The sequence below is a fragment of the Prosopis cineraria genome, unplaced genomic scaffold, assembly GCF_029017545.1.
Source record: "Prosopis cineraria cultivar Desert tree isolate PC_DT_omini unplaced genomic scaffold, ASM2901754v1 PC7, whole genome shotgun sequence".
NCBI classification, from domain to species: Eukaryota; Viridiplantae; Streptophyta; class Magnoliopsida; order Fabales; family Fabaceae; genus Prosopis; species Prosopis cineraria.
In genome coordinates this window covers 7,442,579-7,514,667 of record NW_026555338.1, presented here as the reverse complement: position 1 = coordinate 7,514,667, position 72,089 = coordinate 7,442,579, and the positions used below count along the sequence as shown (strand labels likewise).

Sequence of the window (72,089 nt, the reverse complement as noted above, 5' to 3'; positions counted from 1 at the left end):
TGTTCCTGGATATGATGTTGCTGGTGTAGTGGTGAAAGTAGGAAGTGCAGTGAAGAAATTTAAGATTGGGGATGAAGTGTATGGTGACCTTAATGAGAAAGCCTTGGATCACCCAATGGTGGTTGGGTCTCTGGCAGAGTACACTGCTGTAGAAGAGAAACTACTAGCCCATAAACCTCCAAATCTGAGCTTTGTTGAGGCTGCTAGCATTCCTTTAGCTCTGGAGACTGCTTATGAAGGGCTCGAGCGTGCCGGCTTTTCAGATGGAAAATCCATCCTTGTTCTGGGTGGTGCTGGTGGAGTTGGAACCTTTGTTATCCAGGTACCGTTTGATATGTCAACACGTTAAACAAAATGGTGTAGTGCATAATAATTGAAATATTTATATAATTGTTACTTTAATGTAATGTTATAAATGAGAACCAAATTTTTATGCAATGCAGCTTGCCAAACATGTTTATGGCGCATCGAAAATAGCAGCAACTTCTAGCACTAAAAAATTGGAATTGTTGAGGAACTTGGGTGCTGATTTACCTATTGACTATACAAAGGAGAAATATGAGGATCTGGCAGAAAAGTTTGATGTAGTGTTTGATGCAGTAGGTGGGATTTTGAGCTAATAAATATGTTTGATTTGTGAAGACGATCGATCATTAATATTATAAACATAATAAGACTAAGTTTTTTTTTTTTTTTAATGACAAACAGGAGAGACTGAACGGGCATTCAAGGCTATTAAAGAAGGAGGCAAAGTGGTATCAATAGTACCGCTTGCTGGAATTCCACCGACAATTATGTTCATACTAACATCAGATGGAGCTAGTTTAGAAAAGTTAAGACCTTACATTGAGAACGGCAAGGTGAAGCCAATACTGGATCCGAAGAGTCCATTTCCATTTTCTCAGACGACGGAAGCATTTGCCCACCTGGAATCTAATAGAGCCACTGGAAAAATAGTAGTCTACCCTATTCCATGAACACAAGTTTATTGCTTTCCAGATTGTGGATTGTTTTGGTGCTTACCTCGTTCAAGGGAGACTATACCGATTGGTAATAAATAAATATCTTCATGATGTGGTTGCTGTGTGGTTCGTTACTTGGTATCTTTATGTGTGCTTCATGGTTGAAACTTTGTATCTGTATGAGCGGTTTTATCTTGGTATGGTATTGTTACATTAGATATTGATGTGATCTATCAACTCTCTTCATGTGATTACTAAGTGAATGGGACATCTTTAATGGAATAATAACTGAGTTTGGCAAGGTTATGTGATTTTGTCACTTTGTATTGGTGTATGATTTGTGTAGTCAAAATTTGAAAAGAACGTATCTTTGTGTGTGACACTCACCATACATAGGTCACCAAACTCGAAGTAGAATTATTGTTGTCATTAAAAAAAAAAACAAGAAGAAGAAGAAGAAATGGATCAAAGTCTCATTTATTCAAATATCTTGTACTAATGTATTGTGGCATTGATCATATTATAAACAAATACCACTTGTGAATTCACGAACAAAAATATTCCTCTTCCTAAGAGAAAAAATATGACAACGAAGACATTGTTGAATTTGTCTCTGTATCTCACTTTCCCTTACCTCAGCTCAAAGATGACCAAGTTCTCATTGAGGTAATCTCGTTGACTGCTTGAGAATGGCTGGCTATTTCAAGGACTCTGACTCTCCTTTACCAGTTTGGTATAATAATTCTTCCCTTGTTTCTTTTATTCCAATTGATCTACACTTGTACGTTGATTTTCAGAGCAATACCCCTTTGAATTTGTTGCTCATGAGTTTGATAATCAGCTCAATTGTTATGTAGATATAGGAAAATAATGAAGTTGCATGATTGCGTGAATAAATCTGCTCCTTCTCTTTAAATCTTCTATCGTGTGTAATAGGGATGATTTTTTCTTTTATTATTATTTTGCTTTTTGTAGGAAAGTAATATGCTTAAGAAGTGAAATAATTTCTTTAATAAATGAAGTAAAAAAAATTAACACCTAGTAATTTTAGGTAACAAGTGAAGGCTGTTTTAGTTTTTTTATAATTAAAATTTTTTTTACTTCCCTCTGAACTAAACATTTTAATTTTTTGTTGAGACCTACTAAAAATTAAATCACATCTCTAATTTTTATTTAAAATCTTTGTTCCGTAAATCAAGAAAATTATGTAGTGCTGAACCAGCTTTTGTCAGTGGATATATGCTGCACATCATGTCAACATATGTTTTCTGATATGATATGCAGTTAAATATTAAAATATAAGTAATTCTATTTGATTTTACGTATTTGATTTCTACTGCCTTAGTTTATAAATTAAAGACCGTAATGATAATTAAGCTTCCCATTCATTGTGCGAGTGAGTTTGAAAGGGCAGGGCCAATTCAAGTTGACAATTATGCACGCGGAACCTAGCGCAGCCAGAGACTGCAAGAGAATTAACAACAGTACAGAGAGCCCCTAAAGGTAGATGGTTCCCTGGTTAGTGGAACATAATATTTAAAAAAAAAAAATGTTATCCATCCCCAAGAAACTTAGGTAACACTGGGTTCAGCGTCAACTTAACGTGGCATACAGGAAACTAAGCTATTCACATCATCATTTTGTGAAAAACATGGAGCTGTGTACTTAGACCTTCAATATTTATATATCCATTGATTTAAATCTCATTTTCACAATTGCTTAATCATTATCTGTGGTTTTTTTTTTTAATCAAATACTCATCCAGGTTATATAATTACAATGCAGAAATATACTCTCTCCCCATTTCTATTATAAGATAAACTGTCACATATAATTCATTATATTTGATCACTAAAATTATGAAATTAAAAAAATATTTATCACATTTTCTTAACTGCCTTTCATAAATTAGACTTTATTTTTCTAAAACAAACTTGATTCTTTCACGTGTTAAAGATTGGTTAGAATAATATTTAATATCAAACATCATTATTTTGTTTAATGTTAAGAATAGGGAGATACAAATTGAAAATGACATCACATCTTATTCGTTAGATATAAATTAATTTTTTTTAAATATTTTATCGACATATTGTTTATTTTTTAAACATAATTTGTGCACCACTCATTGCTTTTCAATTTCATCGTTCATAAATCATAAGTTTAGCTAGTGGACGAGATGACGATGCATTGACACCAATTTATAAATGCTTATACGGAACTTTTTATGAAATATGAAAGAACTTATTATTCTTATCCAAAAAAAAAAAAACAGTTATGATATTCTAATAGTGTGTTTGAATTAATGAAGGCTTGATTTTGAACCAAATTCCTTATTTAGATATATAAAAATTTATAAACTTAAAATTATTTTAAATTTAAATTCATTTCAAATTATAATTTCTTTATAATTTCAAATTTTCTATACACTTTAATCATTTAAAATTATAATTACTTCAAATATCTTATTCTCTTTGCATTTTTACTATTAATATCTTTATAACTCTCACATCTTTTTTAATCACTTGTCGATTAAAAAATAAAAATAAACTCTTTATTTTTTATTTTTTATTTTTGCTTCAAATTTTAATTTATCTCTCATTTCATTTAAGAATAAATAAAAAATTTAAATACATAACTCAAATCTAAATCCATCATTGCAAACGTTACGCATATCTTGAAAATTTCCTAAACAGTGAATCAAACAGACATGCCAATTTTGCATTAATTCTACAAATCACCACATGGCCTGCGTCTCTCTTCCCCCACCATGGGAATATCACAGTCTTGGTTTTGTCATGGAAGAATTTCAAATGAGTAATAAGAATGTGACTTAATTATTAATAGATGCCAAAACATTTGAAATTTCAATCCATTTTAGGAGGATAAAAGTAAAAATAATTTTACCAGTGAAAAGACTAAAGTAATCTAAATTTGTTATGCAAAATCACTAATTCTTAATTTTTCAATATTACATGTAAATTACATTTATTTATCAGATAAGCAATAACATTAATAGTTAATTTGTTAACTTTATTTGTTAATTTATTAACATTAGTTGTAAATTACAAGACTTATCAGTAATTTACAATTGATGTTAGTAAATTACAAGATCTATCAATAATTTATAACTAATGTTAATAAATCAATAAGTTAGCAATTTAACAACTGATATTATTACTTATGATTGAACAACTCATGTTAAGTCTTATAATTATTGACATGTCATTTTAGTAAATTAACAAGTAATGTAAGAAAATTAATAATTAGTTATTCTATACAATAAGTGAAGGGTATTTTTGCTTTTTTATAGTTAAAATTATTTTTACTTTTATCTTTTTAAACTGAACTGAAATTTTATATTTTTTTGGGACCTACTAATAATGGAGTCATATTCCTGATTCTTATTTGAAATTCTTTCTTTTGTTTTCCTCGTGAACCATCATGGCAGCTTCATCGTTTCACACCAAAGCTTGGGTCTTTATCAGCTCCATTCAAGCGTGCCATTACCAGACCTCAAGGAAGATCAGGTCCTCATCAAGTCAGGGGATAAAGTGTACGGCGATATCATCGTGTGTTTGTCAAAGTTACTGGGGTCATTGGCGGTGGCCAAAGCAGCACCATGAGCCAGGGGTGATATAATTATATAAAATCTAAAATATAAAATAATGAAAAAGTAATTATATATATATAATAAATAATTGGCTTTGTAAAATAATATTAAAAAGAAAAATTAAAATGATATTTTTATTAAAATAATCTGAATTTAAATATAATGTAGTCAAAATTTAAAATCTCTTGAGTTTGAATGGAATATAAAAGATCCAAAAAAAAATTTGAACTCAAATATATTTTAATTTAGATATAGTGGATTCAAAATTATTGAAACAATGGAATAAATTTTTAAATATTTCATAGGCTCCTTGTAAATTTTCTGAAGTGGAGTGAGGATACTTGCCAACCCTCATCAGTACTATTACCCAATAATTTTACGATATCAGAGTATTAATGAAACCAGCTTCATTTCTGCCACGGTTAACCGTGCAAGTAAAAGATCAGGTCTCCGATATTCTACAATTTCTACCCTCATAGGATGGATCATCAAACATATTAATAGTAATTGGTTATCATTAGAAGCTCGACGGATATGTATATTTATACACACACTTCACTACTGTTATTAACTACTACTACTACTGTGGTCAGAATTGGTTAATTATGGTATCAGCTAGCTTAGCGTATGCTTAGTTTCAAAACCTTGAAAATATAGTGACTAACCTGATTTTTAAACTGTTTTTTGTTTTTTGTTTTTTTTTTTTTTGTTTCATGGTTTCCAATTTCTCTCTAGGTTTTGTGAATAAAATTTTCAAAAATTTCTATCCAAACAAGGAACTTTTCAAGAGGACTTTTGGAGAATATGATTTTTTATCCCCAAGTTTTTGTCATCTATTTTGATAGCGGAATAGCTCTGCTGGCCACGTGCATGTGTGTGGATGTTAAAGCATTTGAATGTTTGACATGCACAAACAGACTTTGAAGGATATGTTGACTTTGGTGGCCAGGGGAGAGGAAAAGATAGGAAACAAAATCATAATGTGACACATGGTTCATAACAGATTTTTTGTTGGAAAAAAATGAGGACAAGTAATTAATTAAAAAAATAATTTTTTAATTGTTTAATTTTATAGCTCACTCTTTCAATTATAATTTATTATGACTTAATTTTTTAACTTTTGACTTATTTATAATTAAATTTTTATTTTTTAATTTTTTTAAAAAATTATCCTTATCAAATAAGAGAAATAAAAGAAATATTTATATCTTATTTTAAAATATTCTCGTTTTATTTTTTGATATGGGATATTAGTTAACATAAAATAAAAATAAAAATTGAGGAACTAATTTATAAAAGAGTTAAAAGTTGAAAAATTAAATTATAAATAAATTAAAAGTTAAAAGATTGAGTTATAATAAATTATAATTGAATGATTAAGTTATAAGTTAGTTACAAGTTAAAAAATTAAAAAGTTAATTTTTCCTCCATTATATTACGTTCATACACATAAAAAGTCACCAAGTTATGTCCCACAAGTTAGTTTTGATGCAGACACGGCTTTGGAGGCTCATGTGAGTAACTATAATTAATTCTAAGTCAAACCCTCCCGTCACCTTCGGTAAATCAACAAAATTATATAGTAAATGTAATTTTTTTATTTTTCCTGCTTTTGCTTACCGTTTCTTTTTTATTCGTTAATATACTTACTTTTTTTACTAAAAAAATAAAATTATTTAGTCAACTTTTCTTATGTTATATCTGTTGGGTTATTCACCTTAATAAATCAAGCTCAAATATAAGTCTGATAATGGAATGAGGTATTATCTAAATAATGAAAAAATTTGGGCCTTTTTATATGTGATGATAAACCCAAGCTACTTAATGTGATCTTCTCCTACCATTTGTACGAGGGTGGGAACCGTTAGCTGCATGAATGCACATTACCCGTTGGTCCCATTGTGTGTAATGGCTGGCTATATGAAGAAGATAAGAACCATATTCTCACTTCTTTATGCTTGTGTCAATTTAAGTATTTCCTTCTTATATTTTCTTCTCTTCTCATTCTTATAAAAAATCTTTTTAATTATGATTATTTTAAATTTTTTACATTAATTATTAAAAAAATGAAAAAAAAGGAGGTGAAAAATTGCATTTTCAAATTGGTTATTTAACTGATGTCAAAAAGATTTTTCACATGAAAAGTCTTCAAATATAAAAAAAATTTTAAAATTTTTAAAAAAGTTACTTTTCAAAATGATTATTTGCAGTTAACCATTTTAAAAGGTTTTTTACAATAATTTTTTAATTAACTATTGTTAAAAGTGCATTTTAAAAAAATTATTTATCTTTCTAGACATCCAGAATTTAAAACCTGTAAATTATATAGATTATATAGCAAATATAAATAGTCAGCCAACAGAATCACAATGACTAATTTAATATAAGGTTTTTACTTAACTTTTTTAAAAATTTAGTAGAATTTTCCCATTGTTCTCTTATTTTTCAAACTTCACAAAAATATGTAATTAATCCAACATCAATAACAATGATAACTAAACCAACCAAACAATCTAAATACCTAAATTTATCTATATAAATTGTACTAGCCTAAAAAAAAAGAATGAAATGATTTTTATTTATTTCAGCTTTTGGAAATTTTTATTATGCCCTCTAAATAATAAAAAAACCAAGCAAAACAAAGCAAAAGTAAAACCACATCAGAAATTTATTCCTTTCTATTTCTTTCCTTTCGTGATTATCCTTCCCAATTCATTTTAGAGAGAGTGAACTTGTGAGGGAACCTGTAACATCCGAGAAAATTAAGCATAATTTGTTAGCCTAATGAGTGTGATTAATGAGTTAATGAGGTGTGTGGCTAGAGGGGCCTAATTGGTACAATTAATTATAATTTCAGCCATAAAAGTGAGTCCGGATCGATGGTAAGCCACCCAGGTAAGGAAAGATGAAGAAAAAGTGAAAGAATGTCCTTTGTGCCACATAATGAGGTGTGTGGTTAATCTGCTGTGGCACACAGAGGCAGATTTAAATGCAACAAGCCTCTCTATACCACGCGCCATGGCGAAGGGCGGTGTCAAAAATCTCATTTATCATATACGATTTTGTGTGTGAAAAACATAGAAGAGAAAGGATAAGATTGAAGAACACGGTTGAGCTCTACTAGAGCATGAACATTGAAACCCTTGAGGACAGATTGAAGCTTTCCAACACCCAAGGTAAGTAATTTATACCCTCTTCTTCCTTTCTCTCCCTCATTTATAAAGGTTTGAGTTAGGGTTTAAGCATTAATAGTGATTTTCAGTTCATAGGAGTTATGAGTCTGATCCCATTGGTTAAAATGGATATAATGAAAGTTGTTTGAGGTAGTTAAACCCTACATTAATGATTTTGTGTATGGTTGGTTGAGAGGAGCACTTAATGTCTGAAAATCAACATAAATGAGGTAGTTGGAAGAGTTTGATATTCATTAATGGTAGTTTAATGACTCATTAATGGTAATGTAAGTCAATAGAACCTAATGAATCTATTGTGTATGAATGGGTAGTGATTTATGGATTGATAAAATAGAGTGAGTGGAGATTAATGTTAGAAAACTCACAAAATGGGATGATGATGATATCCTTGCATTATGTTTGTAGTGTGGTTTAATTTGGCACCATTCAAGCTTGGGAGAAGCTTTGGAAGTATTTTGTGTGAGGGGTAAACCTTTGATCTCTTAAAGGTTTGAGGTAACTAGGAAAACCTAACTTTATATAGTTGAATATTAATTTGTTATTAGTTGAAAATTGATTGTTTTGAATTGTGAATTATATTATGAATTATAGATGCAATTTTGGGCAAACAATGAACTTGTGAATGGTTTGATAAATAAAAACCTCTTACATGCCATCCAATTGTGATTTATGAAATTATTATGGCATGTTATTGTGAGTGAAAATTGTGATTTATAATGTCGAGCATTTAGAGTAATTGAGTAGGAGTATGTGAGTCATATGACATAATATGTTTCAATAAAATGCATAATTATGTGAGTTGTATATAGCATGATCAATGGTGAGAGTTCGCCTAAGGAGAGAAGAAGTAGTTAATTTAAATCCACATGGTATTAGCAGTGACAGTTGGAATAGAGAACTTACCTTGATACCGACCGTTAGAATAGGGAGGTAGGCCTTGTCCCATGGTTGATTGGGGCTATTCCATTGATTTTATGAGAGACTCAAATCTAACTAGTCTCCACCGGTCATGAGGAGGCTAGATTAGGGGTACGACACCCCATGGTTATTAGTATTGGGGGAAACCATATTATATAAGTGAGTGAGTTAACCTTAGCCTAGTAGCTCCTCACAAGTAGAAAGCTGCATTAGTTTGTGAAGGACATAGCCACGCGATAGCATCCGGTTTCGTGTCGGAGGTAACAGGAAGATATAAGGTTAGTATATAATCACACATATAAATCCAACCATATGGTTGTTAGTATTGTAGTTCAGCATGTGTTAAAGGTGCATGCTTAGTAGTATTGCGACCCCGTATTGTGCTATGTAATTTAAAATGGATATGTGTTTTAAATTCAGTCACATGGTTGTTAGTGTTGTGAACGATGGCCAATTCCATCATATTGTTGTAATGTTGTCTTTTTGCCTAATTGTGTCTATTTACAATTGATATGCAACTGTATAAGTTAGGTAAAACTTAATTATTAAATAGTTGTACTTACCTCTCAATTCTCAATATTTTCAGGGCCTAGCTCATCGAATCCAATTAGAGAAAAACATTCTAAGGCGTAGGATTGTGGTGAAATCCTACTTTCATGCCTCTTTACTCTATTTGTATGTTAATGTTATATAATTGCCAACTAAGATCACATGTCCTTATTTTTGTACTACTTGCATTAGTTTAGTGTACAATTTGTGTATTTTATGCACCAAGTTAGTAAGCTTTAGTTGTAAATCTATGGATAGGGTCAAAATAATTGTGCAAGTAGGAACATGTGTATTTTAAATGATTTGGAATGAAAATAATGATTTTGTGCATGATTTTCCTCCCCCTTGTATTTTGTAAAAATTAGGGTTGAGTGGTGATTTTGAACAATACATGTTTTTAGTTGTGTATGGCACATTACATGGGTCCACTAGAGTCCATTGAGTGTAGTTAGAGAGTCGGTGTAAGCTTCTGGCACTTGTGGTTGAGTTGGAACACTAAAGTTGTGTGCATTATGTGAAAAATGGTAAAAATGAGTTTTGATGTTCAACTTCTGATAGAAAATAAATTTGAATATAAAACCTATACCATTAGTTAGAGTTAGGAGAAAGCTTTATATAGACACCAAAACCACTTCAATCGGACGTCGGACGGAGATTTAGGCCTCATCGAAAGTTTGCTCCCATTGCTATCAAATGATAGTAGCTATTGCTATCAAATTCGTGCAATACTCCGTAACACATGGCACAAAGACGAGTGAGCCATGGCATATATGTCATAAGCCACGGCACATGGGTTATTTTCTACACATAACACAATTTTGAGTTTTAAAACTTATTGTTTTTGGTCCCATGTAATTTTTAAGCTTCCGCACTATTTTCAAACAATTTTGAGTTGAGTATATCAAAATTTTATTTGAGATTGAATTGAGTTTTGGGATTTCATTATAAATGATTTGAGAATTATTCCTATTTATGTAATTTTACAACCTTAGTAATCCTTTGAGGTTAATCTGTTAATTACCATCTTTTATGGAGTTAAATTTGGTTAAGTTAGGGAGACCTTATAAAACCTACATCTATCTCATTTAGTCACCCTCTTCATTGTTCACTTATAATGTATCTCTCTCAGTCTTCTTTCCTCTCCATCTATTGCAACAGCACCGCCGGAGGCTTTCTCTTTCCTTGTTCAAGCCATCTTTGTTCTATTGCCTAAACTTTTTCTTCCATTTCCCTTCCTCTCTAGCTTGATTTGGTGTAAGTATGCTTGAAACCTCTCTTCCTTCTTCTTTTATAATTCTCATTTGTGTGTTATTTGGATTATTAATTGAAAATTGAGAATTTTCCTTTCTAATCCTATTTGATATGTGTATAAGAGCATATTCAAGATTTAACAAAGTTGGAATTTGGAGATTAAGGGCTGTATTTTGATAGGTAGTCTCATTTGAGTATTTGCGATTATTATAAGAGGGCGAAGATGGACATAGAATTGATTTTCCTGAATTGAAATTGACTTTCAATGGGAATCTGTTTTGTATAGTATAATAATTATGTTGGTAACTATCAAGGAAAGAGATTTAAGGAGCAAATAGTTTAATTGATTTATTTGAAATTTATGTATATTAGGTGTTTGTAAAAAAGTTTGAAAGATATTTTAATAATTCAATTTGTTGGGGTTAAAATGATATGAAAAATTTGGAGACTTAAATGATAATGAAAGATAAACTTTGATTTATTTAAGTTGATTGTGATTGTACTATTATGGGGAGAGTTTGTTCATCTAGTAGAAAATTTATTAAAATTCTATTATGTTTGATAAGGTCATTAGAAGAAAAGAAAACTTGATTGCAATTGTAAGAAGGGAATTTTAGAACTGAGGATATATCAGGTAAGTAAATAATTTTCTCCAATAAAAAAGAAGTGATAATATTTCTCTTACTTTATTTATATATTTATTTTAATTGTTATAAACATATCTTCTTATTGTACCTTATGGTTAAAATAATTTAAAGTATGTAATTATCTTAATTATTATGCAAGTTTAATTATGTAGGTATTCTCATGGTATTGTATTTTCTTAAAAATATTATACATGTATGGATTGAAGAGAAAGCTATTTATACATTATAAGTTAAAGGAAAATTTTGAATTATAAGGATTTTTGAAATCCATGCATGACATAAATGTTTTATAAGATTAAATACAAAATGTTAATTGGTTGCTAATGACTGTTTCATTAGCCTTTGGCATGTTATGGCATACCTAGCTAGCAGAGTATATCAGAAGTACTAACCCTGTGTGTCAGTCAACACACGTGAAAGAGAGGATGTAATTTTGCAAATATAATCCATGCTTGTTATTCGTGAGCTTATGCTTGCACCTGTTTTTTGTGGCTTCTAGTCTTGTTAGATGTTACTTACCTTCATGAACTGTGTGTTCACGCTTATTATTTATTTTGTTTAGGTCCTAACAGAAAACAAGTTTTTCAAGTTATATTTTTTCTCTTAAAAATTGTATTTTTATTTGTTTTATATAAAAGATATATTCTTAATTTATTAATTATGATTATATATTTTTTTCTTTTCAATTTGTGTTACTCAATTATCAAGGATAAATTGTGCAGTTATTTTCTAATACCATTAGTAATTATATCGGTCACTTGTTTCCTATTGTATATATTTATGATTATCATTTTTATTTATTTATTATTATTATTCAGAGATGTTATTTGCTGGAAGAATTTTTGGTATTCAGATTGTAGAAGTGGATCTACTCTTCAGTAGACCTCATGGGACTCCTTGAGACAAGAAGCATTTTATTGCTTCAATTACATTATGAATTAATGTAAATATTTAAGCATTTTATTTTGTTAGAGTCGCTTCACAAATCATATAGGCATGACCCTTGCTTAAAATATTTTGGTTTGTACATATATATATATATATATATATATATCAGAGTATAACTCTGAATGCTGTTTGGATTTTTTTTTTTTTGGCAGGCTATAGAGATTTTAGAAAGTCCAATTTAAAATAGAAACTCTATCAAAATTTCTACAGCAAGCTTAAATATTTTGTTCCTATTATCAATTGCTTAGTATAAAAGATAATTGTATGATAAAATTATAATTAATATGTTAAGATTTTAGTCTTATAGAATATGAGTTTCTTATATTACAGCCGATCACAATTTGAAAGTTTGAGGTGTGACACAAATACCCTTCTATCATAAAATATAAATTCAAGAATTAAAATAAATATTTAAAGGAACTAATTCATTTATATTAAAATACTTAACTATATAAATATTCAATTGAATAAACCATTTATAATATCAATAGACAATAAAAATTCACAAATAGAGTTTGCAAAAAAACCCTCAAGTGAAAGAGGAAGATAGAAGAAGATGAGTAGCACCCACACCTATAAGTTAACATAGTAAGGAGAAGAAAGGTGAAAGCTTTAAGTGAGAAAGGAAGAAGAGAAGAGTCAAATCACAAATTTGAAAAAGTTAAGGAGAAATGTATCTGAAGAGTCACCCAACCAAACAATGGAGGAGGCAGAAGATAGAAGAACCTAAAAAAAATATTTGAAGAATATTATCAACAATGGAAGAAGGAAGAAAAGAAAATAGAGAAAACGAACTAAAGAATGAAAGCTACTAACCTCTGAAATACTTAAAATGACAAATGACAATGAATGGAGAATGGTGACAATGGATAGCGGTGGACGGACAGAGAACAACATGAGTCGATAGCAACTATGATGAAAGGTCGGACCTTTTCAATAGTTTATAAGTGTGAGAGAGTTGTTTTTTGAGAATAGGAAAGAATAAAAGACACTAAAACATGAAATTGTTTTTTGAATAAGGTAAAATGTTATAAAAGAGAAACAACTTCCATTATGGAAATAACCAATGTTGTTTCTTACTTTTTACGTCAATTTTTAAAAAATTGATGTAAAAAGTTTAATTTTTTTTTATTTGAGAAAGTTTTCCAAATTCATATTTTTTATTCTTTTTTATTTTGAAAATTTTCCATGTCGGTTTTCAAATAATAAATGAATGTTCATTCTTTTTTATTTTCAAAAGTTTTCCATGTCAGTTTTCTATATAACCAATGTGGAATAGCTTTTTTTTCATCAGTTTTTTGTGTAACCAATGCTAAAACTCTTATAGATAATTACATTTATGCCACTGTCCTTTTTTTTTACTACAATTTTTTATAAAATTGATGTGAATTAGCAATGTAAAAAGCTTATTTTCTAGTAGTTTGTGTGTATGCATTTGCTATGTGGAAAGGATTGAGTTCTATTGTGACTCCATTCTTGAGTAGAATCTATTCGGTGCAACTTATTAGGTATGTTTCCACCTCTATATTCTCACAACACCGGTATTAAAGTATGCCACACTGCTCCTACCCTTTTTATGAAAATTGTTTCAGAGTGTTTGTTTGATCTTTAATTCAATGATGACTTTCATTGAATGAGAATAATTTTAAGGGAAAAGATATATCTAAAATATTTTTAGCAACGATAACCAATTGTAATGAATAAAAAATAAATATATGTTTTTTTTCAAAAAAAAAATATATGTGGATCCTTACAAAAAAGGACCACATGGATAATATTAGTTAGATGATACAATTTTTTTTTTTGGGCCAACCATTAGTTGATATTATAATATAGATTTACAGTACTAAAACAGGGGCACATGCACAAATATGTCCCTTATTTTCATATTTTGTGGAATTTAGAAGTTGGTAAAATTAAACAATTAGTTTCAATGCTCATTATATAGATGAGCACTGAGAACTCATCACTTTTGAACCATTTAGATTTAATTTTAATGGTATAGATTTATAGTTTTTTAATTTTATTTTTTTAAAAAAAATATTTTAATGAATATAGAATATAAAATAAACATAATCTCTTAGCTGCTACTTTTTCACAAAATAATGTTTTATTTAAAAAATATTCATTAAAAAACTATAAATTTAGGCCATGGATTATTGGATTGTGTGTGTGTGTAAAGGACTGGCAAAGATGCATCATTAGCGAACAATGAAGATTGTGCATGGCTTCTCTACAAAGAAGTGGAGATTGTAATTATTGTTAGAGAGAGAGAGAGAGAGAGAGAGAGAGAGAGTAAACTTACATAGCTTGGTTTGGAAGGTGTGGGGTTATTAATGAAGTATCTCCTCTCTCTCTCTCTCCATATTATAAAGCTAATTAAGTCATTAACTTTATTTTAAAGTATAAAGTTAAAGAGTATTTCTGCCTCTCAACTATTCATTTAGGTGCATATAATATTATAAAGTTACATATTATGCAATTTTTTCCCAACGTTTGAAAATGGTGCACTAGGCACCCTACTGTTAAAAAAAGTTAATGGTGACTGTTAATTCATTGATTCAAAAATTACAAAAAAGAACCTAAAAATTTATATAAAAGGAAATATATATAAAATTAAAAAAATACTTATAAAAAATTGATATTGATCAAGTCCCTGAAATAGTGTGATAGTCCTCTTTAAAAATTTATAGCTAGTGTAAAAAAATGTGTTCATTTATAAATAGCATATATGTAAAGTCTCCTTTATTTAATCATAATTAACTCCATAATTAAGTTAATCAAGGGATTAACCTTTAAAGGATTACCAAAGTTATAAAATTATAAAAAATTGAAGAATTCTCAAATCATTTGCAACATGATCCCCAAAAATTTAATTTTCAATCTCTATCACACACTTAAAATGTTCAAATCAAAGTTTGAAAATAATGCAGAAGGTTGGAAAATAAATGGGACCCAAAACAATGAGTTCCAAAACTCAAAACTATGTTTTGTGCAGAATATGTAACATGTGCTACGGCTTATGACATATGCGTTGCGGCTCACTTACCAATAACTACTATCATTTGATAACAGTGGAAGCAAACTTCTGACGCATCCTAAATCTCTATCCGACTCTAATTGAGATGGTTTCAGTGTCAATATGAAGCTTTCTTCTAGTTCTAGCTAATGGCATAGGTTTTATACTCAAATTTATTTTCTACAAAAAGTTGGACACCAAAACCCATTTTACAACTTTTTCACCAAAATTTTCACAACCAAGGTGCCCAAACTCAACGTCAATTACCAAAAGCCTATACTGACCTTCTGACCACACTCAATGGACTCCAACGAACCCATGCAATACACCATACACAACAAAAAACACATATTTTTCAAAATCACTACTCAACCCTAAATTTCATAAAACATAAGGGGGAGGAAATTCATACACAAAACCATCATTTTTATTTCAAATAATTCAAAATACACATGTTCTTACTTGCACAAGTATTTTAACCCTATTCTCAGGTTTACAACTAAAACTCACTAACCTGGGCACAAAATACACAAATTGTTCATTATAGTAATGCAAGTGGTACAAAATAATGACATGTGATCCTAGTTGGCAATTATACAATATTAACATAAAAATAGAGTAAAGAGGCATGAAAGTAGGATTTCACCATAATCCTACGCCTTAGAGTGTTTTTCCTTGACTTTGATCCAATGAGCTAGGCCCTAAAAATATTAAGAATTGAAGGGTGAGTACAATCATTCAGTAACCAAATTTTACCTAATCTACATAGTTGCATATCAATTGAAAATAGATGTAAATAGGCAAAAATGCATAAACACAATACATATGATGGGCTTAGCCATGGTTCACAATACTAACAATCATGTGATAGGGTCCAAGGCATATATTCATATCCAAAAAATGTCAATGCAAAATACAGGGTTGCAATAATATGTGCCCTTAACACAAGCCGAACCATCATAATAACAACCATGTGGTCGAATCTAAATAAATTATCAAATACCAACATTATATCCTCCTGTTACCTCCGACATGAAACCAGTGGCTATCGTATGGCTATGTCCTTCACAGACTAACCCAGCCTTCTATTTGTGAAAAACTACCAGGCCAGGGTTAACTCGCTCACTTATGTTATTCGATTTCTCCATATACTAACAACCATGAGATGTCATACCCCTAATCTAGCCTCCTTATGAACTAGTGTAGACTAGTTAGGTTTGAGTACCTCATAGAACTAGTGGGATAATCTTGAATCAACCATGGGATGGGCTACCTCCCAATTCCAATGGTCAATGCCAAGGCATGTTCCTGATTCTAACAGTCATTGCTAGTACCACATGGATTTAAATCAATCTACTCCTCTCCCTAGGCGAACTCCTACCAATGATCATGCTATGCACATTTTACGCATAACGTGTATTCAAAACAACCAATTTATGGAATATAAATTCATACACTCATACTTCCTTCAATTACCTCAAACCTTTAAAAGATTAAAGGTTTACCTCTCACAATACCAACTTTCAAATCTTCTCACAAGCTTGAATATTGCCACAATGATTCATACTACAATCATAATACAAGGATATCATCATAATCTCATTTTTGTGAGTTCACCACAATAATCTCCACACACTCTATTCTATTAGTCTATAAATTTGCTACCTATTTATACCTAATGGATTCATTAGGTTCCATTAATGCACTTTATCATTAATAAATCTTCAAACCACTATTAATGGATATCAAACTCTCATAACTACCTCATTAGTGGCAATTTTCGCATATTAATGGCTCTACCCAACAAACTCTTGATAAAATCATCAATATAAGGTTTATCTATCACAAACAACTCCTAATATATCAATTTTAACTAATAGGTTCGAACCTATAACTCCTATGGATCAAAAATTAATTTTCCAACTCAAACCCTAACTCAAATATCTATAAATGAGGGAGGGAAAGGAAGATAAGAGCATAGTTTACTTACCTTAGCTGTTTGGAAGCTTCAAATTGTCCTCAAGGGTCCTAATGTGCATGCCGTAGCAGAGCTTTAGCCGTGCTCTTTGTGTTTCTCCTTCTTCTTCTCTATTTTTTTTCGCACAGACGTGAACTGATTTATCAAAATTTTGACCGTGTACCATGACGCACACTGCCCTTCACTATGGTGCATGACACAGAGAAGCCCATTACCTTTGAATTTGCCTCTGTGCGCTGTGACGGATTGTAGCATGTGGCATAAAGGGCATTTCTTCTCTTTTCTTTCTCTTTCTATGCCGAGGTGGCCCAAAATCGATTCGGACCCTCTTCTAGGGTTAAAATTACATTTAATTACACTAATTAGGCCCCTCTGGCCACAGACCTCATTAACTCATTAATCACACTCATTACGTTAATAAATCATAATTAAATTTTCTCGGATGTTACAAGATACATAAGTTAAGTTATATTGTAAATTTCTAGAGGATGTTTAAATCTCAAAAATTAACTTGTAATTGTGTGTTAAGATTTGTAACTAATAATAATATTTAAATTATTACATATTAAAATTGTAATAATTTAATATGATATTATTAAAAAAATATGATATTTTTAAATTATTAACTTGTATTTTTGCCACCAATTGTGATCCTTTAATTACTTAGTAGCTAGTTAAGTTGGTTGGTCAAAATTGTATTTTGATGTTTTTCATGGATAAAAAATAACATTTGTATTCTGGTATTTATATATAATTTAGAAAATTTAATTGGTATTAATTTTCATATAGGGTACTTATTTGTAATTATTTGGTTTATTTCCTATAATTTTTAAAGTGATTTTCTTCAATTTTTAAGTGAACTAATCATGAAAATTATTTTTTTTAATGATAGGATGACCAATGTATCATTTTTAAAAGCTAAAGGTAAAAATTATATCATTAAGTTTAGATATCAAATACTTCTATGTGAATAGTTAAAAGCCAAAAATGCTCTTTAACCCTAAAAAATAATACATGTCCAATTTTACTCCTATTTAAATAAAAAATTTCTAAATTTGCATTCAATTCTCTATCATATATTGTTAATGAATTTAACTTGGGTTAATATTAGAAACAACGTAATTAATGCGTACCAAGTGCCTTGTATAAATTAAGGAACAAAAAAACTTTTATAGAAGGCGCCAAGAATGGAGGGAGTACGAAATTAAGATGCATGGAAGAGTAAAGATAAAGGAATACCCAAGTGAATGATGTGAATGCCCGAGTGACGCACGAGTGGATGAATATATTTTTTCTAATTTTATTTATAAATTATTTTCAATATATTTCACTATATTTGCACACAAATTATAAATTTAGAGGCTCAGGCTTAACTTAATTTAATTATCTTTAAAATAATTAAAGGAAATATTTATGAGCCTTAGCTAATTAAGTCAATACCATCCACATTTCACCCATGATGAATGGCCATGATGGAGGAAGTGTTTCCTAAATTCAAGAAAACTGACAATTATGGTGCTTGGATACCAAGCCAGGATCATCTATAAATAATCTCTCCCTCAATGAGATCATCAGCATTAACAAACTATCAATCTTAGACTCCGTATCTACTATTTTATTTTTTTCTTTTATCACGTAGTTTTAGTCTTTATATGTCGTTTTCGGCCAATATAGCTCGCCACCTTTTTTTTTTATTAATGTATCTCTACTTTTCTGCATCTACATTAATGTTCTTCACTTTGCATTCTCACATCCAAGTGAACTGTGGTAAGGGAGCTTGAGTTTTCCATGTTTGATTAGAAATCAGGTTATTCCATCCTCTTGAGACCCTGCATCTCTAGCATGCCTCGCAACACCACAACCTAATTGATTGCTTTTTTTTTTTTACGAACAATTTTTGGCACGCCTAGTGGGACTCGTGTGAAAGGAATGCCTAGGACATGTAAGGATCAATATGTTGTTGGAAAGAATAGACCTGAGTTTTACGACTAGAAAACGTGGTTGCACATGCAGAACGTGAAGTACGAGTTAACGAGAGGCAAAGAGCTCTGTTGCAAACTTTAAAGGAGGGGCTAAGGAACATCTCTACTATGCTGTCTAGATTGTCGCATGAGCAAGCTCCAATTCACTCCCACCTTTAGAGAACAGATGGACTCAGGGGCAGTCTCCTAAAGTGCCGTTCGACCAGAAGATCAATAACGAAGACTGCTATAACATCCCTCAAAAAATAAATGGCAAGTTTAATTCAATAGCAGGCCCGTTTGGCCATAAAGGCCATAGCTATTGGGGCCAGCACTATCGAGGCCAAAGCCATTGGGGCCAGTATCAGAGGGGCCAGAGCCACAAGGGCCAGAGGAGCCATCGGGGCCAAAGCCATTAGGGCCAGCACCAAAGGGGTCGGAGCCATAATGGCTAAAGTCATCGGGGCCAAAGCCATCAGGGCCAACACTAGAGGGGCTGAAGCTACAAGGGCCAACGTAGCCATCAAGGCCAGCACTAGATGAGCCAGAGCCACAAGGGCTAGTGAAGCCATCGGAGCCAACACCACAGGAGCCACAGCCATAAGGGCTAGCACCATTAGAGCCAAAGCCATTAGGGCCAACACTAGAGGGGCCGAAGCCATAAAGGCTAGCGAAGCCATCAGGGCCAACATCAAAGGGGCCAAAGTTACAGGGGCTATAACCACAGGGGTCGCAGTCATAAGAGTCGGCGCCACAAGGGCCAAAATCAGAAAGACAAGTTTTACAAGGGCCCTTTCCATGAGAATTCTCTCTTAAAAGGCTCTTTCTACAGGGGCCTCGCAGCAGCTAGATTTACAGAATCAATCCTTAAAAACTCAAAGGGCCAATTTCAAAACCAGCTCTTGAGGTCCTAAACCTGGAGAAACTTGATCCTAAGCTAGATCACATGGTCCTTAATCCTCAATCACAAAGGTTTCCTTCAAGAAAAGTACCAAATCAACCATCAATTAAAATGAGAATGAGCCAGTCCTCCAAGACATATTCATACAAAATTGGCCTATGAAGGCTCTGGCCAATTTGTATGTGGAGGGCATTGTTTGCACCCAAATTATAAATTTAGAGGCCTAGGCTCAACTCAATTTAATTGGCTTTAAAATAATTAAAGGAAATATTATGGAGCCTTAGCCACTAAGTCAAAACCATCTGCACTCCACCCATAATGAGTAGCAATGATGGAGGAAGTACTTTCTAAATTCAAGGAAACTAATAAGCATGGGGCTTGAACACCAAGCCAGGATCATTTATAAATAGAGGAGCTCTCTCTCAAAAAGATCATCAGTATCAACAAACTATTAGTCTCAGACTATGTGTTTGCTATTTTATTTTTTTCTTTTATCATATAGTTTTAGTTTTTATTTTTCGTCATACGGCCGATATAGCCCACCACATTTTTTTATTAATGTATCTATGCTTTTTTGCATCTACGCTGATGTTCTTCACTTCGCATTCTCACATTCGGGTGAACTGTGGTAAATGAGCCAGGTTTTCCACATTTGATTAGAAGTCATGTTCTTCCATCCTCTTGAGACCCCGCGTCTCTAGCATGCCTCGCGACACCACGACCTGATTGATTGTTTTTTTTTTTTTACGAACACACTAGAATTAAAAAATAATCTTATATCTCATTATTAATATTTTCATTCCAAACATTATTTAATAAAGGTAAAAATATAAATAAAAATATTGAAAATTGATAAATGTCTTACAAATGAGTTTTTTTTTTTTTTTACTCTTTATAGGATAGGAGTACAATCAAAGTGGAAGAGGACAGTGTATCGGTCCTTAAAATGACCCCTCTCTTCTCATTCCTTTACGCTTCCCTTTATTTCTCATGTTCCTTTCCTTCATTTCTCCACGCGTGCCACATTCATCTCCTTTCTTCCTCCTCAAACATCAACGCAGACTCGGTTTTTTTTTTTTTTTTACTTTCTCCAGCCCCAGCAAAGATCCACTCTTTAATTTCCATGATCTTATTCCTTCCTTAGCTTCTTCGATCCCTTGAAGCTTTTTTACGATATCTTGAGACTTATTTTTCATGTTCAAGCAACCAAACGGTTACAAACTGAGAGGAGTATTAGGATATATCTTAAAAATATGAACACAGTAAGTCTTCATAAATAATACTTCCTCCATTTAAAAATGTAAATAATTTTTAACCGAATCCCACTTTTCAATAAAGTAGTTACATGCTTTCTAACTAATCATATCTTTTTATATTTACTCCTATTAAATATCCTACAATAAATAAAAAATCATTATTAATAGGGACACTTAAAAAAAAGCAATAATTACACCTCAAAAGATTAAAAATGTCTTATATTTTTAAATATTTAACTTATCAAAAAATGCCTTACATTTTTTAACAGATGAGTATATCTTAAAAAGTTTCAACTTTCAATTATTATAACCCAAAAATCAACATCCCATGTATATATAAATCTTCTGTTTTCTCTATTTTTCATGCTAAATTGCCTCACCCACTCCTCGTACATGCACATCTTAACGTTTTCTTTCAGATGACAAATTGTGATGAAATTCACCCAAAGCCTGTGCATTGTTTCGTTCAATTTTCTGTTATGCTGTGAATTCTATACGGACAGGAAGGTCCCACGGGACAAATCCAGGATTTAATAATAGAAAAAATATAATTAGGAATTCCAAAAAGAATATTAATTATAATTATAGACTTTGAATTATTAAAATTTCAATAATAGAACAAGGTCCTTGCTAGCAATTAAAAGGATGTAAATAGTCAATTAAAAAATTAATAAAGTATAGTTGTGGTTATTTGTAACGTCAATTAATAATCTATGAGAGTCAATTGTAAATCTCTTTTTTTTTTTCAATATACATATAAACCACTTAGGAAAATAATAAAATATACTTAAAAATTATTTGTAACATTAATGAAGAATTATTAATTGTGATTAATAGTTGAAAAATTAATAAAGTATAGTTGTGATTATTTATAACATCAATTGATAACTTATGAGAGTCAATTATAAATCTCAACTTTTTTTCTGTTAATACATAGATAAACTACTTTGGAAAGTAATAAAATACATTTTGAATTATTTGTAACATTAGTAGAGAATTTATTACAAGAGTCAATTGTATGATTTTTTTGCTATCAATATATATATATATATATATATATAAATTTTTTGAGAAATCTACAAAATACACATAAGATTGTTTATAATATCAGTTAAAAATTTATAAAAATCAGTTATAAATCATAAGCCAATCACTTATGATTTTTTATTGTCAATATATAAATAAATTGCTGAACAAATTAACAGAAGATATTTGAGAATTTTTGTAGCATTAATTAAAAATTTACAGAAGTTAGTTATAAATCTCAAACTGACTAACAAAATATACTTTATTGCAACTAAAAACTATAGTCAATTATTAGAATTTTAATAATTATATTCAAGGTTTGTAACTGAAATTAATGTTCTTATGAGATCTTTAATTATTATTTTTTCTTTATAATAAATGAGGCCAAGAATAAAAAAAAATATACTACAAAAATTTCATAAAATTATATAATAATATTAAAAAAATATTACAAAAGTATGTAATATTTATATAATATTAAATAAATTGAAAAAATATTGGGACCGAAGGTTCTTGATGTGTTATCTCCCTTGTCCTCATTAACCACCGGATGAGGAAGTAACATCAACAAATATAATATAATTTGGCTACATAACATAACACACCAATATGATCACAACAATTCAATATTTGTACACATATTTATTTAAGAAAAAATTATAATAAAATCTCTTTGAATTATGTAAATAATATTTTGGTGTTTTAAAATATCATAATTTTTTTGAAGTCTCTTGAGACTTTTCTGTTATTAAGAAATTAATATAAATGATCAAATTATCCTTAATTCAAATATTAATTTTCATTTATAAATTTTATTCTAAGATTTACAACTTTTCTTTTTAAAATTACAACAATTCAACAGCAATTTACAAATTCGCATTTGAAACTCTGATATTTCTCAAGTGTTACAAATATCAATTACCATTCACAAGTTTCATTCTAGGATTCACAACTTTTTTTTTTTCTTAATATCGCAAGAATTCAATAGCAATTCACAAGTTTAAATTAAGGATAATTTGATCATGATTTGCATTAATTTCTTAATAATAAAAAAGTTTTTAAAAACTTTAGGAGAATTATGATATTTCAAGGGACTAAAATATTATTTATATAATTTAAAAATATTTTATTATTATTTTTCCTTTATTTAATGGCATAAGGTTGCAAGTCCAGATCATTAAATTAATGTTTCCTCTTCCAACATAATCATTGATCTGCCCAGCTTTGCTTGCTTTGACTCTACCCGAACATTTTTTTAAATATAACAAATAATCTACTCATATATATATATATATATATATATATAAAATATCCCATGCTGGATGGTTGTTCCAATTAAGGCACGAGTTAATTTTTGTCTTGCGTGGAGTTAGGGAGCAATTGCATTATAGATGTCGTTAGGTTATTCTTTGCTTGATCTTGTGTACCTAAAACACTCTTTCCCAATTTGCTTTTCTCAATTCGTGCTTCTAATTAATTGTCTCGCAAGATCCTTGATTCTTTGGTAAAAAATTTTAGGTGTTAAGGAAACGACTACCACCATTCTAATACTATAAATAGAATATAAAGACATAGAAAAAAGATAATCAACACTCAACTAAAGACTCGCATTCTGCACTTGTAGCTTTTAGTTTTATCAGTTAGTTTTTATTTTTAATTTAGACTTGTAACTTTTTCACATTTCAATAAAAATAAAAAGTACTTGTTCTACCAAGCCTTATGTATCTTTTACATTTGAGTGAAATGTGTTAAGAGAGCTCGGGACCTTTTTGTTATCAATTAAGACTTAGCATCTGTAGCATGCCTCATATTTGTTGTTGACCATAAACAATTTTTGGCATGCCCAGTGGGACCTGTATAATAAAGATGGTAAGGATAAGAAAGGACAAAAGGACTGATGAAATAGGTGCTGGTTCTCATGAACCAGAAGGGACCTTTACACACGTAAGGTCAAAACACTTGATGCCTGATGCTGAAACGGCTGAACATCGTGAGCATGTAGTGCCGATGTTGACAGGTAGCAGCAGCACAAGCCTTGGCTCAAAGCTAGGAAATAGGCAAGCTAACCCACTGATCATATCCAATAGTCTTGTGCCAGAAGTGTTATGGGAAATTCAAGACTAGATGGTTAAGCAGCTGGAAGAGAACCAAAAGTTCTTTGCACTACCCCTGGAAACGTCAGAAAGCAGGGAGAAAGAACGACAACAGATCATGATGTAGGCTTTACATGATGGCATGAAGAACATAGCTGCATCATTCAAAAGCACTCTTCTAGAAGCAGGCTCAAACCTAAAGGCCACATGGAGGGCAACAAGCAGGAGTCAATGCAGGCACTGGCCATCGGGGCCACCTACTTGTAAAGGACTACCCATACCCCTAGATTTTTGCTAACACTAATACTTTGAATAATCTTTTGTATTATTTACAAGAACTTGGCACAAGTAGCCTGAGGGCCATGGCAATAGTCCCAAAGCGTCAGAATGAGCCTCTGAACTGATTGGTGAACAATGAGGCCCTGAGGGATGCTATCCAGGATATATATAAACCGAGGCTGAGGCCAATTGGCTACCCTACCTTCTCAAAGCCATATCTGGAATACATAGATAGGGACAACCTGTACCCTCGAGGATACAAAATCCCAAACTTTACTCTATTCTCAGGAGATGGAATGCAATCCACCTTAAAGCACATTACGAGGTTCATAATCCAATGCAGGGAGATTGCCAATTATGAGAACTTCGCCAACTTAAAGCTAAGATTTTTCCTGAACACTCTTACAGGCCCGACATTCCCATAGTACACTTCACTACCTCGCAACTCAATCATTAGTTGGATAGAGATGGAGTAGAAGTTCCATGTACAGTTCTACAAGGCAGAGCCAGAGGTCAGCATAGCAAAACTCTGTAATCTTACCCAACAAGCTGGAGAGACAATAGACCAATACTTGGTAAGATTCAAACGATTGAGGAGTAGGTGCCATTTGCGGCTTCTAGAAATTGAATTCGTCAAGCTAGCCCAAGCAAGACTGGATATAGAGCTTCGAAAGAAATTTTAAGGAATGGAATTTTGAGATTTCTACGAGCTCATAGCCAAAGTATGGGGATATGAGAAGTTGTTAAAAGAAGAAGACCATTGCTGGAGGTCTATGGTAGGGACCCACTTCAGTGACCTTGAGGGGGCAATGGCAGAATTAAAAAAAAAATGTAGGCAACTACACATGCCTGGCCCTAATAAGAAAGGCTGGGGAGACTCCTAAAAGGCCAAATCCAATACAGTACATCTTTGATATTACTAGAATTGAGGAGATCTTTGACTTCCTACTCAAGGAGAATTTCATCTCCCTGCCCGCTAATCATAAAATTCCTTTAAAAGAGGAGTAGAGAGGAAAGAAATACTATAAGTACCATCACTCATGAGTCACAACACTAAGGCTTATTGGGGCTTCAAGAATGTCATCCAAGACCAAATTAATAAAGGAGTTCTCAAATTCCCTAAGGAGGAATCCATGGTCGTAGATGAGAACTCATTTCCACCATTTGCCATAGTCAACATGGTGGAGATAAACTTTAGTAGATGATGGACTAGGAGAAATGATAGTAAGCGAAGAGATGGGAGGCCCTGGAATGTCTAGAATAAGGAGAAAGTAGCTCAAGAGAGCTCAAGAATAGTATGGGACTGCCTGGAGGAACCTACAGGCTGGTCCAATAAGAACAAGTCTTTAAAGTAGGACATTGGCTCGAAAGGGCAAAATGTAAAATGCTCGGATAGTTCTAAGGTGGTTTGGGACCACCTGGGAGAAACCACAGGTAACTCAAAAATTGACAACTAGTAGATTGTAAAGAAGAATAACAAACGACCCTCAAGATAGGATATTTGCCCAGGAGGATTGCTAATAACAGAGCTAGATGGATCTAAAGTGGTTTGGGACCATCTGGGGGAGCCGTCTGAAAATTTTGACTTCTTTGTTAAATAAATAGCACCGCTAAGAGTAGGTGAACCGTTCACAGGGACACTGACGGGCTGGGATATAGGCCTGACGGCTTGCCTTTAACACCATTAATGCTATCAAAGAACATAACAAAGCTTCCTTTAAAACCAAAAGTCGCCAAGGGCTCAAGCAGGTTTGTTACGCCACCTGGCAACGTGCTGCCTCTAACATGGAGAGTTGTGAGGCACAAAAAATCCCAACTACCTGAACCAGGACTCAAAAAGAACATCTTCAACCAAAACAGGTTGCACAAAGATACCTCAAGTAGCAAAAAATTGAGGTATAGGAAGACCCTGATGTGCAGAAAACTAATAAATTTAGAAGAAAGTCCACCGAGGATCAAGACAAGGGGAGTAAGAACGAAAATCAGTATGGTGGGGCTATTCATGTTGAAGAGATACCTCTTAATCTATATTGCATGGTTTCATAAACAGAACTCTTCGGGGTTGACGTACACGGGCCCGTATCGATATTGCCTGATGGAATTGAGGGAGGAAGAAGAGTATGAACTAGTAAAGATATAGACGTAGAAAGAGAAGGCTACAGAGCTCATCTGCCATGTCACCTTACAAGCTATAGAAGGAAAGCTGAAATAGGCTGTCCTGTAAAAACCAAGTGTTAAGATGACCCAGCACCTAAAGCCTTTATACATTAAGGCACACTTTGATGGGAAACCAATGACTAGGGTTCTGGTAGATAATGGCTCGGTAGTGAATATATTGCTAACTCGTGTGATGCTCAAGATGGGGCGAGAGGAGCGAGATTTGATGCTATTCGAGGTGTCCGTAGTAGGATTCACTGGGACCGCATTTAAGGTCCTTAGTATATTAACATTATAAGTTGACATCAAGACCAAATCCTCTCTAATGGCCTTTTTCATGATCAGCACAATAGCATAGTATCAAGCCCTCTTAGGTCAGGACTAGATCCATGCCAATGAGTGCATACCTTCCTCACTATACCAAATGCTTCTCATGTAGAAAGGGGAAGATGTAGAAGTGGTCTAGGCTAAAGACAAACCATTCACAACAGCCACTGACTTTGTGGATGCGAGGTATTATAACATTTATGTGAGCCCATTCACATTTCAAAGGGCATAGGAGGATCCAAACAGAGTCCTTTCATGCAAAACAACTACAAGTGCTATAGTACCTCTAGCATCATAGAGGCACGAACCCATTATAGAACTGATAGATGATTGAATTAGACAAAAGAAAGGCCGTAGTAGCTGTAATTTCTCACTCCACTAAATACAATTTACCAATATAATTCATGGTAAAGAGTGGTTACCAAGGTTTAACTCAAAAGCAAGGTACCTTAAGTTTTCTAAATAATAATGAGCTTAAACTAATCAAAATCCTTTATATTAGAGTAAAAATAAATTTCAGAAGCATAGGATACCTTAGAGGAGTGAAAGAAACCAAAAATAAGTGAAAAACAAAACATATGCTATGATACAAGGTAATGTGTCGTGACTCGTGCACACTGTGCCGCGGCATGTTGCTCTCTATGCCATGTACCACAGCTTAAGTGCCATTCACTGTGGCGTGTTGCACAAAAATTCAGTAGGTTCTGTTTGACAGCAGAATGAAGGAATTTTTGACACGTCCCAATTCTCCATCCGACATCTGAATGGTATGATCTAGGTATCTATGGAAAGCTCTTTGCATGAACTTGCTAATGGCATGAGTTTCACTTTTAAAAAAAGTCACACCAAGAAGTTGGATACCTAAACATATTTTAACCACTTTTTCATAACTTTCACTCAAAATGGGTGTCCAAAACCCTCAATATATGCCAAAAGCCTTTTATAAGACCTAAACCATATCTATTGGACTTAGGACTAGCTGTACAACATGTCACCCATGCTTAAACCACAGTTTAACAGAAGTTCACTCCTCAACTCCTTTTTACCAAAAATAGAGGGGAAGGAAAATTGGTATTGCGTTACACCTAAATCAATCAAAACATGTTCAAATATCCATTTCTATACTTGCACTAGTATTTTGGCCTTATAAACATACATATCTCAACATACACAAAAACTCAAGGCCCAAAATATAAATCAGACATTTACAACAACAAAATAGTGCAAGTGAGATGGCATGTAACCTAGAATTGGCATCATATACTATTACACAAAATAAATGTAAACTAGAGGCATACAATAGGAATATGCTAATTCCTAGTCTCCTGAGTCTTCTTCCTCTCAGCATTAAAGCTAGAGCCTGAAAAGTGTTAAATAAAAGGGGTGAGTCTAGCCACTCAATAACCAAGATAAAACCTACCTTATACAGTTATATATCAATCATAAACCAAGTACATGCATAAGAAATCATGTAAAACACATTTACACACATTATAACTCATCATTTGCTCATTCTATAACATCTTTGTCTCACATATACTAAGTACATTGTCACCATATTCTCATATATGTGACCATAACCCCTTATTCACGCGACTTGCCACAACTCAACACGTGTGACATGTCATATATTTATTTAGGCAATGATCAACTAACTTTATACCCTCCCTATTTTCTCAGACAGAAATTGTGGACTATAACACTGATTAGGGCTTTATTTGTATGACTAGACTACTCAAGCTCACCAATCATGAAGTGTGACTCGGCCAAAGATTACATGACTCACTCTCAGACCACGGCTTTTCCTATTGTTGAATCTCTAGGGTGTCTCATACCCTAGACTATTCTTCTTACTAAACGAATAGAGATAGCTAGGTTTTAGTCCCTCGACAAACTATAGGATAAGGCTATAACCTCATGCATCGAAAGGCAGCCTAAATACCATATGAATTTTCTCTACTTATAAATCCCTAAGCAAACTCTCGCCCACTGATCATGCCATACACAGGACTCACTCATTTTCACATTTTCATTTACTTATTACCACAACAATCACATAGGGCTCACGACCGTGCACTACCCAAGTATGTATACTTATTATTTTCTCAACAGTGTTCTCATTTATCTCAAAATTTACTTCTCATTAACACACAATTACCTCAATATAACATCACATTCAATTTTCCAAAAGCATAAGCATGTTCATAGTTTGAAACTCTCTTGACTTCACTTTTTACATTTCAAGCCAAAAATAGCATTATGCACATCCCATATACTCATTAAAACTAATACATGGTTTCACATTGAAAATCAATCCTATGCATGTAACATTCATTATTCACATCTAGCAAGCAATTTACAATCAATTAATATATAACTATCCAAAGTAGGGTTCCATCGATTACCTCAAACCTTTGAGAGGTCAAAGGTTTTCCCCTTAATCTATTAGCTTCCAAGCCTAAATTTCCAATCCAGTAGGTGACCAAGAGCCAAAACTACAATCAACCAAGTTGAATTTTATCAACATTACTAATTCAAGCATTAAACTCTCAATCTCCACTTCTAAATTGTCCAAAGTCCACTCTACAAGAGTTTAAGCCTATCTATTAGATTTATTATCTATCTTTAGTCCCAATAGCATTTATGAGCCATTAAACTCCCATTAATGGCATCACATTCTTCCAACCACCCATATTAAATACAAATTTCAGATATTAATGGTGTCCAACAACTTAAGACACTAAAATTCATTATACCTAAGTTTAGATACTCTAATCTACTTCAATTAACTCCATTTGAGTCAATAAATTCAAACCCATAACCTATATGGACTAAAAATCATCTTTCACAATCAAACCCTAACTACAAACTCATAAATGTAGAAGAAATAGGAAGATTAATGAGTGTGGTACTTACCTTGGGTGTTTGTAACCTTTAGAATATTCCCAATATCATCTACTAGCAAACCCAAACAGAGCTTAACATGCCTCTTCTGATTTGTCTTTTCTTTCTCTCTATTTTTGTCTCATTTTTGTGACTGATATCTGCAAAAAATGACCATGCACCACGGTAGATGCACAATGCATCATGGCGTATGGCACAGAGAGGTCCTCCTTCACATCTGAAGTGTCTGTGCACTACGATAGATGATCTCCATGCCGCAGTATATGGCACAGCAACATCACTCTTTATTTTTCTTCTCCTTTTAATGCCTAGGTGGCCTAACTTGATACCAAACCCACAATTTGGGCTGAAATGCTATTAAATATGCTTATTAGACCTCCCTAGACACACACCACCTCAACTTACTTAATTACCCTAATTAGATTTAATTAGTCAGGGGATTAAAACTGGGATGTTACAGTAGCCGCAACCATTCAAAAACTATAGTTGCACAACATGCAAGAGAGACTGGAAGACTACGAACCCAAAACCTTTGGGACCAAAGTCGTGTATGAAGATGAAACCCACAGAGTAATGTAACTGCATGAGTTAGACCTTGCACCTTTAAAGTTTGAAGACATAGCCCCAGAGGTTTAGGATTTACTGGAAGAAGTAAGCCTCGGATCCTTAGAAGAGCTAAAGATCACCTTTATTAGCTCACTTTTAAATAAAGAACAAAAGAATGCTATTAAGAAAGTGTTGTAGGAGTTCAAGGATTGCTTCGCATGGGACTATGATGAAATGCCAGGGCTAGCGAGATAGCTGGTTAAACATAGGCTTCCTATAAAGGTGAATTACAAACTACATCAACAGCCTACTAGGAGAATGTCAAATGAAGTAGAGCTACGAGTAAAGGAAGAGATCAAATGCTTCCTACAGGCTAGATTTATATGGCCTTGCAGGTATGCCTAATGGCTCTCAAATATAGTCCCAGTAATTAAGAAAAATGAAAAGCTACAAGTTCTTGTAGATTTTTGAAACATAAACTTAACCATACATAAAGATGTGTATGCAATGCCTATTACAGATAGGTTAATAGATGCTGGGGCTGGGAATGCTTTATTATCATTATAGATTGCTTTACAGGATATAATTAGATATTTATCATGAAAGTGGACATTCACAAAACTACTTTTAGATGCTTGGGCTCTATTAGGACATTTGAATGGGTAGTCATGCCATTCGGTCTAAAAAATGCCAGGGCTACCTATCAACGGGCTATGAATGCTATCTTTCATGATATAATAGGAAAATATCTTGAGGTGTATATAGATGATATAATGATCAAATCAAAGAAAGCACACAATCATATTAAGCATTTGAGGATGAGTTTCCTCTGAATGAAGGAAGTAGGCCTTAAATTAAATCTACTTAAGTTTTCTTTTGGTGTAATTGTAGGCAATTTCCTTAGATTCTTAGTCCACAAAAAGGCGATTGAAGTAGACCGGAATAAAGCACAGGCTATTCTGGAATTAAAGGTACCAAGCAATAAGAAGAGCTCTAATGGTTCCTAAGTCAAGTCAATTATCTCAGGAGTTTCATTCCGAACCTAGTAAAGAAGACCAAAGAGTTTTTCAAGCTCTTAAAACTTAAAGACATCAAAGAATTCACTTGGACTGGATACCATCAGGCGGCCTTTGATAAAATCAAAGAGCACTCAATAAGGCCTCCGGTTTTAGCAGCCTCAAGAGAGAAAACCTCATTTTTATTGTATTTAACTTCTACTGCCATGTCCATAAGATGTATGTTAGCCTAGAATATTGATAGGGGATGTGAGCAAGAGATCTATTATTTAAGTAGGGTTTAACTCCTATAGAGACCAAATACTCAACTGTGAAAATAGCATGTTTAGCACTATTTTATAGTGGTACTAAATTGAGGCAATATATAATAAACATAGTTGTATATGTGGTTTCGCATTCTAATTTAGTTAAATACATGCTTAATCGGCCAATCATGATAGGCCGTATAGGAAAATAGAGCTTAGCCTTGGTAGAATTCTTATTGATATTCTTACCCTGAAAATCAGTAAAACGTCGAGCATTGGTAGATTTCCTAGCTAATCACCCCTTAACCAGGCTCCTTGAAGATGAAAGAGAACTACCTGTGTTCTTAATAAATCCGGGGCCCTAGGTGCTTAAGTTCGATGGGTCTAGCACCAAAAAAGCATTTAGGGTCAGGATAGTAATAACTTCTTCTATTGGGGTAAAAACTATTTTATCTCTTCAATTGAATTTTAAATGTACTAACAATCAGGTTGAGTATAAATCACTACTCTTAGGGCTCAAAATCCTTCAAGAAATGAAAGCTCGTGATGTGGTCATAGAAGGGGATTCTCAGTTATTCATCAAACAATTAATTGGTAAGTATAAGTGTACAAGCTTGGCTCTGGTAATGTATTACACCGGGGCCTCTCAAATCTTGGAAGAGTTTGACACTATAATGTTAACTCACGTTCCCCAAGCTTAGAATTGGGAGGCCAATAAACTAGCTCAAATAGCATCAGGGCTAAGGCCGTCACTTGAACTCACCAAGAAGATAATTATGGTAGAACAAAAAGAACATCCTTTAATCTCTCAACGTGGATTGACAGTACAATGTGATGCTGTCTTACAAGGGTTAGCTCGGGATTGATGAGATGATTTTAAAAGTTATCTATAAAATCCTAGCCAACAATATTCTTACAAAATGAGGATACATGCCAAACACTTCATTCTAATTAGAGATGAATTATACAAAAAAGGCCTCGATGGATTATTACTTAAGTGTTTGGCCTTCACTAAATATATAGAGGTTTTATGGCAGGTGCATGAAGGAGTATTTGGGGCCTATTAGTCAAGACCAAAGATGCAATGGATGGTGTGAAGGCATGGATACTATTGGCCATCAATGGCAAAAGACTATATCGAATATGTTAAAAAATGAAAGAAATAATAGATTCATGGGCTAACATAATGGGTACCAGCATCAGACATACATCCGATTATTAAGCCATAGCCCTTTCGAGGATAGACTATGGATGTAAAAGGGAAGATCTATGGCCTCATCTAAGAGTCATTCATTCATCTTAGTGGCAATAAATTATTTCACTAAATGGGTAGAGGCCGTCCCTATGAAGAAAGTAGAACAAGATGACGTCATTAACTTTGTATGTGAGCAAATCGTGTTTTGATTTAAGATTCCTTAGACGATTACAATAGACCAAGAGACTATGTTCACTGGAAGTGACTTCAGAGCCTTTGTCGAGGAATATAGGATTAAATTATTAACATCCTTACCATATTACCCTCAGGCAAATGGGTAGGTTGAAACTTTTAATGAGATAATCCTTGGAATTTTAAAAAAGACAATTGAGGAAAACCCTAAGGAATGGCACGTGCAACTTCATGAGACGTTATAGGCATATCAAAGATCAAAGAGAGAGGCCACAGGCACGAGCCTGTATGTGTTAACATATGGGCATGAGGCCATATTACCTATGAAAATAGCAGTCCCTTCTTTGCACATTGTGAACAGTTTAGAAAGAGCTTCTGAGGATTGTAATAAAGCTATGATGAACAAGTTAATTTAATTCGATGAAATATGTTTAAAAGCGCTAGATCATATGATCACCTAAAAAAAAGAAGTTTCAAGAATATATAATAAAAAAATAAAAAAGAAATAGTTTCAGGCGAGCAAGCTCGTGTGGAAACTTGTGTTGCCACTTGGCTCTAAAGACTGGATGCTTGATAAATTTTCACCTAATTGGGAGGGACCGTTCAAAGTTAGTGAAGTTCTTAAAGGAAACGTGTATGTGTTATCTAGCATTGATGGGACTTCATACAAACAGGTTATAAATGGAAAATATTTAAAGAAGTATTGGCTATCACTATGATAAGGTTCAAAGCACGAAGAAATAAAGACCCAAGGCCTAGAATGGCCTCAGGATGAAACAAGAAATACAATAAGAGAAAAAGAATTTTTTTCTTTTATTTATAAGAATTATATTACAAGGAAAAAATAAAAGAAATCAAATAATAAAAGAATAAAAAATACATATGTCAACTATTTACAATAGGCCTAAAGGACTTCCTATGTAGCTAAAACTGCGTCCAGCTCAGCATAAAGGGACTGATGTCGACTAAGGGCCATCTCAAATTCAAGCATTGAGTGAAGCTTTTCATCCGAGATGGTGTAACCTCCTTGAGGTTAAACCACAAAATAACTCTAAAACATAATTATCTAAGGTGTTAAAGGATTTCACAAAAATTATTTCACAAGAATCTCAATTTGCCATTTCAAATACCATATATAAATTTAAGGACTTCAAATTAGAGTTTTATAAACAAAGCGAAAGCTTAAAAATTAATTGGGACCTAAATAATGAGTGTTAGAACTCAAAAATCATTTCTATGCAAAAAATGACACGTGCATTGCGGCTTATGCTCATGCATTGCGGTGTGTCTTCTCTGTGCCACACCGTGATGCATTGCATGAAATTTGACAAATCAGTGTTGTCATTTGACAGCACAGGAAGCGAACTTCCGACACGTCCTAAATCTCCGTCTGACATCCCAAATCTCCCACACTATATCAATTTCCCAAAGCTTTAACAAGCTTGAAAGGTGTAACATCCTCAATTTTAAATCCAGATTAATTAAGCTTAAAAAGATTAGTAAAGAGAATTTTGAGGTGTGTGGCCAGAGAGGCCTAACGGGCGTGTTTGATCTCAATTTTAGTACCGAACGTGGGTCTGAAGGAGAATTGGGTCACCTAGGGATAGAAGAGGAAAAATTTTTGAAGGGAGTGGTTTTGTGCCACCGCAGTGTAGGGTTGGTTCACTACGGTGCATGAATGCCAACATGCCTAGGAGAAGCTCTTTGTGCCATAGGCCGTGGTGCATTGTGCATCCGTCGCGGTGCATGGTTAGAATTTTGTAGTATTAAATCGCGAATATGAAGTAAAAATGAAGAGAAAATAAAAGAGAACGAAGAGTGGTAAAAAAGCTATGATGGGGCTTGAAGAAATTGATTGTTGGGAGTAATTTGGAGCTCATAAACACCCAAGGTAAGCTTTCTAGCTTAAATCTTCCTCTCTTCTTCCATTTTCTTAATGGTAGAGGTTAGGGTTTGATTTTTAATGATGATTTTTGGTCCTTAGAGCTTATAGGTCTGAACCCATTGACTTAAATAGAGTTAATGGGGGTAGATTGAGCTAAGTAAACTTGATGTTTATGAATTTATGATGATCGGTGGTTGGATGACATTAAATGTTCAAAATTCCCATAAATTTGGTGTTTGAGAATTATGTGGCTTTATTAATGCCCATTTAAGAGCTCAATGTTATTAATAAGAGTTAAAGGAAGCTAAGAAGCCTTATAGGTACTTCTACATGAGCTTAGAGTAAATCTTGAGTGTTCACAAATGATGAAATATCAATGAAAAATAGCTAAAAATGGATATTGATGTTTTGCATGGCAAATGCTTCTAGTGTAACTACCATTGGCACCATTCAAGCTTCTTGGAAGCTTCAGGAGTGAATTGTTGGGGGTGAAACCTTTAACCTCTCAAAGGTTTAAGGTAATTGGGAAAATTATATCTTATGCTTGTGTGTGTCAATTAGTTTGTTGATTTATGAATTATTTTTGAAATGTATAAACCAAATAAAATGCAAATTTAGCTTAATTTGTGAAGAAATCCACTAGATCAAATTTGGGAGTTTTATGCATTATGATGCAAATTTTCCTTGAAAACAAGAGTAGTGGATTTTCATATTAATACTTATTGGGAGTGCAATAATTTTGACAAATTGAGAAGTAAAATGAATCTTCATTATGAAGAGTTCAATGATTTTTGAAAGTAGAGAAGTTCAATGATTATGCAATGATGAAGTTCAATGATTTTAAAAGTGTGAGGTACAAGGATTGTGATTTGAGAGTTCCACAACTTATTTGGTTTTGAAGTTCTATGAAATTTTTTTGAGAAGATCAATGATTGTCTAAGGTTGAAGTTCAATAAAAAATGATAATGTGAGGTTCTATGAATTGTATATGTGTGAGTTATGGCATAAATGTCCATTGTATAACCTTGAGAGGCAAGAGTTCGCCTAGGGAGCAGAGTAGATGAGAAATCCACATGGTAAGACCCCATCCGTGTGATGGATTGCCTAGGTTGATTCTATCCATATCGTCCTACTTATTCTATGAAGGACTATCCCACTGATTCAACGAGGGACTTGAACCTAGCTAACTATCCACCGGTTTAATGAGGAAGCTAATCTAGGGTGTATGACACCCCATGGTGTAAGAAATAGGGGAGACCGTGATCCATAAGTGAGTTGGGTACACCTTAGCCAGGTACTCCCCTTACAAGTGTTTGGGCTAGGGAAGCCAAGGAAGATAGACTATCCCATTGAGTTATAGCCTACGGTTTCGTGTTAAAGGAATAAGGAGGATATAAGGGAGGTGTGATCATGCATATAGTAAGAAAAGACACTTGTTGTCTATATTGAATCCATAATGTGGATATGTTTAATTGGGTAATAATTTTTGCCATTAGGTTTGTCAATGACTTGTGTGAGTAATTCTATTTATATGAAAAATGCTAAAGGTATTGTCTTTCTAAGTGAATGCAATTATGTTAGCTAAGTTGTGAATTCTTATTTCAAATGTTACTCATGGGTTAAAGTAATAATACTTTCTGCCACTTGCATTTAAACCAATTGTTATGTATTAGTATGGGCTAGTCGAACCTTGGTTACTGAGTAGTTATACTCACCCCGTTATCTTTAATATTATAGGAAATAGCACAAGAAGTAGAGATAGAGGAAAATAACTCGAGGCTTAGGACCATATGTCTTCTATAATAGGCCTCCTTACTTTTGGGTAATTTATGTGTATGACAATTTTTGATTGCCAACTAGGTTTTTCCCTTCTTATTACTTACTTGCATTAAGTAAAAGTAAATTGTAATGGTATTCTGGGCCATAGGGAGAGAGAGTTGATTGTTATCTGTTATGTTGATAGGGCCAAAATATTAATACAAGTGAGGGTAGTGCATATTATGTGATGATATGGGAAATCTTGATGAAAATCGTGGTAAATTCCCCTTCTTATGATTTTAAGTTAAGGGGTTGAGTAGTGAAAATTTAATTTGAAAATATTTCTCGTGTTTTAATGCTTTACACGAGTTAATTATGTTGAGTTGTATGTGGTCGTTTGGTGTCAGTGGCCATTGGTCCTGAATTTTTAGGATAGGACACTTGAAATTGCAAAAGTTGAGGTAAAGGAGTAAGTTTTGAAAAAGGTGTCCAAATCTTTCTGTAAAAATTATTTGAGCTTAGGACCAATGCCAATAGTTAGAGCCTAGAAAGAGTTTTCTGTAGACTCCTAGTTCATGTCATTTAGACGTCGGACGAAAATTTGGGGCGCATCGGAAGTTGGCCCTAAGCTATCAAATTGACAGCAAAACTCACTGTCAAAATTCATGCATTTGTATTGCAGCGCATGGCGTCACAAGCCGCGGCGCGTGTCATAGAGGCGAACACGCCACGGCGTATGTTCAATGAGCCATAGTGCATGCCTTTTAAATTTTTAAAATTTTTCTTGTTCCAAATTTTTGCACTTATGTAACCACTTATGTGATAATCCCTTACTTCCACATATTTGCGAACTTTGTTTTACCTTTTCACAAGACTTGATTTGACTTAGATTTAAAATTTTAAGGTCCCCATTTTGGTAGCCAATGAGAATTTTGTATCTAATGATTTGTTATTATCTCATTTTCCTAATTTCTTGAGATTTGGGTTTTAATAGTGAGATAAAAGGAGGAGGATATTACAATAGGTGCCAAGATGAACCTCTCTACAACCAAATCACAAGGATATCATCATTATCTAGCTCTTTAAGCTTTATCAACATAAAACTCCTCATACACTATTTTACCAACTCATAATCACTACCCATTTATACCTAATGGGCTCATTAGATTTCATTAATTCACATTATCATTAACAACACCTCAAACCATCATTAATGCACATTGACCTCTCCCAACTACCTCATAAATACCAATTTTCGGACATTCAATGCTCCCATGGACCAACCACTTTCAAAATCATTAATGTGGTGTTCCAATACATTAAATCACTCCCATTAACCTCCTTTTAACCAATGGAATCAGACCTATACTCTTATAGACTGAAAATTCATCTCGCAACTTAAACCTTACCATAAATAATCATAAATAAGGGAGAGAAAGGAAGAAGAAGGCAACATGATCTTACCTTAAGTGTTTGGAAGCTTCAATCTATCAACAATAGGACTAAAAGTCATGCCCTAACAGAGCTAAAACCAAGCTCTTCCTTTTCCTCCTATTTCTCTCTTCTATTTTCACACAGCTCACGGGCTAATTTATCTAATTTTTGGCTGTGCGTCGCGGTGCACCATGCCCTCCGCCTCGGCGCATGGCATAAAGGAGCCCATTACATTTAAATTGTGTCTATGCGCTACAGTGTGTGGCATAGAACACAACTCTTCACTTTTTCATCCTCTTTGCTTGCCCAGGTGGCCTGCTATCGATCCGAACCCACTTCTAGGGTTGAAATCATAACAATTTATGCCAAGTTCAGCCCTTTTGGCCACACACCTCATTAACTCACTAAATATCATAATTAAGTTAATAAATCAGGGTTAAAATTTTTTAGATGTTACAACTCTTCCTTCTTTTTAAGAATTTTGTCCTTAAAATTTAGTAAATCATATAAATCTTACCTCGCTGAAAAAGATGGGGATACTTTTGCCTCATTTTCTCCTCCGTTTTCGAAGTGGCATCACCAGGAGTCATTCCCTTCCATATTACTTTCACTAAATGAATAGTCTTGTTTCTGAGCTGTTTGTCTTTCACATCAGCTATTCTTTTCGGCTCAATCTAGTAAGTCAAATTCTGCCGTAGCTTTACCTCTCCTGGTTCAAAAATGTAAGATGGATTAGGTTGGTACTTCTTGAGTTGTGAGACATGAAACACGTTATGTACACCAGATAAATGTGGAGGTAATGCAATTCGATACACCAAAGGCCTAATCCTCTCTAGAATCTTAAACGGATAATGTATCAGGGCGTCAGCTTCTTGGCTCGAATAGACCTCCCAGTACCAGTCATAGGTGATACCTTCAAGAATATATGATCTCTGACCATACACTCTAGCAGTCTCCTTCTCTTATCTGCATAACTCTTCTATAAACTTTAGGCAGTCAACAACTTCTATTGAATTACCTCTATCTTCTCTGCAATTTGATCCACAAAATTTAGACCTAAAATACTTCTCTCACTTAACTCAGTCCAGCAAAGAGGCGATCGACACTTTCGACCATATAAAGCTTCAAATGGAGCCATCTGAATACTTGTGTGAAAGCTATTATTATATGCAAACTCTACAAGTGGTAAGTGTTTATCCCAACTTCCACTAAACTCAATAACACATGCTCGCAACATATCCTCAAGAGTTTGAATCGTTCTCTCAGTCTGACCATCAGTTTGTGGGTGATAGGCCATACTAAACTTTAATTTAGGACCCATAGCCTGGTGTAAAGCTCTCTAGAAGTTCGATGTGAACCTCGGATCACGATTTAACACAATCTATTTCAATACCTCATGCAACTGTACTATCTCTTAGACATAAACATTAGCAAATCTCTCTAAGGTATAATCTGCTCTAATGGCCAGGAAGTAAGCTGACTTAGTCAGTCTATCCACAATCACCCATATAGCATCATGACTCGCCTGAGTATGAGGCAATCCTATTATAAAATCCATAGACACACTATCTTATTTCCACATTAGGATTTCCAAGGGTTGTAATAGCCCAGGTGGCCTTTTGTGTTCAATCTTGACTTTCTGACATGTCAAACACCTAAAAACAAACTCAGTCACATCTCACTTCATTCCGTGCCACTACCATAGCTTCTTCATATCATTGTACATCTTAGTGGTACTAGGGTGAATTATTAGCTTGCTCTTGTGAGCTTCTAATAGTATAGTGTCTCTAATCTCCTTATCATCAGGAACACACATATGGTTGTGATACAACATGAAACCATCATCACTGAAACTAAAAGCTATCGTCAGTTTTCCTTAATGTCCTCCCTGATTTCTAACAAGTACTAATCTTCTAATCGTGCTTTTCTCAATTCTTTTTAGAATTCACTTGTAATCACTGTGACATTCAAGTTTTTTGATGCAAAATCAGGAACATTCTTGTACTTATTAGAGAAATCCTCTAGCATCTTGTGCTCTTGCATCATCAAGAATGTTACGTGTAGCGTCTTCTGGCTTAACGCATCAGCTACTATATTAGCCTTACCAAGATGGTACTTTAACTCAAAATTGTAGTCCTTCAAGAACTCCATCCATCTCCGCTATTGCATATTCAACTCTTTCTGATCAACTAGATATTTGAGGCTTTTATGGTCATTGTATGCCTCAAACTGTGCACCATAAAGGTAATGTCTCCATATCTTAAGCGCAAGCACTACTGCCGTAAGCTCAAGATCATGGGTAGGATAGTTCTCCTCGTGCAATCTTAACTGTCTCGAAGCATATGCCACAACCCTATTATCTTGTATTAAAACACATCCAATACCCTTAAGTGAAGCATCCACATAAATCACAAATGGCAATTTTAGATTTAGAATGGTTAACACAAGTGCAATCATCAATCTCTGCTTCAGCTCTTGAAAAGCCTTTTCACACTTGTCAATCCATATGAAAGGATGATCTTTCTTAGTCAATTTGGTCAAATCAGATGCAATCTAGAAAAATCCTTGAATAAACCTCCTATAATATCCTGCTAGACCCAAGAAACTTTAGATCTCGATCATAGCAGTTGGTCTTTCCCATTGTAGCACTGCATCCACCTTATGAGGATCTACTACAATACCATTAGCCGATACTATATGGCCTAAAAACTTCATTTCACACAACTAGAACTCACATTTGTTCAACTTCGCATAAAGCTTCTTCTCTTTTAAAATTTGCAACACGATCCTCAAGTACTTAGCATGTTCTTCCTCATCAACCGAATATATTAAAATATCATCAATGAAGACCACTATGAACTTGTCCAAGTAAGGCCTAAAGATTCGATTCATATAATCTATAAAGATTATTGGTGCATTTGTCAACCCGAAGGGCATAACAAGAAACTCATAATGCCCATATCTCATTCTGAAAGCAGTCTTCGACACATCATCCACTTTCACTCTCAACTAGTGATAGCCGGATCTCAAGTCAATCTTAGAGAATACTACTGCTCCAGCTAACTGATCCAATAAGTTGTCAATTCAGGGTAACGAGTATTTATTCTTAATTGTCACCTTGTTCAGATATCGATAGTCTAGGCACAATCTCAAGCTACCATCTTTCTTCTGGACAAACAGAACAGGTGAATCCCAACGTGAAACACTAAGTCTAATCAACCTCTTCTCCAGTAACTCCTCTAGCTACTTCTTAAGCTCATTCAATTCTGTAGGAGCCGTCCAATACGGAGCCTTAGAGATTGGCTCAATACTAGGTACCAAATTGATTGAGAACTCAATCTCCCTCTCTAGTGGCAATCCTGACACTTCGTCTGCAAACACCTCATAAAACTCGTTGACAGCTCTAATCTTGTCTATTACTCCATCGTATACTCCATATACTGAGCAAAACACTATGAAAGCTTAACATCCCTCCTTCACTGATTTCTCCACTTATACTGCTGATAGGAACTTAGGAGTCTCCAATATAGTAATAGGTATAGACTGTATAGTCTCATCATTCATTATAGTCACCACATATACTGGTAACAAAATTGTCTTTCTATTACAGTTTAACGTTGCTCCATTAGCAGATAACCAATCTATGCCGATTATCATGTCAATTCCTGACATGGGCAAACAAATCAAATCAATACTTGTGACTATTTCACTAAATTTCAACTCTACTTTCAAATAAGCCCGACTGGTTCTCACTGAAGGACCAACCGGTGTAGACAAATCATCATGAAAGGCATTTCAACCACATGCAATTTCAATCTTTGTGTACACTCATCGAAGATAAATGAGTGAGTGGCACCAGAATTAAATAAAGTAGAAATTTATTGATTGCTTCAACCTCTTCCTCCTCATAACAAACACGCGACCAGGAATAGCAGACTTCTGATCAGTATGAGGAGCGTTCTTAGGGCAATGCCGCGTGATGTGCCCAACCTTGTGGTACTTGAAACATGTCTAGCACTCCCCAACATGGTGTCTTCCATACTTGCTATACTGTAGGGCTCTAATTGGTCCAGCTACCATAGGAGCAAAATCCTATCTTGAACCTTGACTCTGCCTATCCATACTCCTGGGGGCATTACTCCTCATCTGGGAACCTCTAGAATGTGAGCCCCTCTAGAAACTTCTCTTCTTACTAGCACCACTACCCAGTCCAGATGGTCTAGAGCTATAACCAGCTCTCTTACCAATACCTCCAGTAAGACCTGTATATGTAGAGAAACGGCCCCTACCATCTCTCCTCTGGCTGTCCTCAGCCTCACGACCTCATCTGGCTACTGCTCTCAACTACTGCACATGTCACTGTATGAGACAATATCGAAGGGTGCCACTACTATCTGTAATCAAGCTGCATCTTCTCAAGTAATTGCTCAACCTTCCAATACTCATCATCATGGTTCCTTAAGTAAGTTGAGTATTTGGACAACTCATTGAACTTAGCTATGAATTCTTCTTCATTCATGTTCCCTTGTTGCAACCGGTGGAACTCAGCCTCTTTCTCAACTCTGAAGGAGGCAGGACAATAGTAGGAGAAAAATCTCCTCTTGAACTCATTCCATGTTAATGGAGACCCATTCGCCGGTCTCACACTCTCCTACCACTGCTTGGTAGCATCCTCAAGCAAGAATGTAGGAAGAAATACCCGCTGCTCAAACGTGTAGGTCATAATGAAAAAGATCATCTCCAACTGATCTAGCCACCTCTCAGCCGCTCTATTCTCCATGGAACCTTCAAATGATGGAGGATTCAACCTTATGAGCTTCTTCGAGGCTAAATCAATAGAGCTCTCTTGCTCTCTTTCTCTAGGCCTCACTAGTTCAGGCCTCCTCAATCTACTCTCTTTATAATAATCCTCTTATTGTTGGTCAAGTATTTCCCTCTCTAATCTTTCTCCATCATGACCGCCAACTCTCTCTATGATCTTGCTTGACTCTTTTGGTCTTTTCTTTAGGATCTCATCATGCTCATATATTCTCTATTCAATTCTTTCCATCATGCTTCTCAACTCGAGCAATGTATTCTCATTGCCCGTTATAGGTCTCAGTTTCTCTCTTGCTTGACCCGAGACTTATCCCATCTCAACATGCTCACTAAGGACAATATTCTCCTCTTGTACCAAGACTCCCTACGCTTGTCTTGATACATTCGCCAGAATGTTGCTGGTAGTATTTATTGTTTACACCATGCTCCCTTCCTAAGGATGGAAGTTATCCCACAAAAGGGAAATAGTTAACACTAGCTCAAAGGGAAAAACATGTGTATAATGTCAATTTCTAACTTTCTATATGCAAAGGCACCATTCACAAAACAAATGCTAATCGAATTCACAAATCCACAGTCTAGTTCTCAGAACCAGAGAAACTGATATCAAACTATGACCTCCCTGAGGTTAAACCACAAAATAACTCTAAAACATAATTATCCAAGGTGTTAAAGGATTTCACAAAAATTATTTCACAGGAATCCCAATTTGCCATTTCAAATCCCATACATAAATTTAAGGACTCCAAATCAGAGTTTTAAAAATAAAGTGGAAGGTTGGAAATCAATTGGAACCCAAATAATGAGTGTTAGAACTCAAAAATCATTTCTGTACAAAAAATGACACATGCGCCACGGCTTATGGCTTGTGCACCGTGGTGTGTCTTCTCTATGCGATATGCCGTGGCGCATTGCATGAAATTTGACAGATCAGTGCTGTCATTTGATAACGCAGGGAGTGAACTTCTGATGCATCCTAAATCTCTGTCCAACATCCAATTAAGGTGGTTTCGGTGTTTACACGGAGCTTTCTCCTAGTTCTAGCTAATGGCACTGGTTTCACACCAAATTCATTTCCTATCAAAAGTTGGACACCAAAACCCATTTTGACATATTTTCACAGAATTTTCCAAATGGGGTGTCCCAACTCAACCACACGTGCCAATAACCTACACCAACCCTCTAACCATACTCAATGGACTCTTACGAGCTCGTGCAACACACCACACACAATCAAAAATACTTATTTCACAAAATCACCACTCAACTCCAACTTTCACAAAACATAGAGGGGGAGGAAAGTTGCACAAATTTAACCATTTCATTCATATTTCTCAAAAATACATATGTTCATATTTGCACAAGTATTTTGGCCCTAACCACGGGTTCACAATAAAAACTCACTAACCCATGGCACGAAATATACTAGTTAAATACAGAATCATACAAGTAGTACACAAATCATAACAATTAATCCTACTTGGCAATTACATTAACAAATACATATGTAAAGAGCAAAAGAGAGGCATATAAAGGATTTACTCCACCAATCCTAAGCCTCTATATGTTTTTCCCGACTTGGATCCAATGAGCTAGGTCCTGAAAATATTGAGAATTGAGGGGTGAGTACAACCACTCAGTAACCAAGTTTTATTTAACCCTTACAGTTACATATTAATTGTAAATACATGCAAATAGGCACAGAAACTCATATATCATATAGTATTAGCCCACGGTTCACAAAACTAACAACCATGTGATCGGGCTTGCCACAAAACACTATATCATGTTATTTTCAAAAATATAACTCAGGGTCATAAAAATAACAACCATACACCCTGAACACGTTCCGAACCACAAAACTAACAACCATATGGCTGGACTTATATACATGATCATATGCCAACCTTATATCCTCCTGTTACCTCCGACACGAAACCGATGGCTATCACGTAGCTATGTCCTTCATGGACTAACCTAGCCTTCACTTGTAAGGAGCTACCGGGCCAGGGTTAATTCACTCACTTATGCAATCCGATTTTCCCTAATATTAACAACCATAGGGTGCCATACCCCTAATCTAGCTTCCTCATGAACCGGTGGAGATTAGTTTGGTTCAAGTCCCTTATAGAATAAGTAGGACAGTCCCGGAACAACCATGGGACAAGGGCTACCTCCTGATTCCAACGGTCGGTACCAAGGCTAGTTCTTGATTCCAGCGGTCATTGCTAATACCACTTGAATTTCAACCAATCTACTCTCTCCTTAGGTGAACTCCCGCCAATGATCATGCTATGTACATTTAATACATAATATGTATTTTAACAATCTTTTCTCAACACATGAACTCACATAATACAAATGCTCTACACTTTAACACATATTTCATCACAATTCTCCACCCCTCTTCATAATTCACAATTAATTTCATAAAACATCAAGAGCGAAAAAAAATCAAGGTTTTCTTTCAAAGAAACTGTTTCACATGCATCATTAAATTAACCATAAATCACATTTCACAATGCAGTTAACATACAACTATAAAAATTAAGTTTCCTCTTGTTACCTTAAACCTTTGAGAGGTCAAAGTTTTACCCCTCACTATTTCAACTTTCCAAAGCTTTAACAAGCTCGAAAGGTGCCAAGACGAACCTCACTACAACCAAATCACAAGGATATCATCATCATCTAGCTCTTTAAGCTTTATCAACATAAAACTCCTCATACGCTATTTTACCAACTCATAATCATTATCCATTCATACCAAATAGGCTCATTAGATTTCATTAATGCACATTATCATTAATAATACCTCAAACCATCATTAATGCACATTAACCTCTCCCAACTACCTCATAAATACTAATTTTCAGACATTCAATGCTCCCATAGACCAACCACTTCCAAGATCATCAATGTGGTGTTCTAATACATTAAATCACTCCCATTAACCTCATTTTCACCAATGGAATTGGACCCATACTCTTATAGACCAAAAATCCATCTCCCAACTCAAACCCTACCATAAATAATCATAAATAAGGGAGAGAAAGGAAGAAGAAGGCACCATGATCTTACCTTGGGTGTTTGGGAGCTTCAATCTATCAATAATAGGACTAAAAGTCATGTTCTAGCAGAGCTAAAATTGAGCTCTTCGTTTCCCTCCTCATTTTCTCTTCTATTTTCACGTAGCTCACGAGCTAATTTATTTTATTTTTTATCGTGCGTTGTAGCGCACGCTGCCTTCCACCATAGCGCATGGCATAAAGGAGCCCATTACGTTTAAATTGTGTCCGTGCACCTCGCGAACCAACCACATGCCATGGCGTGTGGCACAGAACACAACTCTTCACTTTTTCATTCTCTTTCCTTGCCCGGGTGGCCCGCCATCGATTCAACCCACTTCTAAGGAAAAAATCATAAAAGTTAAGCCTTTCTAGCCACACACCTCATTAACTCACTAACTACCCTAATTAAATTAATAAATCTGCGTTAAAATTTTTTGGATGTTACAGATAGCCCGTGTATGATCTAAGGCTTTATTCATAACCTCTAGCTCAGACTTTGTGAGACCCTCTTCAACCTCAACCCATGCTAGCTCTTCTTTAACAATTGCTAGCTGACGCCTTAAATCAGCCACCTCAGCCCATAGTGCATGAAAATGATCCATGCAAGGAGCGATCTCCTAGACCTAATCATTGGCAGCAGTCGTCCGGGTCTTGGTAGCAAGGTACTCATCCCTTATAGACTAATTATTTGTTAGGTAGTTTAAAAGGAGTTAGAGCTCCTTGCGACAGTGGTTGATGATGCCATAACATACTGAGACTTGGGTGCAGATGAATACCAGCTCAGGCATAAAGACTACTTTATCCATAACCTCAAGGGCCCAAATCATCTCCTTGTAAATATGTTCAAGAATCAAGAGTGAGTCTCGACTAAGTTGAAACTAAATGACCCTCTAAGTATCAAACACCACGTCCATTTCAAAGATGCAGATGCGGGCTAGGAGGATGTTAGTAGGGACTGCCTCTATTCAAGCAAGCTAAAAAAAGGAGAAGCACGTTAGTAATGAGAATATAAGGAAAATAGACAGAAGAAAAGAGCATAACAGGCTGATACTTGACTCAGGTCTATGAGTGCTTTGTCCTTTCCCGTGGACTGGGGGGTACGAGCAGATTATGCAACAGATCTTAGGGCCTTTTCTATATGGCCCACAGGTGTAAAGGAATCAGTCTAGCACTGCATTAAGACACCTTGAGTGGAGGCCAAAGCAACTATCGTGTTCTCCAGAGTTAAAATGCCAATAGTTATAGGATTGATGATAGTCGCTGCCTGAGACCTTCTAAGGACCTTTTAGATTCCTCAACTACAATGGTACCCGTCGAGATAAAGGGAGGCATCAAGCTAATGGGAGGCACCGAGTTGATGGGAGAAACCACCTTTGGGGCCTTAATAGAGGCAATCTCCTAAACTTTATCAGCCCCAAGTCCCAACTCACCACTCAGGGTTGCAATGGAAACGTCCTCCTAACCAATAGCAGCCTTGAGGCTTTCTAGGTCACTAGTACCATCTAGGGCCATAGCAGATATGGCTTCTCAAACCTCAGTGGCAACCTCAAGGTATTTTATGTTTTCCATCACCTCTCAGGCCATATCCCGAGCAAACTCTAATGGAACCTCAAGGATTGACTCAAGGATTATAGTAGAGGTAACCCCCTAGGAATCCAGAGTTATTGAAGGGATAGTAGAGGCAGAAGAGATGACCACCTGAGTCTCCGGCATGGGCTCAGATGTGGTAGTAGAAGTAATCACCAGGAGGTCTGAGATCTAAGCTTCCACCCCTCTATGATAAAGGGGACTCACCCTACCATCGTTAGATTATATTGAAAGAGTCTGCTGGCACTTGTGCATGTGCCTTCCCTTCTAGGGAGTAGGTCCGGTAGGAGAAGGAATAGAGGAAGGTTAGTTATTGACAAGAGGTGTTGTCTTCTTTCTCCTCTTAGAGTCAGGCAAAAGAGACAGAGCCTGCTTCCTGTTATCAGGTCCATCTCCTTTGTTTGGGTGACTTAAAGAGTGACTCTTCTTATCCTCAAGCTTTTTTAGGGCTGAGACGTGAGAGGATGCAGCATCCTTCTCCATCCCTTAAATGATGGTCCTCAATAAGGGAGCCGTTTGGGTCTTCGAAGCAGGGGGTTTTCCCTCAAGAAGTTTATTAGTACATGTGATTGTATCTAATCACGGCCTACAAAATAGTCAAAATAGGTTAGACTATGTTTAAAGGTAAAAAAGAATGAACACAAGAAACAATACTTACTGGTATGGCTCCTTATTATGAGCCTAAAGTGCTGGGGCCACCATTTATTAAAATAGAGGCAGGCATCCCTATCTATAAGTTCTACCTTACACTGCTTTTAAGCAGTGTGTGGAATGGCTATTTGGTTGATAGCTTCCTGGTCTAATAGCTCCATGCTAATTTGATGGGACAACCCCTGAAGGATACACTGGCTCAACCTAAATTGATCCACTACCAATTGGGGGTGATAAGATTCCAAATAGACCTTTAGAGATTTAGAGGAGGAGTCGGTGTATGGTAGCCACATCTTCTTAGGAGTGGTGGTTAAGAGGAAGACCTCATCCCTTAACAGGAAGTGGGCTTATTCTTTCAATCTACTAGATGTTTGTACCAGGTGGGGAGGTGGCAGTCTAGAATGTTAAATGGCTTCAAAGACCTTTATAAGGACTAGCTCTGCTGATTGAAAAACTCAAAAAAAGTTCTTTGACTGAATCAGAGGATAACCACCTGAGAGACAAATGAAGGGGTAGTTGGTATGGGAATCTTTGGGGAAAGGTTCCCCTAGAGTAGAGGGAAGTATATGGTCGTCCACATCTTCAGAAACTAGATAGGTCCATCGAAGTTATTGAAAGGCTTCTTCATTAGGGATTCCCTTATGCCGTCATATAGATGGCATAAAAACATAGTCCCTAGGGCTATTTAGTTGCCATAGTGGAGGGACTAGGTGATCTATAGGTATAGTTTCACGAGCTCCCTTTCCCTCGGGATACATTGGCTCTACAGGATCTAAATGAAAACTAGGTGCTTCGTAGGGGTGACGGGCTCGTCAGCTGGCTTCTTGGAGAACAACTCTATGATCTTCGTATAGGAGCCAATGCCCCTAATTTTGTTCTCCAGATCGGTATGGAGGGTAACATAGGAGTCATGCTCCTCAAGGATCGCTTAGAAATTCTTTTCCCTGATGATTGGCAGCCTCAGGCACATGAAGATGTCCTATAATATTATTAACATGGGACTTAACTCGAAGATAAAGGCGTTACAACCTAGTGCCCAAAAATTGAGAAGGGCCATCAAGAGGCTAATCAGAATGTCAATGTTGGCCAGAGAAATTTGAATGAAATCATAAAGACCCATTTCCCTTCACTATTACTCATGAAATTGCTTCAAAACGTTTCACCCAGTTGACACAAGTGTGAGGAGATCGGGGCCAATTCTAAAGCTTCCAACAAGATGACTCTAGAAAGGGTGAATTTGTCCAAGCTAGAATTAAGTTACGAACTGAGGTAAGTGGCCATGGATTTAGCTGGGTAAGGCAGTTACTTCGAACAAGTCAAGAGAAAGGGTCAAATACCTGATGTCACTTTTATTGGAGATTTAGAAACTCCAGGGAGAAATACTAAAAAAATAATGAATAGTCAGTATTTTTATCCCTAATAAAATAGAAGGGCCAAACAAAAAGTGAAGAGCTTACCAAAAAGCAACAAAATCATGGAACGAGGAATCCTCCTATAATGAAAATAGAGAAATATCAAAATGAGGACCTAGTCTGGGGGAGATAGGGATTTTTAGCAATTAGATACATACCATCATCAGTCCTCCCAGTGAAGCGACAGGATGTTGAATGGTGGCCAGGGAGTCAGGCAGACTCTCAGTAGATGTGGTAGATAGAGCAACAATAGAAGCAGCGATAGCAGCGGAGGAAGCCATTTGTGAGTAAAAGGGAAATTGGAGATTGAAGCAAGGGATGCAAAAGCTTGAATATCAAGAAATGGAAAAAAGGGCAAGAGAAGTGACCAGAAATGGAAATAAGTTTATATTAACAAAGGGCGCTTAGAGACGAAGCGATATTTTATTTTTTTTTCAAACATGCCACATGGCTTATGTTATCAGCCACTAGCATGCAGGGGGCATTGTTTGGGATAAAATATGAAACATCGCTCAAATAGGTCACAAAGCTAGTTGGATTGAGTGACTGAAGAGTCAGGCTTAATCTGAACAAAAGGGCTAGTCCCAAGCTCAATAGAAGGCCACGATGGAATAAACATGCCGAAATCCTGCCAGTTACAAATATTGGATCGTTGGCACATAAAGACATAATCCCAAGTGATTACAGAATCTACAAACATTGTGTCCAAGTATCTTAGTGAGATGGGCTGATTACCAAAAATGGAAAACTCAAAATAAAGACCATGCTACAAGTCCGCGGGATCCCTAATTCTTTGACAAAACGTTCTAGGTCTTAAGGGAATAACTACCACCACTTTGACACTATAAATATAATACGAAGACACAGAAGAAAGACAATCAACACTCAACTAAAGACTTGCATTTTGCACCTGTAGCTTTTAGTTTTATCAGCTAGTTTTTGCTTTCAATTTAGACTTGTAACCTTTTTCACATTTCAATAAAAATCAAAAAAACACTTGTTCTACCAAGCATTGTGTATCTTTTACATTTGAGTGAACTAGGATAAAAGAGCTCGAGACCTTTTTGTTATTAATTGAAACTCAACATCTCTACCATGCTTGATATTTGTTGTTCACTACAAACACAATCAAAAAGGGCATGATGATTTTATAAAAGGAACGTTAAATTAATAATTATTCTCTTTTGTTTTCAGCACTATGAATGAATTAAGAATTATTAAGGGGAATATAACTTTAGAAAGTAGGCCTGGGGCTATGGCTTGCCAGCCAGACAAGACATGGATCCTATCGTGGAACATTAGGACAAGGGTCCTCCTTTGGTGCTCGGTGCTTGTCATTATAATAAAGATTTAGACATTCTAAATTTAATTTTTTTAAATTTTTAAATTTTTATTTTATAATTTTTAATAAATAGATTATTGTCAATTGGTATAGTGAAAATTTATTTTCGACAATCTAATTTAATATTAATTTTTTTATAATTTTTATAAAATGACCATCCAAATATACCCTAAATTATTTAGATTTAATATTAATTTTTTACAACTTTTATTTTTATGAATATAATAATAAAAATAAAAATAATATCCTAACTGGTACTTTAATAAAATTTGTAAGTTAAATTCTTAAATTTGAACTATTCAAAATAAATTTGGATGGTAAATTTATAAAATTATAAAAAATTTTAACTATTAAAAAAGTAATTTTATACTTCCTCTGTTCAAAAATATAAGGCATTTTTAACAAAATCTCACCCCCATATAATCCTATTAACTCCTATAATAAATATAAAATTATTATCAATGGGGGCACTTGTAGAAAAAAGACAATAATTATACCCCGAAATACTAAAAATGCCTTACATTTTTGAACATCTAACTCCTAAAAAAATGCCTTACATTTTTGAATGAAGGGAGTAGTAGATATCAAGAAAATAACATTTAATATATCTTATGATTTTTATTGTAGTGCTTGACAAAATTTGTTGGTAATAATTTTCATAATTGTTTTATTAAATATAAAATGAAAAAAAATCAAACGAAATTAATGCTTCAAGGGTATATGTAGTATCATATTTTTTAAAATAAGTAGATACCATGGCAATTATATCTTTAGTTTACTAAATAATTGCATTATACATGTATAAAAGATTGTATTTAAAATTGAAATGAGAATCTGATTTAGTGTCATAAGACTTTTATAATACAGAGGGAGCCAAAAATATATAACTCCTATATTTCACTAAAAAAAATTAAAAAGTTATGAGGGGTCATGGCTTCTTGTCACCCTTTGTCTTCACCCCATATTGTCACGTATAGGTTTCAACGTGAGGTTGAACAAAATTTCACATTTTTTTTATAGTTGAACAAATATATGGTATTGTTGTAACTTGTTATATAGTGATTGTGGTTCTACTAGTTGGCTATTTATACTTATTGTATAATTTATATAATTTATAGGTTTTAAGTTCTAAATGTATAGAAAAAGAATAATTTTTTTAAAAATAAACTTTTAACAATGGTTGTTCGAAAACCATTGTTAAAAACCTTTTAACAATGATTATTATAAAAACATTATTGTTGAAAATGACTTTTCACAATAGTTATCCATAGAATAACAATGGTTAAAAATATTTTTAACAATGAGTTTTAAATAATTGTTGTTAAAAATATCTTTTTAAAAAAAAACTCAATTGTTTTTTTGTGAATTTTCAACATCGATTAGTTATATAATCAATAATGAAAGTAATTTTTAACATTGGATAAATAATTAATATTGAAAATTTACTTTTCATTTTTTTTGTTTTTGTTTTTCTACTTCTCCTTAATAAATCATATTAAAATTTTAAAATAATTGTTGTTAAAAATTCTGTCAATAATGGTGACTATTATCCTCTTTGTAAGGACAAACCAAGCACAACCGTCCAAAAGATCAAGCATAATTGCTAAAGTCTATTACTCAATGGTTCAAGTTGTCCGCTGAGCAGGAGACCATGTATTTATAGCCAAGGGCAATACAAGCTGGCACAACTGGATCACCGGATTTGGTTTCGGATGGTGCTCAGCACCAAAACACGGCCGTTTGGCAGTGTTAATTTTTTTTTTTAAACTACAAATTCATTATAATAATAATAAATAAATATTATAAAATTATTATTTTAATATTAATAAATAAATAAATATTAAGATGTTAAAATTAAACCTGAATAGTTTAAATAAAAATATTAGTTTGAACAGTTTAGAACTATAGTAAAAAAAATTTAAAAATGATCTGAAGGGTTTAAAATAAGGGTTGAGTCAAATAAAATGAGTTAGTTTCTTACACTATAACAAATCCATGTTTGAATTCCTGTTAAAAAATACTTATATTTAATACCCGACCATATCTTAAATGGCATTACCTCTCATAGATAGAAAATTGTGCAAAATCAATAAAATAAAAAAAATTTATAGTTACAATTCTAATTTTTTTTAGTGCAGTTCTAAATTGTCTAGACCAAAATTTATCTATGAACTGTTCAAGTCAAATTTTAGTGAGTTTAACTATTTAGGTCCAATTTTAACATCTTAATATTTATTTATTTATTAAATATTAAAATAATAATTTTATAATATTTATTTATTATTATAATGAATTTGTGGTTAAAAAAAACAAAAAGAAAATTTAACGTTGTCAAATGACAGTGTTTTGGTGCTGAGCACTGAGACCCTGAATAACCACACTACCGAACATGTACACATCAGCATAAATATAATCACACGTGAGTAATAGTCACATGGAAAAACTGACTTACACCAGGCTGCAGGCTTTGAGAATTGAAAGCAGGAAGTTGAAGGCAGTATCGGAAATTAGATAAGTATAAACTGGGCCTGGCTTTCAATCTTGTTACGTGTTGCCCAAATATGATGTGGATCAAAACCATTAGCTTAATAAATATATCATGTGACACGATAACAATAAATTGATTTAATCGACAATGATTTCGCTTAATCAAACGGTTATGAATGATTTTGTCATATAATATTAAAATTAAAAATATATAAAATCTGAAATTTTTTAAGGAGATATCATAAATAAGGAGTACTCATGTCGTGTTGATTGTTTTAAGTTTTTAAAGAAAAATATTTATTAATAATTTTTTCGTATTAATGAAATTTAATAATTATAATTAATATACTCATTAAGTCAGTGTATGCAAGATATTCATTAAATTCAAATCCTAATTTAATCGCATTTCAGCCCAGCAAGTGTTATTTCTTTCGGATCAAGTTCTGGCCCATATAAACAAATTAAGCCCATTTGTGTTTGCTCTTTAAATGAACCTTTCTTCTTTGTCCCTGGATTTAAAAGAATATTTCCATCAACACAATTTCTTTATGTTCAACGTAATTAAAGCATAATTCAGACTCTCTCTCTGTTTTTTTTTTTTTTGGTTATCCAGGAGAATGACTCAGCCTTTGATTCGACTAAATACAACAATAGACAAGACACAGCGGATATCCAGGTCAAGATCGTCTGCAAGCAGATTCAATTTATTTTATTAGTTATTTTTCTACGGGATAGAGAATTCTAATCATATTTTTCTATGGAGTATGTATATTTCAATACCTATTTATTATTTATATGGCAAAAAATATAAATTTTATTTTTTTTAAAACTGTTCCATGAACATGTTAAAAAATGTAAACTTCAACTTTTTATCATAAATGAATTTAAGAAATTAATGAATGGCCAGTTCCGTGTGTATTTGTAGACGCTGTATAAATCAAATATAGGTCGGCTTTTATAAATATTTTTATGGTGGTGCATGTAATACAAGTCTATAGACTATAAAGTTGGCAAAAGAAAAGAAAAACTTACTTCCTTAAAAAAATGTAAGGTATTTTTTAAAGAGTTAAATATTAAAAAATATAAGATATTTTTAAATTTTTTGAGTTATAATTATTGTTTTTTTTTAAAATGCCCTTTTGATAAATGACTTAATATTTATTATAGGATATTTTTAATTAAAGATGAGATTTGATTAAAAATAATTTGTATTTTTAAATGAAGGAATACAAGTCTATAATATTTTTAATATCAATATATCACCTAAATTTATACAACAAAAATACCCCGGATGAACAACAAAACTACTCCCGATGAACAGTGCCGGCTCACCTATGGCTCCGTGATGCGCTGCACGGAGGTGAGATCAAAGCAATAAAAAACAAATTTCAAGTCACATGGTTTCATGTACAAGATGAAAGCTTCTCATTGGCTGCGTGAATCCTTCCTTTCCAACCAAGGAAGTATGGGTTCTGTGGATGAAAATTGAGATGCCGGTGGCTATGGCCAAAACCCAATGGTCATGTGGTTGTCATCTCAAAGCTAAAAAACTTGGTATTCCTGCCCCATAGATAATGCATTCTCCCTTATGGCTCAGAAGTAGAGTCGAGAATAAGGGCCGGATTGACGGGCTGCCCATTTAAACCCATTTTAATAAGGGTTCGGATTTGAAAATTTGACATTTTTTGAGGTAACCGGGCTTTGAAGCCAGCCCTTTTAAGCCCTTAAAAAATGGGCTCGGGCTCGGGCGGCCCGTGAAGCCCGTTTTAATTTTTTTTCCCTTACCTCTCTCAAAACGCACTGCACAGGCATAGCACACGGAGTCACGGACACAGTCATTAGAGAAAATGAAAACCCTCAGCTTAGACTCACAGTGTGAAAATTGCTCTCAGTCTCTCACCGTCTCACGCAATCACGCTTATGGCCTTACGCTCACACAAACAGCAGATCAACCGGCAAGCTCCAAGTCTCAGACGCCCTCTCCCTCTTTCGGTCTCAACTCTTGAATCAAGATTCTTAGGACTTGGTATTCTACGCTCACAGCCTCACGCTCACTCTACTCTTGATCTCAAATTTCTCTCTTCTCTCAGTCTCTCCTCCTCGAGCCATCGTCAATCGACCGTCTAAGTCTCTACTTCTTAACCCTTTGGTTTATCTCTTCTCAAGTTTTCACTTCTCGACCTTGGCAGTGTGGCCTTCGATTCTCAAATTTTCGCTTTTGATTCTCAATTTCAGGTTTGCCTCTATTTTGATTTCAGCTTCTGATTCTAATTCATGAATGCTGTTGTACGATTTCAACATTGATTTTGATTCAGATCTACTTCTGATTCTTGATTTCAACTTGAAAGAATAGCTTCATTTAGTTTGCTGCATGCCTCGGTTTCTATCTGTCTGCAAACTATTTTTTTTCGAATCTGCTTCTATCTCAGTTTCTATCTGGTTAACGGTCTCTCTCGATTTCTTGATTATATGCCTGGCGATTATGTTGTAATTCCTAATTAATGTGTAATAACTTCAAATGTGCCTAGGCAGGTTATGTTGTAATAATTCCTGGTTATAGCTCTGTCTTTGAATTCCTAGTTAATGTTTTGTCGACTGTCCTTGATTTCTTGATTATATGACTTATGTTTGTTTGCAGTATGTCGTCATCTAATGCCAAGAGTAGTGAAACTAATAAGAAGTTAGTTGAGGAGGAAAGTAATAGAGAATCAACTCCCTCCCAATTTACTACATTCAACATGAAACCACCTAAGAAAGCTAAAAGTTGTACCTCAGATGTTTGGAAATCTTTTTTTTAAAGTGGTTAATGAAGAAGGAGCAATAAAGGCAAAGTGTAATGGTTGTGGTACTTTGTTAGCATGTGGTGGAAATCATGGTACTTCACATCTAAGTCGACATATTAAACAGTGTGTGGCTCTTCCAAAGTTTCATAACATAGGCTTGATGATGTTAGATAATGAAGGCAATGTTAGACCTAGACAAATCAATAATCCGTGTATTCGGGAATTGGTAGGGATGTTGATTATTGAACATGATTTGCCATATTCTTTTATTGAATTTCCTCTTTTAAGGCAGTTGCTTAAGGAATGTAATCCTAATATTAAGGTTATGAGTAGAAAAACTACTATGTTAGATGTTAGGAGATTTTATGAGTTACAGAAAGAGAAGTTGAAAGTGATTTTGTCAAAGAGTCCTAGTAAAATATGTTTGACCTCTGATTGTTAGACTGTTGTAACATCTGAAGGTTATATTTGCTTGACGGCACATTTTGTAGATTAAAATTGAAAACTTAATAGTAGAATACTTTCTTTTTGTAAGATGGAGCCTCCACATTCTGGACATGAATTGGCTAGCAAAGTTTTTGAGTGCTTGTATGAATGGGGGATTGAAAAGAAAGTTTTTACAATTACTTTAGACAATGCATCTGCAAATGATTGTATGGCTGAAATCTTGAAAAAGAAGTTAGTTTTGCAAAACAATTTGATTTGTGATGGGAAATTTTTTCATGTGAGATGTTGTGCACATATCTTGAACTTGATAGTTCAAGAAGGTTTGAAGGTAACAAATATTGCAATAAATAAAATTCAAGAAAGCATTAAGTATGTCAAGATGTCAGAGTCCAAGATGAAAACTTTCAGGAAATGTATTCAGCAAGTTGGAGGTATTGATACCTCAATAGGATTGCTATTAGATGTGCCTACTAGATGGAATTCCACTTATGATATGCTTGAAAGTGAAATAAGATATAAAAGAGCTTTTGTTTGCATGTCTTGTCGTGACACTAGCTTTAAACATTACTTGTCAAATGAAGAATGGAGGAGAGCAAAGGAAATGTGCACTTTCTTACAGCCATTTACAATTATTACAACTTTGATTTTTGGCACATCCTATCCTACCTCAAAAATTGAGATTTTGTTGAATGAAGCTACTAGCAATCGTGATCCTGTAATTTCTAGTATGGCAGTTAGAATGAAGGAGAAATTTGACAAGTATTGGAGTGACTATAGTGTAATCCTTTCTATTGGAAGTATTTTTGATCCACGAGCAAAGCTTGAAGTGATTAAGTATTTTTACTCACTAATTGATCCTGTAAATTACTTCATAAAAGTTGATAATATCAAGCAGAAGTTGTATTGTATGTTTGATCAATATAAATAAATGGGTAGATCTTCCATTAATCTTATACTAAGTTCAACTCCAACACAAAGTCAACCAAGCTCAAGCACTAGTGGAAGGATGTTAGAGAAGAAGAGGGAACCAACCATGTGTTGGACTCAAGCTTATGGTGTAAGTTTTTATCTCATTGTTGTTAGTATATAAATTATAATTTCTTATTTGATACACTTGGATTTTTTTTATATGTAGAACTTCCTTAATTTCAAGAGTAGAGATACTTCTTCCATTAGAAAATCTGAATTAAATTATTATTTGGAAGAAGCTTCCCTTGATGGTCACCAGTTTCCAGAGTTAGATATGTTGCATTAGTGGAAGACTAATCAACAACGATTTTCCAATCTTTCAAGGATGGCATGTGATGTTCTAAGTATTCCGATCACTATAATAGCTAGTGAATCGACATTTAGCATCGGCTCCCATGTTCTCACAAAGTATCGTTGCCGCCTCCTTCCAGATAATGTGCAAGCATTGATTTGTACCCCCAATTGGTTGAATGGTTTTGTGCCATTTTATGATAATTTTTATCTTTTATCTTGTGATATATATATATAGATATATATTTCATAATGACACAATTTAATTGCTAATTATTGTAGGTGATGATGAAGAAGCTGTAGAAATAGTTGATATTGAGTCTCCGCCTCTATCTTCCATGAGTGGACCTACATCTGAAGGTTCCAATATTTTATTTGTGGATGAAGATGAGGGAGATCTTGATTAGGATTGATGATGATGTTTGCCTTCATCTTATTTGGACTTTTAAATTTTTTGTTTATTTTTTAGATTATGTGAGACTTTAGTTGGGTGTATGTTAAATTTTAAAATATTCTAAGTAAATTTTAATGTTGAATTTCATTTTATTCCTATCAGGACTTATGAGCCCGGTCTTGAGCCCTTTGAATAAGGGCCGAATTTCAATTTTAGGATAAAATTAAGGTAACCGGGCTTTAGGACCTAGGCCCATAAGGGCCGAGCCCATATGGGCTAGGCCCGCCCGTTTACTAACTCTACTCAAGAGTTGGCTTCCCTCCTTTGAATAAAACCTCCTCTCCCACTCTTTTGAAGAAGATAAAAATCTAAACTGTTTAAATTTAATTTAAACGGTTCATATTTAATAATTTTATTTTTATTTTTTATTTATATTTATAAATTAAAAAAATATAAAAATTATAAAATTTTTTTAATAAATATATTAATCAATCTGATAGTTTATATTTAATATAAACGCTCCAAATTTAATATAAAAAATTTAAATTAATTATATATTCTGAACAATATAAATATATTTTGAACAAAATAATAAATTTATTAAAAAAATTTAATATTAATTTTAGATCATCTATATTAAATTTGAACTGTCAAATTGATAAATACATTTATTAAAAATTTACAATTTTATATATTTTTTATTTTAAAAATATAAATAAAAAATAAAAAAATTAAATTTAAATGATGCAAATTTAATTTGAACAGATCAGATTAAGCTTTTACCTTAAATGAAAACCAGAGGAGCCGAGTCCATCGGCTCATTTGAATTCAGAGAGGATAAACGTTGTCCAGTGCGCTGTTGTGGTGCTCATCCGGCTTCACATTTACCGTCTGAAGAAGGTGTCCTACTTTTGTCACCTGGTAATTTTCCATCCTTTATTTTCTTCGAGCTGGGGTTTAGAATCGTGTTTGATTGGAGAAGACTTTTAAATATCCTCATTCTTGCTTTCCGCTTGACATGTCTGCAGGGTGCACGGTGTTTGCTGAAGAACCCCTTCTTGGTTTCGCTCTATTTAGGTGGACCTGTCGGAATAAGCGAGAGATTCAGGTACATTAAAATCTACAGTGTCCGTTCGTGTTTGGCTAACTTAAGTCAAGGCAACTAGTGGCTTCAGAGAACACTAACTTCGACCTACTGTCCTCCACTAATCCAAGTAAATGTGATTGGGGTATACTAGCGAAGGTAGACCGAATCTACAGCTGCACAAACCCAGGTGAGTATTTTGAGGTGGATTATGGATATCCTAAGCGTCTTAGGTCCTTTGACCTTCTTGTGTTCGACGCTGAGGTGAGTTTGCTATGTTTCCTCCAATTTTCAAGTTACCCTTTTTTTTTTATTTGTCTGTAAAATATACACCTGTGAATTTGACCCTAACCCATATTTGTTTTTCTCTAATGATCTTGTAAGGAACTCGTATGAAAATCTGTATTGTTGGTGGATATCTCGTGCGACAATGCAGAAATCGTTAGCGAAGACCTTCAATTGGGCGCAGAGCCATTCATCTGACTGGTGTTTGATAGCGAAGACCTTTGATTGGGCGAAAAGCCGTTAATCGAAGTGATGGCTTTCTGACTTCTTTTGATTTCTCGCATTTCTCCAAAATTTCAGGGTTCTCAACTCCCAGACCTTGCGAATCGTCCGAGTGAGCCACTACCTATTTGCCTTTTGCTTTGTGAAAACTTCCAAAAGTTCCCCAGAATGGAAGCTTCATCTAAGAAAATATGAAAAACTTCCGAAAGTTCCAAAAGCTCTCAGACCTTGCGAATCACCCGAGTGAGCCACTACCACTCGTTGCTTTTCAATTTTCATCGTTCATCAATCGTAAAGTTAGCTAGTGGACGAGATAACGATGCATTGACACCAATTTATAAATGCTTACACAGAACTTTTTATGAAATATGAAAAACTTATTATTCTAATCTGAAAAAACAGTTATGATATTCTAATTACTGTGTTTGGATTAATGAAACCTTAAATTTCAACCAATTTTTTGAATTTAGATATATAAAAATTTATAAGATTAAATTTTCTTCAAATTCAAATTCATTTCAAATTATAATTTCTTTGTAATTTTAAATTTTCTATACACTCCAATCATTTGAAATTATAATTATTTTAAATATTTTATTCTCTTTATATTTTTATCATTGATATCAATTAAAAAATAGAAATAAATTTATCATTTTTTATTTTTTATTTTTGTTTTGAACTTTAATTTATCTCTTTTTTTTCATTTAACATTTTTTAAATTATTCAAATAAAAAATTTTAAATCCATCACTCAAGTCTAAATCCATCAATGCAAATGTTACTTTAATTGATTGTCATACTTTAAAAATTTTTTAAGTAGTGAATCAAACACGCACGTGCCAATTTTGCATTAATTCCATAAACTACTACTGGCCTGCATCTCTGTTCCGACACCATGGGAATATCGCAGTCATGGTTTTATTTTGGAAGAACTTTAAATAAAAATCAAGAATATGACTTTATTATGGAAGAATTGGTGAAAAGGACTAGGTTGGAAAGAAAATTGGTCCTAGGGACCAAATGTTTTTGAAGGACCAGACTTTATATTTTATTTTATTCATTTAACAAATTCTAATTGGACCAAAATGCCCTTGTTTTAACAAGGCAATTTGAAAACGAAGAGTACTCTGTGCTTGGATTCTTTGTGCAAGTTGAACGAAAGAAGACGACGAGGGATGTTTTTGACAGACTATCAACAGCAATGTGAGCTGTGAGTGGTTGTGAGCGATGAGCTTCAAGAAAGATAACCCTATCTCTTCATACGGTGCCCTAATTAGATGACTTGTGATGGATGACTCTTTAGAAACGAGTTTCGAGCTACTTCAGAGTGCTAGTGGTTAGTCGACAGTGGAGCAAATAATGACCTAAGTGGAGCAAACATTGGTGAAAATGAGCATCACTATTTATTTGCTTGCCCAATGGAAGGGGTATGCTATGTGAATAATTTATATTGCTTCATAATAATTTATTGAATGAATTCTCCCTTCTGTAGGTTTGATGCACAATAACATCATTCACTTCTATGTAATTAAAAGAATATATTTTCAAACAGGACCATGTAGCTTGCAATTACTACTTGTGGGAGGATGCTTTGTTGGTTAAACCAAACATTGCTTCTCTTCAAACAAGTAGTTATAGTACACTTCATGAATTTTGGGAAGTTGTTGAGGATAAAGCACAATTAATAATTAATCTATCAACAATTTTTGGTTATTGTGCTTGAAGAAAAAATGTTTTAAATGCAAATATCTACTAATGTTGATGCATCTTTTGGTGGGGTTTTTTTTTTAAATTCTTTTATTAGGTCCTTTCAATTTTGATTTTTGAAGAGATATCCTTGAGTTTGTATTCACATTGTCCTTTATTTTCTACAAAGCCTATTGCAAATCCTTATCTAATGGGCTGGTTAGGTATGCTTGAATTCTTCCATCCAACTCTAAACTTAAAACTCCCTCGACCTAAGCTTTTTTTTGTTGTTGTTGTAAGTATAATGTGATCAATTTTCCTAACAAGTTCATGTCCTTTTTCATTTGGATTTATTTAGCATAGCTCCCCTTATCTCCTATTTACAGGTGTTTTCCCATCTTTTAATGCTATCATCTCTATTACACAAAAAATTAATCATGTTGGTCTTTCTAATGAATGTAATTAGCTCATAATTAGCAAACTTGGTGAACATGAGACACTTTCAACTAGTTGCTTTTCTGAGGATATAGAAATGTTGTTAGCACTAATGTATCACTTGCTAGTGAAAGAAAGCCAAGGTCCTAAGCATAAAGGCAAAAACAAATTTTATTAAATGCCTTGAAAGATTTTCTACTTAAACTTGAATCCATGAATCCTATTGATTACAAGTCCAAAAGAAAGGCTATAGATGATACTTTTGATCAATTGAAAACTTTATGAGTTGACTATAAAGAATTTTGAGAACATGTCTGGGAGTTCATCAATTCTATATCTTCCTTAATTAAAGTGCAAAATTTTGCTGAAAATGACCTTTCTTTTGGAGAGTACATTCAACATTATGAGGAGGAGAAGCTGATACTTTTTGGCATCAATGACAACTTTACCAAGACCAAGGCTTTGCTTGAAGCATTTCAGCAGCATAGTCAATCCCTTTGAAAGGAGGTCCCTTAACTTAAGGAGATGCTTTAAAGAGTAGAATCCTAACAAACATCTTGTAAGATGGAAACCAAGAAGATGGAGACTCATCTTGGTGAGATCATTGTAAGTATGATGGAGGCTGAAGAAAGCTTAAATATTGCAGCAAAGCAAGTAAGCATTGCAAGAACACTCAATCAAGAGATAGAAGCAGAGCAATTTGCAACCAAGATAGCACTGGAGAAGTCCAAACTTGAGCTAAAGTGATAGCATTCAATATCTTAATATTTGTATTAGGAGAAAAAATAACCTTAATTGATGTGATTACCAGAAATTATAAAATGCTAGTTGATGTATAAAAATAGTGTTCTGCATGGAAATGTATAACGTGGCCCCAGTGTTTGCCACTAAATATATATAGTTTACCTTGTGTTTTGCTTTTTGTGTAGTGTTAATCAATTTTGTGTCCTTAACAAGGTATTCTTTATAACAACAAAAAATAGTGGACCTTTCTTTTTTGGAGCATTGTAACATTATTGTAATTCTAATCCTTGTAACTATATTAGCTGTTCATCTTTTTGTTGGTTTGTACTTTGCACAATGACATGCCAAAACTAATGGAATTATTATTCTTTTTTTCATATTTTAGTTGCTCATAGTGATATATAAAATTAAAAATTCAGTTGTCTTTCATGTAAAATTATTGAATTCTCACCTTTTAATGTGACAATTGCATGTAATATATTGTGGATTATATGTAAATAAAATACACGGAGAGAACCCATTGTGATTACCCCCTATAATTACATGAAAAATACAACTAATTCCGTGTGAATCAATAAGGGGAAAAATTCATGAGTATGGCTGAGGAACAATTTACATATAATCTCTAACAGATTACATGTAAATCTATCACACAGAAAGGAGGCCCCTATCAGTAGCCAAGAATTACTTGAAAATGACTGCTGATTACATGTAAATCAATAAGGGGAGAAAAATCGTGAGCATGGTTGAATAATAATTTACATGTAATTTTTAACAAATTACATGTAAACCCATCATAAAGAAAGGAAGGCCCTGTCAATTGCCAATAATTACATGAAAACAACTACAGATTACATGTAAGTCAATAACAGAAGAAAAATCTCAAGCATGACTAAGTAACAATTTACAACCCATCAAATAGAAAGAAAACCCCTGTCAGTCACCAAGAATTACATAAAAATGACTATAGATTACATGTAAATATCATTAATATAACATAAGGCAAAACCATTGCACCCTAAATTAGAACCCTTATACCAAAGCCAAAAGCCTTGCACTGTAAGCCAAAAAGCCTTGCACCCAAACCAGAAGCCTTGCACCTTAGCCAAAACCCATGCACTCAATCCAAAATTACATGAAACTCCCAAAGATTATATATAAATCAATGTAGTCATCACACAACACTTAACCCTTACACTTAAGTCAGAAGGCTTGCACCCTAAGTCAGAATGCTTACATCTTAAGCCAGAAGCTTTGCACCTTAAGATAGAAGCCCTGCACCTTAAGCTAAAAGCCTTACACCCAAGTCAAAGTTCAAGTATAAGTCTTTTGGCTTAGGGTGCAAGTCTTCTCGCTTTAAGTGCAAGCATTCTAATTTTGGGTGCAAGGATTATATGTAGTATGATGGCAACATTGATTTACATGTAAACCTAAGGCATTTTTATGTAATTCTCCTCTCTTAGTGCAAACCTTATGGTTTATGTAACACCATTTTTAAAAAAATAATAAATACACACACTCTCTCTCCAAATACAATCCCATACATATAGGATTATAGAAATAAATAGATATGGTATAATGTAATAAAATATATGCAAGTAGTAATAATAATAAAATAAATAAATACATAAAGAATAAATATAGGATTCCTTTAAGAGTTTTGAAATATTTATTTGTTCTCTTGTATTTGCAAAATACTAAGCAAGATACTAATTATTTAATTCTCAATTTTTTTCTAAAAAAAAAAGAAGAACCAAAATAAAAGAAAGAAGATGTGACAAGAAAAAAAACAAAGGGAAATAAAAACAAAAGGAAAAAAAAGTGTGTGTGATGTGACAAATATAAAAAAATAAAAAAAATAAAATGATGACTAGACATTTTTGGTGAAGTAAGCTAAAAAGAGAGAAGAGTATAGGGTGATGTGACTTTCTCAAGTCCATTCGTTTTGAGCATGATTATCACTTTCAATTTTGCCTATAAATAGCAAGCAACATGTGAGGAGGGAGGAGGAAATGAGAGAAAGTGGAAGATCTGTGAAAAAAAAGAAAATACAGTAAGATCTTTTCTCAAAATCATTTCTATCTTCTAATTATATTAAGATAATATGTTCATCCTTAGTTAATACCATTGGTTAGTCTATATTAAAATTCTTTTAGATATTTGTTATTAATTATTCTATATTTTTATATGTATTTAGTCACACAATCACACATATCTTTAGATTAAAATAATATATATATATATATATATATATAATCTGATTTTTTTGGCTCTTTGTGCATACTGATGTTGCGTGCTGACTGAGTGAGAATGACATGAAAGTAAGGAGAAAACACACATAAGTACCTTACTCATATATTTTAGGAGCTTTAAGTGTAATTTATGCTTCTTATAATATGAATATATATTATATATATATATAAAAGCTGTGCAATAAAGTAAAATGAACAAGAAAAAGGGAGAAATTATACATAATGACCACAAGGATCTTAGGTATATTTTATACTTTCTAGAATACACACACACATAGTTAGTTTGTATTTGTTTTATGAAACGTAATTATTTATTTACAATTTTAGTTTTAAGTGATAATTATTTATTTGCTTATTTAGTATAATAAGTCATACTTAGTTATTTCTATAATTGTTGCATTATTAGTAATAATTGTTTTTTTACTGTTCTATATATGTATATATATATCATGTATGAACTGCTTAAATTTATTTATATCAATTATTTTCTTAGATAAATAATTAGTATTTATTTCACACACACACATTAATATGTTTTAATAGTAGCAATAATTTTTTAAATCATGCATTGACTTCTTGAATTTATCTTAGTTACTCAATTAATATTTATTTCTCCTTGTAATATTTGAGAAGTGTGTGTGTATGTATTCATTATTGTTAATATTTAGCTTGATAATAATTGTTTAATTACTATGCTTATGTTCCTTTTAGTATTATGACTATTAGATTAAAATTACTATAGGTATATATATATATATATATATATTCCCAAGGGAATTCCTTTTGTGGAAGAAGATCTAAGATAAACCCAATAGAATTCCTAATTAGGAAGAAGATCTGGGAAAAAGAAACTATTTCGTGGATCCACTCTAAGGGACGCCCTAATACAGCTTCTTATGATAAAATATGGTTAATTTAGAATTGTTTATTTTCAGTTGTTCAAACGTTATAGTTGGCTAATGTAATTAATTATTCATTCTATGCTCTGATTATTTAAAAAAAGTTTTTTGCATTCAAAGCAACTAGGCCATTATTAGTTCTTACATATAGATCTTACTGAGAATTTAAATTCTCATTTGATTATCTTCGTAATGTGTCCAGATGCCAACAGAAAGGTTTGTCACGGAGATCAATTGGATAGTAATCATAGTGCCAGATTACGGACCGACCCGAGTAATAGTAGACACTCGCATCTACTCTGAGACTATATGGAGTCCCTCATTGCCACCTACTCTAAACTAGATAGCACCATCCTCACCCTCTCATTCATTACACCTTTTACTTTCTTCATCACTATTAGTGCCTTCACTAACACTGACTTTAGCCACCCCTTCACTTACCATGCCACTACTATCACCGCTCTTTATACCACCACCTCCATCGTTTATGTAGCCACCACTCTTTATGTAGTCACCATCTCTATTTATGTAGCCGCTACCTCCATTTATGTCTCCACCACCACTACCTTTGTATATACAGCCTGCCTAAATGTGGATGATGCCTTTGAACATGCCCAATGGGTATAATTAGATATTTTAAGAATGTAATGTGGGATATTTTTTGTGTATATTTTTTTGATATAATTACAAAATCCCCTTCTCCCATACTTGTTAGAAATTCTTAAGTTGACCTAATATAACTTGACTATATGTAAATGAATATATGCATATATCTATATAATCTTACCTTAATGTGTACAAGAATAGTTCTTCAGAACTTAATTTATAGTTTAATTTTTATTCCTTTAAATGTGGTATAAAAAAAATATGTACAATACCCTTTAACTCTTAGATAAATTTAATTGATGATAATAATGTCAACAACAAAAAATTTCCAACCCGATAACCAATTTAACCATCCTAAGGGCGAAAGGGGGGTTATAGTTTAGACGCAAGCCTTCTTGTTAAGGGTGCAAGCCTTCTCGCTTCGGGTACAACCCTTTTGACTTCGGGTGCAAAGATTATGTGTAGTGTGATGGTAACATTGATTTACATGTAAACTAAAATGTTTTCATGTAATTCAACTTAGGGTACAAGTCTTAGAGTACAAGCATTCTAGCTTCGGGTGAAAATGTTATGTGAAGTGTGATGGCAACATTGATTTATATGCAAACCTAAGGCATTTTCATGTAATTCAGCTTAGGGTGCAAGTCTTTTGGCTTAAAGTGCAAGCATTCTGGCTTCAGGTGAAAATGTTTTGTGTAGTGTAATGACAACATTGATTTATATGTAAACCTAAGGCATTTTTATGTAATTCTTCTCTTAGTGCAAGCCTTATGGCTTGGTGTAAGGGTTTTGGCTTGGGTGCAAGCCTTCTTGCTTAGAGTGCAAGTCTTTTGACTTCGAGTGCAAAGGTTATGTGTACTGCATTGACAAAATTAATTTACATGTAAACCTAAGGCATTTTCATGTAATTCGGCTTAGGATGAAAACCTTTTGGCTTAAGGTGCAAGCATTCTAGCTTCGGGTGCAAATGTTATGTGTAGTGTGATGGCAACATTGATTTACATGTAAACCTAAGACATTTTCATGTAATTCTTATCTTAATGCAAACCTTATGGTTTGGGTGCAAGGGTTTTGGCTTGGTGCAAACCTTTTGACTTAGGGTGCAAGAGTTCTAGCTTGGGTGCAAACCTTCTCGCTTAGGATGCAAGCATTCTGGCTCCAAGTGCAAGCCACCTCACTGGGGGTGCAAGCCACCTCTCTTAGGGTACAAGGGTTATTGCTTGGTTAATTTACATGTAGTCAAAAGTTGTTTTCATATAATTTTGGGTCACTGATAGGAGTGTCCTCTTTGTGTCATCAGTTTACATGTAATCCTTATCTGTTTACATGTAATTCTGGGTCACCCACAGGGGCGTGCAATCTATGTGTTTCACTTACATGTAATCCGTTAGGGATTACAAATAAATTACTCATCAAGTATTGTAATATCCTCCTTCTTCTAACCCTGATTAACTTTAAATTTCAAAAATAAGAGATTAAGATAATTAACATAATACCAAGTTAAATAGATGAAAAAGTTAGGATCCTAAATGTTCAAAAACTAAAAATATTTTCAAAGTTTTAAAATAAACAATTAGAGTTCACAATTATGTGGAAGCATGGGATTATTTCAAATATTGGTGCATTTGCTAAAGAATTAGAAAACAAAGTGATTTTATAAAAACTGGGGTGTGTACCGTGGCTCGTTAAACATATGCATATTGTACGATCCATAATAGCAAATTCTACTGTCAATTTGATAGCTTTTGGGGCAACTTCTAACGCGCCCATTCCTCGTCCGATTAACGAGAACTAGGTGTCTCAGAAAGCTCTTTTCAAGTTCCAACTATAGTTTAGTTTCATAATCAAATTGTCACACTTCAAAATTTAGATATTCAAAATCACATTTTCAACAATTCCATAAACTAAGTGTCCAAATATTTCACCAAAATCCAAAAGCGATTGCACCACTTAAACCATATGCAATACATCAAAACTAACTCATGCAAGAGACATGCCATATCAAACACTTATAATCACAATTTCACTGCAACCCCTTAATCTCACAAAATAAAAGGGGGATTTTAAGCATTTTTCACACATTATCAAAATCAACACATAATATACTCAACACTACATTACTATTTGGCCTATCATAAATATCACATTTCATAAACTCACTCTTAAGGCCCAAAAATACTTACAACTCACAAAACACATAATGCAAGTAAGGATCAAAATGGACTATTCCTAATTGGTAATTTCAATTGTCACAAAGACATAATGACTCAAAAATAAAGAGGCCTACTAAATAGGATTGCAGTCCTAAGCCTTTGGTTGCTTTCCTCTATCTGATTCTCTTGAGCTTTCTTGTAATATTGAAAATAATAGGGTGAGTACAACCACTTTGTAACCAAAGTCTAATTAACTTATACAAATGCATGTCAATTAATTTTAAATGCAAGTGGTAAATATAATCAATTTTTCAAACCATGTAAAACATTCAAGAGCATAAATTCACATTTCCAAAATAGCACATACTCATAAATTAATGCTTTTTAATAACTTTCATATAGAAGAGAGCTTGTCACACAATCAAATGATATACTCAAAAGGAATTAAAACTCAATTCATGATTCTCACTATTAGGGTTACAATACGAACAACCATGTGCCTTTACTCACTATATGCATGATCACACCTCTTTTATATCCTCTTTATTCCTTTTACATGAAACCATGGGTTGTAGTACACAAGGATAGTCTATACTCTAGAATTTCCCTAGCCTAAACATTTGTAAGGGGATTACCCAACTAAGGTTTACCCAACTCACTTGTAAAACACGATTTCTCCTATTTTCTCACACTATGGGGTGTCATTCTCCTAAACTAGCTTTCTCGTTGAACCAATGGATAGCTAGTTAGGTTCGAGTCCCTCATTGAACTAATGGGATAGTTTCTTGTTGAATAAGTAGGGCAATAGATATATAAATAATTCACACAAGCCATCAACTCGGATGGGAGCCTTACCACGTGAATTTAATTCTCTATTCATCTTCCTAGGAAAACTCCTGCCTCTTATAATTATGCAATGCATATTCATGTAATAATTCACATTTAACACACATCATGAAACTCCACAACATATATGTCATTGAACTCCACAAGTAAATAGTCATTGTACCCTATCAAGATTCTACTATTTTATACATCATTGAACTCCTCCTAAATACATATATTCATAGAACTTCATTAACAAGGATTCATTGCACTTCGCTAACAACAAAATCATTAAACTCCCAATAAAACATAATACGAAAATCTATTAATATTGTTTCAAAAACTTTCACATGACAAGTCATAGGACTCACAAAATCAACCTAGTGGATTCTCAAGAAACTTATGCCACACTTCTATTTCATTCCATTTTATACATTTCAATGGTCAATTATTAATCAATAAACTAATTAACACACAAAAGTTTAAGATAGAATTCCTTTCGTTACCTCAAACCTTTAAGAGGTTAAAGGTTTCACCCCTCAAATACTCACTCCCAAAGCTTTCAAAAAACTAGAATGGGTGCTAAAGATAGTTACTCTACAAGCATTTACAATGCAAATCATCAATAGCCACATTTGGGGTTATTTTCACCAATAATTCAACACTTCTTAATGCTCAAGATTCATTCTTGACTCACACAAAAGTACCCATAAGGTTTCTTAGCTTCCTTTAACCCTCATTATCATCATTGAGCTCTTTAATGGTCGTTAATGAAAACACATTATTCCCAACCAACACATTTATGGTGAAATTTGCATATTAGATGCTTTCCAACCACCATTCATCATAAATCTATAAATATCAAGTTTCATTAGCTCAATCTAGTCCCATTAACTCTATTTAAGTCAATGAGTTCGAACTTATAGCCCATGTGGACTAAAATTCACCATTATCAACTAAACCCTAACTTCTACCACTAAGAAAATGGAAGAAGTAAGAAGAATTTAGTTGTAAGAAGCTTACCTTTAATGTTTATGATCTCCTAAATACTCCTAAAAGTTGAGTTCTTCAAGCCCTAGCACTACTCTCTCACTAGTCTCTTATATTTCTTTGTTCTTCCTCTCTTTTCTACTTCATTTCACAAACTTATGATAGTAAGGAAGTGACAATGCGCTGTGGTGAACACACAATGCATTGCAATGCATGGCACAGAGAATATCTCCCAAGCGTGTTGCCACACATACACAGTGGCAACTTATCCACAAGCCGTGGTATATGACACAGAACCTCCTCTTTTACAATTTCTTCCCGTTTCATTCTCGGGTGACTCGATTCTCATTTGGACCTACGTTTAGTGCTAAAATTGAAACTAAACATGCCCGTTAGGCCTCTCTAGCCATACATCTCGCTAATACACTTAATTAATCTAATTGGGCTTAATTAATATGGTTTAAAGTTGAGGATGTTACAAGCATGCTCATGCATTTTTTCCCTATACCAATTTACATGTAAAATATTGTGGTTTTCATGTAATTTTAGGACACAACCAAGGGGTGTTCTCTGTGTGTTTCATTTACATGTAATTCGCTATGGATTATATGTAAATTACTCATTAGGCATGCTCGTGCATTTTGTTTCCATCTTCATTTACATGTAATTAGTGATGGTTTACATGTAAATCAATAAAAACTATTCCTTATGCATGCTCACAATTTGTTCTCATATTGTTTTACATGTAATCCATAGTGTTTTACATGAAAATTAGGGTCATTAACAGTTGGATTTGGATGGAATTAATCATTATAAGGGAAAAATTTTGAAGAGTAACATTGGAGGTAAAATTGTGTCCACATTTGGTTTCATAAATATGAGAACGTTAATGCATATACACAAAGTTTATACATTAAATAATCTATACCAAGATGTGTCTAATAACATTTTGCAAAAGATTGACATTTTGACAATTTAAAGAGGAGCCATTATAAATAAATGAAGGGGGTAGGGAAATAAGGCTGTTTTAGAGTTTGTTGCAAATAGAATCCTAAGGAATATTCAATTAACAACAAAAAGCAATAAAATGTGAGTATCATCAATAGGGTACATAGAGGAAAACCCTCCCAAAAATTCTCATATTGTGCCAGATGATACATTGGCTTGTCGCCTAAATGATTCAATAAAAGTGGTTCTCATTGAATTGAAAAAGCATCCAAGATGATTTTTATCTTTGACATATTTTTTACCGATAATAAAGGGCATATAAGCAAACTACAACTCTAAGGATGTGATTGCAATCACTCTACCTAGTTTGACTTTTGATTTTCTAATTTTATACTTGTCAAGCTATTCATTACCTCTGATATTCTCATTCTGTGGGTATTTATACACTCTATATACAA

General features: G+C 33.7%; 3 protein-coding genes and 1 long non-coding RNA gene across 4 annotated transcripts in view; 3 read left to right on the top strand and 1 right to left on the bottom strand.

Annotated features, from left to right (window-relative positions):
- The window catches only part of LOC129316864 (2-methylene-furan-3-one reductase-like), a 2,261-nt gene extending 993 nt beyond the window's left edge, over nt 1-1,268 (top strand). Inside the window, 3 exon segments of the mRNA XM_054961232.1 lie at nt 1-322; nt 444-603; nt 709-1,268. The exon segment at nt 1-322 is cut by the window's left edge and continues 2 nt beyond it. Of these exon segments, the coding sequence (XP_054817207.1) occupies nt 1-322; nt 444-603; nt 709-977 (751 nt within the window). The 3' untranslated portion in view covers nt 978-1,268.
- An 18,051-nt stretch (nt 1,269-19,319) lies between these two features.
- Nucleotides 19,320-50,071, bottom strand: LOC129316448 (uncharacterized). Its single transcript, XM_054960876.1, has 2 exons — nt 49,949-50,071; nt 19,320-19,886 (listed from the first exon to the last, which is right to left on the bottom strand). The coding sequence occupies exons 1-2, from the start codon at nt 50,069-50,071 to the stop codon at nt 19,320-19,322; spliced, it is 690 nt and encodes a 229-aa protein (XP_054816851.1).
- Nucleotides 50,072-56,937: 6,866 nt separating this feature from the next.
- Nucleotides 56,938-58,516, top strand: LOC129316447 (zinc finger BED domain-containing protein RICESLEEPER 2-like). Its single transcript, XM_054960874.1, has 2 exons — nt 56,938-57,754; nt 58,392-58,516. Exons 1-2 carry the CDS (start codon nt 56,938-56,940, stop codon nt 58,514-58,516), a joined length of 942 nt encoding a protein of 313 aa, XP_054816849.1.
- Nucleotides 58,517-59,292: 776 nt separating this feature from the next.
- LOC129315007 (uncharacterized) lies at nt 59,293-60,302 on the top strand. Its single transcript, XR_008594360.1, has 3 exons — nt 59,293-59,424; nt 59,532-59,851; nt 59,972-60,302. It is a non-coding gene; the product is annotated as an uncharacterized LOC129315007 (long non-coding RNA).
- Nucleotides 60,303-72,089: the final 11,787 nt, after the last annotated feature.

Excerpts from the sequence above, each read along its gene's own strand:
- LOC129316448 (XM_054960876.1), bottom strand. The coding sequence starts at position 50,071 with ATGGCTTCCTCCGCTGCTATCGCTGCTTCTATTGTTGCTCTATCTACC. Across the intron at positions 19,887-49,948 it reads CACTGGGAGGACTGATGATG|CTGCTGCGAGGCCCCTGTAG; the intron begins GTATGTATCTAA and ends CTGTAAATCTAG.
- LOC129316447 (XM_054960874.1), top strand. The coding sequence starts at position 56,938 with ATGGAGCCTCCACATTCTGGACATGAATTGGCTAGCAAAGTTTTTGAG. Across the intron at positions 57,755-58,391 it reads TATCAAGCAGAAGTTGTATT|GTGATGATGAAGAAGCTGTA; the intron begins GTATGTTTGATC and ends TAATTATTGTAG.